Consider the following 70,948-nt stretch of genomic DNA (forward strand, 5'->3'; position numbering starts at 1 on the left):
ATCTGAAAAAGCTCAAAAACAAATACGTATCCCAATCTTACTTCTTGATTTATGTTTTTCCTTGCATTCTACCTTTTTCTCTCATCACATAAACATTTTATTACTCTAATGTTTATCCTATTTAGTTAACTGCAATTGACTAAAAACTAATTTTCCCTAGCCTCTCTGTCACATGTACATTTTATTGTTTTGTTATTTATGCGGAGAAATCCGAAAAAAGCTCTAAGGCAAGTATCTCAATCTTTTTTTAGATTTATGTTTATTTCCTTACATAGTAGTTTCTTTGTATTTATATGTACAAGACCGTCCACTCTAATACTTTATTACTCTAATGCTTGTCCTATTTAGTTAACTGCAATAAAAATGCTTTCCATTAGCCTGTCAACGATTATTTTCTTCAACCTTTGCTCAGCTTCGTGGTTTTAGGGTTTGTTCCATTCGTCTGCGACATCTATGGGGAAAAGTATTTGGATTACTACCAGCTGCGTATTGGAGAATCTTATTCTAGGAATTCTTTCTCTGTCCCTCCCACCCTTTTCAATTTGAGAATGGAAAGGAATAGCATGCCTGTGTGATAATAAGCCATTTGAGGATGAGAAACATCGCCAAAACTAGCAGTCACCTCATTCTCCCTATACTAACTACATCATTTACATTTCCCACTTAAATGTTGTCTACTGAAAAGCAAATCGTCATTCAGTAACAAATCTGAATCCATAAACCTAATGAAGTAGACAATATCTTTTCCTTAAACAAGCCAGCTGCTGTTGGCCTCGTGCACGCACCGCTATGGCAGAGACATTTTGTTTGATCATTGAAGTTTCCTTATCAAATAGTCTGCTGTTGGGTTCAGGTAGCTATGACTTTATTTCTTAATGCTTGTAGAAATATGTATTCATTCCATTGCTTGCATTAGACTATCATTGATGGTTTCTTTGATTAACTTGAACAATAAAATTGTTGTGGTACTTTTATCTATTGGGCTTTCACCATGGGTTATGTTTTTCCCTGATATAGGATTTCTATTCCTCACTCTCATATAGGTGAACTTGGTTCGTTCAATGAAAAGGATCCACTGGGAATGAATGGGAAGACTGGGGTAGCATCTTCATTAGCCGAAAGGAATTAGTATCCACTAGCATAATTCGAAGAACGAACAAAAAAAGGTGTCACTGCTTAGGTAGGAGGATGGATGGATGTGGTCCAATCTATGTGTGATATCTTGCATGCAAATATATCAGAGCATAAAGGGAGCTTGAACTGCATAGTGATGTGAAGTTCATCTGCATTCCTTAAGTGTGATTGTTCGTAACTATCTATAATCATTTACTACACTTCAGGTCTCGTGCCATAATTTTTGCCAAGAGAATAACAATTGTACTTGGTTGCTGTGCGAGTTTTCAAAAAGTTCAGATTTTTTCACATCATCATGATTAACTTTATATTTGCTCCTTTACACTTATTTACTTCCTAACATCTATACAATAACCATACATTATATTATGATGTTAAGCGGGATCGAATGCGCGCATGGGCGCGCGCCATACACTAGTAACTGTTAAAAGAACTCATGTTTTATTTGAGTGCAACTGAAGCCTTGAGGTACTTCTTTTTTGCTTAGAAAAATCAGCAGGGTGATAGCAGTTATGTAGCTTTTCTCTTCTTGATCATCCTCTTGTTGTACAACAAGCCAATTAGCAATTTCATCTTCTTTAGAATTAGAATTGTTTTGTTCTCTCTTGGGACACAACAACAATATCATAAAAAAGAATAGGACAAATTAGCCATATACTTTTATCGGTATTAATCAACCACTGTCAAATGAAATTAAATAAAGTACTGTCGTACTGCCGACTGATCTAGTGTAGGGTGCAGCAACCTTATCCTTGTGTAATTATGTATGCAATATGCTGACAACGTGAACTTCAGTACGTCAGAACGTAATTACCTTGGTAGTCGCCGTGCGCCGCACAAGAACAATCTTGTGTTTGTGTACGCCCAACAAGCTGTCTCGGTGTCTGCGTGATGCTAGGCGGTGACCGGCGACTCGGCGAGAGCTGAGTGAATCTTGAACTAGTATAGGGTGCATCAACCTTGTCCTTGTGTAGTTGTGTATGCACAACGTGAACATACATCAGAACGCAATTAAGTTGGTAGTCGTCGAGTGCCACACAAGAACAATATTGTATTTGTGTTTTGTATACGCCTGGCAAGCTGCGTCTCAGCGTCTGCGTGACCTCTGGCGGCGACCGACGAGTGAATCGTGATGCCTGTTGGCTGGAAGCCAAATAATTAGGTCATCAACAATTTATTAGGAATAAACAATGAGTTGGGCCAATTATGACCTTTTGTCCTTTTTTGGGCTGTTGAGTCCTAGACGTGGCCCAAAAGGTTTGTGCATGAAGGGGGTAAAAATGGCATTTCGAATTATTAGGTCCATAGAAAACATGTTAGTAGCTGTATTGGGTATTTCATCTACTAAGCGCTATTTAAATGGGGCAAATAAGCGAGATCAACGAATGTTGTGGCATTTTAGCGAGCGGCAACGATAAACGATCTAAATAAGCAATTTTCTCGAGATGTGACTAGGTTTAATTGATATATAATTATAATAATTTGTTGTAGATGTTGACAGGCCATGACCCCCTTCCCTCCGTCAATGCTGACTACTCCCACATATAACTTGGTTTTCTCCTCTCCCTAGATAAGAAATATAGGACTAAAGGCTCATGTCATTTGTACACACCACTTTAGCTTTTTTATTGAACTGGGTTGCACACAAATGGGCAAAATTCCAACGATCATCTGTTTATATTTTTTATTGCTGCTTGAGTTATGTTGTCATTAGGTTTATTAATTATGGTTATGTGTTTTTAAAGTTGAAAGCTTAGTTCCTATGATTAATTCTGATCAGTAATGTTCGTCTGCTATGATCAGTAATGTGTTTTTAAAGTTGAAAGCTTAGTTCCTATGATTAATTCCATGTCTTGGGTATTTCTGTTCCTTGCAGTGCCACATCCACGAGCTTCAACGGAAACAGCACGTTGTGGCCATCACCATCAGTCCATCACGGTACTTGTCCATTCTCGTTAGATACTACCTCCTTCGTTCTTAAATAATTATCATCACTTAGTTTATTTTTTTAACTAAATCGTGAAAAATAAAAAAGAACAGAGAGTAACTGAAATTGCTCCGTTTCTGACATCCCATAGTACTGATTTCGTTTTCTCCTGTCGGCTTTCTCGATTTTAATTTTGGTTTTGTTTTGAGCAAAAATATGAATTTGGAAGTGGCGTAGGCTTTTCGCGAGTTTTCCATCCAAGACAGAACATGCGGGTCCCGGGCCGAGGGGTTCGGAACTTTGGTTCCCACACTTAATAGCGAAGAAATATATCCGGCCTGGGCCTATAAGGCTATAGCACATTCAGGCGGCCCAGCAGGAAGCCAAGAATTACTCGCTGTGTCTCGAATATTGTCGTCTGCTATTTTTTTTAAATTAAAACATGATAAATAAAAAAATACAGGAAGTACTACCGTGAAAAAAAAACTACACTGTCGTAAAAGGCAGTATTTTTATATGTCAACTATAAGCCGGATATAGTTCTTTCCCCAACTTTTAAAACCAGTCACATGTGACTCTCGTACCTATTTTTATCGGTAGTTTTTCTTTTTTTTACTGTAAAAATTGTACTATAATCTAATCTTGTTGGACTCCAGGAAAGTACATCTACATAGGGAACATCCAGTATGTTTACAAAGTTTTTCTTACAGCTTTAAATCTATGATTTTTATAACTAATTTATAAATGTAGTTTATTGATCCAATTATGGTGTTTTTTTATTTTGAGGCCAATTATTGCATACTTGAGCTGTATTCAAATTTTTATTAAGTGAATCATGTATAACTGAGATTCAAAGCAAAAAAACAAGAGATGATATACAATGTACTATGAGCTCGATGCCTCGATGCAAAGGCAAAGGCTTGTGGTGTCTTCGACGACATGTTAGTAGGGAGAATTTTGTCAATGCATGTTGTCGGTGGGAGAAATCCACCGGCCGGGTGGTGGAACGCACCCACTCTAATTCTAAGATGAGGAGGGGACCTAAGCGGTCTGCCTGTCTGGTGGATGCGTGACGAACACAAGAGAACACGAGGGATTATAGTGGTTCAGGCCGCCGGAGGCCGCCGGAGCGTAATATCCTATCTCCACTGTGTGTAAGTTGTATTGAGTAAGTGATTGAGTGTGTCCCTTGTAACGATGTGTGTCTTCTCTTTTATAGTTTAAGGGAGACACATACAAGGATGCTGAGCCCCGACATGCGGGCCAGGAGCATAATGGAAGAAATACATTGTGGGAATAACTAATGCTGATAGAGTATCGCATGAGTAATCAGCGGAAGTCATGATGGCTGTAGTTCATGCAGCATTGATAGGCAGTAACCCGCACGAGTAATGGTGAGTCATTGCCCTCGATACGGTAACATGTGAGTAATTGCGCGGCCCACGTATCGTGGACTGGGCACGCTGCCTGTGAGTGGAATGGACATGTGCATGCCTTATCCATAATGAATGCGAAGGCGCGCGTAGCCCAGAGGCGTCATGCCAGGTTCCGTCCGTTGGCTTATGCCGCGCGTAGTATGCCACATGGCAGCATCGAGTCTTCGCCTGAGCGGGGAGCAGGAGTGTATGCGGATAGGTCCGGACACGTGTCGGCACCGGACCCCCACCTGGGCCCTGATTAAGGACCGGGTGTGTTCTGTCCTGGGACCTTGGGACCCTACTATGAGCGGCCCGGACCCCATACGGGGGGTCCGGATCCCATTCCAGGGGTCCGGCCCATACACGTGGGGTCCTGGACCAAACTTGGAGGTCCGGACTGTATATCCAGGGGTCCGGCACTTTCCCACGGAGATCCGAACTCACTGTTGATGCCTTATAGTATATCACTTTCTCTGGACACGTGGCGCCCCCAGACCCGCCTATGTGGTGGGGTCAGGCGCTGTTGCTGGCCCAGAGTAGTCGCCCGAGGCTGGGGCGAGTCATGGTCTGGTCCCACATACAACTCTTTTACCACGCGACTAAAGATAGTCGCGTGGGTACTGCGTCTTTATACAGTAGTAAGGGGTACCCTAGTTTCAGGGTACCGACACATGTGATGATGACTTTAAATTTGTCATGATATGGTCGTTTGGAAGAAAAAAATCAAAAATAAAGAACTTAAAACAAATACTTATACCTCTAATGAATCTTATATAAAAAAATTATCAACTGAAAAAAATAAAGATCTTACTAGGAACTATAATTTTAGTATAGACTGTGTTAATATTCGAGATCATGTAAAAAAGATGAATTTCAGATTCAAGTAAATTAAAATAAATATTTGATCAGCTCTATTCTAAAATGAAATTTATATTAATATGGCTTAATATGAAAGAGTTATATTTTTTATAAAATAGAGAAATGAGACCAAACAATAGATGGGTCACCGTTCAAGAAATCCTTTTGAAATTATCACGGTGGGCATTCTGCCTAGGGCGACGGCAAGGGGGGGGGGGGCACAGGGGGCAATGTTCCCCTAATGCTCCCCTAATTTTGTAAGATATCTTAGGTTTTTAGCTAATTCTTATGTAAATAGTGCATAAAATGTTTCTAATAGCTTCTTTAATCTAATTTGGTCCCCCTAATTTTAGATTCTAGCTTTGCCCCTGAATTTGCCCGGTCTTTAAAGTTGAGATGCGCTAGTGTGTAGTATGTTGTTAGATATTAAAGTTTGTAGGGGCATTTAAAATTCATCCGGCTATATTTATGGAGGCGAATTATTGGACTTTACTCTAAATCTGTTGTTGTAATAACTCGTACGGACAAAGTTTTTTAAACTGTGGGTTAGAATAGAATTATTTGACTAGCTTGTGACAAACCTATTAGATAGAATTACACGTGGAGCAAATCATGTGTTCACGCGAGCATTGGTCCACGTACGCTTTCCAGTGAAAGAAGAGTATAATAGTACATCAGTGGTGTCGAGCGTTGACCTACCGTGCGTAAACTTCCGACGTAGGTTCGTTGCAGCAACCGTATGTGAGAACTGCAACTACAGAACTTAACTTGGGAAAAGATGCAGCAGCAGTTTCAATGTCAACGCGAGTACGTACGTTCTCCGATTTTCGGACTCCAAAATGTTCATCCTAGATTGAGGAGCACGGTGAATCTCGAGGATGCGGCGTCAAAATTTCGATGAATCTGCCACACACAGCCACAGGTGCATGGACGCGTTCTGGACGTGCAAACTGTGCTCGTGCTGAAAATGCTTCGAAGTTGGACCTGTCATATCAGCCCACCGGAACCGGAAGCAAGCAACGAACCGAGCAGTGCACGGGGGCGGGTCCGGTGCTGCATATGGCTGGGCTGCGTTCCTAGTATGTCAAAGCGTCAGTACAGAAGGCAAAAGCAGACATCAATGCTGAGCTTGGCCGGTCATGTCATGTCATGTCATGGGCCGATTGATGGCTGCAGGTACTATTATTAGGGATTGAAAGCAGGGATTTGTTGAAAGCTAGTAGTCAAAAAAGATGGCAATGATTTGTTTGTTGTTGGTGTTGGGTTCAGGATGGGATGCGTTTGCCAAACTACTACTACTTGCATTCATAGGTCTGTCGGGGTTGCAATGCAAATCTGGAGGAGTAGTTCGCTGCCTACAAAAGAGCACGTAGGATTACATGCAACGCGGAGTACGTACACGTGATTCTGACACGGAAATTAAAGGCACTTTTGGTGAACCCGTTTTTCGTATGCTTTAATAAAACTCAGAGAAGAGACTACTCCTTATTTTGGTTCGAAATTACCCGGCCTACACGGCGCGCGCAGAATCGACGGGAGCCACAGCATGCCGGCAAATTAAAGCCTAGCCAAGCAGTGGGTAACAGAAAGCAACAACAAGCAGCCGTCGGTTTCTTTAATGCGACAGCCATCTGGCCATGTGCGATGGAATCTTGGCAGTTTGGCACCGGTGTGGTGTGGTGCTCCTTTACCACCAGTAACCGCTGGATGTTATGTTAGTATACTTTTGGTTATGTTCCATGCATGCCCAACGACCAAAAGGCCGTCTCACACAACATACGATTCACCCTTTCACCACACTCACGGTGGCACGCACCGGACACCCATCATTTCAGCAACAGGTTGGACGCCAGCGCTCCAGAATCAATCACCAGCAGCAACCGCATTGTGATCCAAGGTCCAAAACACATCTCTCAATTTCCTCCGATCCTCTCTTGGTCCACACCAAAATAAAGAGAAAACTCACAGGGCAAAACGTACGCAGAAACTACATCAAGAAGCAGCCGTACTGGGCCAGGATAGCCCAGAGCAGAACGAGAACAGCGCTGTACAACACCATACATCTCCTAGCGCGCTTTTAGCAGCAGCGAGGCAAGTGATGGATCAAAACGTATCCAAGCCACAATTAGTCAAGAGATTACTGCTACTACTACTACTAGCCATGAAAGAGAAGGACGCCATCATCATACATCATCTACTGGTCTGGTAGTCATCAGCAAACCTCCTCGGGGATGCTCTGCAGGCCGGGCTCCCACTCCCCGCCCGCCTGCATCCGCCGCGCGGCAGCCTCGGCCGCCCGCCGCACGCTGCGCCGCCGCAGCGACTGCAGCCTCTGCTCGGCGCCCGGCCCTGCCGCTGCCGCCGCGCGCTGCCGGTGGCGCTCGCTGCTGGCCGCGGCCACCAGACCGCCGTCGCCGAGCGCCGCGACCATCTGCTTGAGCTCGCGCTTGCTGACGACGATCTTGACGCGCACCGCGCCCCCGACGTCCTCCCTGGACAGGAGGCGCCCGCCGTGGTGCAGCCGCTCGAGGGCCTGGGCCGCCGCCGCCTTGGACTGCGGGTGGTCGGCGGCCGCAGCGTCCCTGGGGAAGAAGCACCTGGACGCCATCGGGAGCGCCGGCCGGCCGGTGGGCGAGGATGGAGGAGTCTGTGCTGTGCGCCTGCCTGCCTGCCCGGCCCTCTCGCCGACGTTCCTTGCAAGTCACAGCACAAAGGCAAAAGCCAAGGCCAAGTGAATGTGTGCGCTGCCGTCTGCCGAGTAATGTGACGCCCATACCATACCAACATGCTTATATACTACTACTCGCCCTTTTGGTGAGCGCAGCCACAACTGTCTGCGTCTATGGCACGTGGGGCCTCCAACTGGACCAGCCTTGCGTCGTCCCTGACCTTACTCCGTCAGTCACCCGTGATCTGTCCGATTAAATTTTTTTCGCTGGGAGCGCTTGACAAAGTAGTTAATAATAAGAACTGAGGTGGTACAGTTTTTTTTTAATCAAGACTCTAAAACAATCATGAGACTGGATGGGAGGGTGAATAAAGATATGGGCGCCTCACATGGCCGTCCCTCTCCTCGCTGAGTGAGATGGCGGAATCATTGGGAGAGGTCCTTGCAAGTAACGTGTTGGCGCACAAAGCCCCAGATCGATGACTCGTGGAGTCTACGTACATTCGGGTCGTTAAGATGGCGTCTTTGACAGAGACATCGATCGATGGGCTATATATATATAGCTACTATTTGCTATACCGCTTTTCCCACTCGTGTATCGATCGGTATTTGCTGACACATTTCTGCCTGCCTAGATGTCAATCTGTCATGTATTTTTAGAATTTGAACCAAGAATTTGCTGTCACATTTCCACTCGTGTATCGATCGGTATTTTTAGAATTTGAACCAAGAAGACGACCAGAGCTGCAGTGCAGATCGACCCGCAACGACCATGCTGGTTCGTAATTATTCGCACCCGAAAGATCAACGCGGACGGTGAACAAACCGTCCCCTGCATGATTGCCGTAGTAACGACGGATCGGAGCGGATTCCTCCCCGGCCCGCGCAAAAATAATGCAGGGAAACACGGGTCCAAGCCTGAAAAGCTGGAGCCATCCTCTGATCCGGCCGAGCCTAGCGACGCGCGACGACGCCGGTCGCTGGTAGCGGCAGCATTCCGGGCACGCCAAGCGGTGGCCAATCTAGGATTTAAAGTTAGGGTAGTCTAATCTTATAAAAATCAATAAATAAATGAGTTTGCAATTTAATTTCTACTGTTTATGAGAATTAAAAGAAGCAAATAAATCAAAACCATCTATATAATTTAGCAGTATCAAAATCAGACCTTGTCCACCTTCTAAGTCCGCCAATGACGTATCAAGGATTTTCAGTTACGGTTTGTTATTCTAAGGGATTAAGAATTGATTCTACACACTAGAATCTAACAATGATTACTATAGCTAACTAATCAATGGACGTACGTAGGTTTTGGCTTCTGCGCGCGGGGGGGGGGGGGCGACCAATCAGGTTCTGTGGCAGTGTACAACGCATGCACTGCCGTGTTTGGAGAAAGAGTCAAAGAGGTAACTTGCAGTAGAGACTGGCAGCTCGGAGCATAGCCAGCAACCGTTTGGTTTTGGTGCATTGCGAACCATCGCACAAAAATATTCCCATAACGTAACCTTTGGCTTATCCGCAATTTCGCGTACATGGATAGTGCTAGCTAGGTATTGCGCTGTACTTCTATACATTCTACGGGCTACATTAATTGCGTGCGTCGCCATGGTCGCGGTAAATATCAGACAAATTAAACGTAGCCATAATGCCATATCATATAAAACTAAGCGAGAGCTCTGCTGCTCAATAGGCCCTAAAATAAAGATGCTTATAACAGGAAGCGAATACACGAGCCACGGCCAGATTAGTTGGATCTTACAGAATTTCGATTGTTCAATTGCCGCTAGCCGCAGCCTGCGCGCGGGCATGTTGATGAGAGGTTGCTTCAAGGAAGCAGGTCCCTCTACTCCTACTGTGTGCACGTACGTACTCCCCTTGATCGGAACCCTAAGCTAGTTAAATACGAGCCGTGCAGCTCTCTGCACCTGCTGCTGCTGTTTGCTTGTGTCCGGAATCCATGCAGAGCTGTACACACCACGGACAAAGCGCATGTGAAGGGCGCCACTTTTCATGGCAACATTATTATATGGAGTGGAGGCGAGTTCTTCTATGTGGCAGGACGCGAGCGATCCCAGATTTGCGTTAACCCCTGTTTGGTAGTCGTACGGCGACGGAATCGCCTCCGTGAGAGGAGAGGATCGAGCAGCGTTGATCGACCCTGTCGGTTCGATCTGCCTGGCAGGGATCCAAGTCGAGCCACTCGCATTTTTCGACACGTAGGTAGATGTTTCTTGCAACTGATGAAGCTTAGAGAAGCGACAAAGTTACTTCGCGGTGAAGAACGTGATGACGGTAAACTAGAAAATAAAACTGAACCCTTGGTTGACAAATCGATGATTATCTTATTCAGCAAGGAACGTACAGAGGCGATGAACGTGATCAACATCGGCATGCACAGCTGATGAGACGTGTACGTACATAAGCTAGCTAGCACATGGACAGCACAGGTTCTTAGATATTCGTACCCCGCGCGAATAGTTTTGACAGGTAACATGCACTACGAGGACCGATGGGCCCCCACGCTCAATAAACAAAAGATGAAGGAACCCAAAAAAAAAAGATGAAGAAATGTTGTGACGCAAGGCTTACGCTAGCGTGACGTATAGAGGGCGGAGGGGAGGCAGCTCCGACTCCATCCACGTCCCAATCGGCGTTGGGCAAATGAAATAATTTCGGATAAGCAGGACGCGTAGTACACCACAACTTGTGTCGTTGTGCTAACAGACACAGCAGCGACCTGGCCTGGCCTGGCCTGATCAGGGGCCCCAGGCCATGCACGGGCGAACGGACCGTTTCGCCACCCCGCCGCAGCCGTCCGATCGCGCGCCGCGACGCACGGCCCGGCCGCGTGCTCCCCCGCCCTACCAGACGTGTGCCGGTGGTCGTTGCTGTCCGTGCCTCTCTTCCCGGCCGAGGTGGTCGTTGCGTGTCGCGCTTGGCGTCCGCGCCTCACCAGAAAGTCTCTGGGCTCTGGCGCGCGCGGTGGCTGGCGAGAGAGTTCGGAGCTAGCTCTCGCAATCGGGGGCAGGGCACGCACGGTCGTTTTCAGGTAGGTTGTCACATGCGCGGCCGGCCTGGCCTAAGCTGCCCCCTTGCGGTCGAAAGGAAATAGACACAGCGGTGCGGGCCGTCGCGCGTCACGAACACGGCTGTCGTCTCGTCGGGTTGCCCTTGCGCTTCGGCTGTCAGCCTGTCACCGCGAGGCTTTGGTCTAGAGCAGTCGAGCTCCAGCGGTGGCCCGGGCAGTTCGCCTAAGCAATTAGGGACAGCCGCGCCACGCCGTGGCCCATGCGCGCGTTGGTGGGCGGCCGGCGCCGCCGTGGAGCCTGCCTGGCTGCCTCTCCATTCTCGCTGGTTTATCGGCTCTTTTTTTGCGTCATTTGTCTGCGCGGGCCCCAGGTCGACCGCGGCTGCGTGCTTCGGCGCCCGGCGGTGGTCTGATCGTGATAGTTGCGTCTGCCTGGCTCGTGGAATAGCGGCAGTCAGAAGAGTGATTTGATTGCTTTTTTTCTAGTACGATTTGGTACGTATGAGTATATATGTGTGTGGACTAGTCTTTAGGACTACGATTCTGCTACCATGTCTACTCGGAGTTTGTTGAGACGATTATTCTACGGGTTTGTGAATCGCGAGTTGTCTTCAGTCTTGCTACTTCAGGTATGTACTCGCGGAGGCCAGTAATACCGTTGCTATACGTACGTCACAGTAGCCATTTTCAGCGTAGCATGTGGCAGCATAGAGATAATTAGCACCGGTCGAGGGCCGAGCAAGGTGGAGTGGTGGCGGCGCTGCCCGCCAGGGACTCGACGGGGAAGCGAATACGATGCGTTTGGTTCTCATGGGCCATGGGCCACGGCTATGGTTATCCGCATCCAAACGGCATTCGTCCAACTAAACCCAAAGCATCTTGAATCCATTTGAGATTTTGGATTATCCAAATCCATTTCCAGGTCGAACTGGTACCTAAAGCAAATACTAACATAAACTTTTTCCTACATCAAGCTGGCCGCTGAACGCACACCCAGTACGTAGGACCAGGCTTGCTTCAAAAAAAGTTCGCACAGCTTGAGAGCCTCTGACGCTCAGCTGCTGGTCCCTCGTTTACGTGCATAGATCTTATCTTGCTAATTGCTCCCAGTCGTAGGCCATGTCGGTGTACTAATTGCTCCCTTCTGGTCATGCATAAACCACAACTGTAACCCTCTCGTGTACATGCATAGATCTTATCTTGCTACTCGAGAGGAATCTTGTGGCCTGGCAACCATTTGGCCATTTCTCATCCCCCTGCAGACTGCAGTGCAGAGCAGCCAGCAGGGCTAGCATCAGCTAGATCACTATTATTCATCACGGCCACAGCCCACAGCCACGCACAACAACTGCACGGCAAAGAAAGTCCCTTTTCCCCCCAGTTCATCATTGCCTTTTTATTGGCCAGATCAAGATATGTACACCATCTCGGAAATAAACAGAGAAGTTTTTTTTTTTTTGGATCGATGGATCCAAATGGCAAATGCCAGATTAAAATATGTGACATTTCAAATTTGGTACGCAACCATTGGGCGCTCATTTTGGCCCAACCAATCGGCAGGTTGCGACCCGGGAAGAAAAGAGAGGCCGGAAATCTGGCGGCAGCCCTAGCTATACAAGCAGACGGTGGATGGAGTACAGAGCACTAGACATACTGTACGTACGCATGCAGGCGGCCTAGCTAAAAGCATTCCTCCGGGATGCTCTGCAGCGCCGGCGACCACCGGCCTCGGCGCCTCCCGGCCGCAGCCTGCTTCTTGGCGTGCTGGCGCCTCAGCAAGCTCACGAGCTGCTCCAGCGCCGGCGGCAGCGCGGCGAAGGCGGCGCTGCCGCCCCCGGCGACGGCCGCCGCCACCTGCTTGAGCTGCTGCTTGCTGAGCACGATCTTGACGCGCATCGCGCCCTCGGCGGCGGCCGCGGAGTCGGCGATGCTCGCCCCCGTGGACTGCTCGATGGCCGTGGCCGTCTTGGTGTCCAGCTGCAGCCGCGGGCACCTCACCAGCTTCCGCCCGTCCCTCCAGCTGCACGTCGTCGCCGGCGCGGCAGCGGCCTCCAGCTCCATGGATGTCCCGATCTGATGATCTGTTGTCTCTCGCTCTTGCTTGCTCACCTAAGCTCTGTCTCCTCCTGCAGGTCTCTAACTCTAACGCCAGTAGCTAGAGAACAACGGACGAGTATATATATAACACTTGTGCGTGTCCAAAGCTAGGGTTTGTTTTTTATATATGGAGGGGTGGTTATGGTTTACGAGTGAGACAGCTCAGAGGTGACTGTCCATGTAAAGATCGGAAAGGGACGCAACAGGTGGAATCTTTTCCATTTCCACGGGATTAGTTAGTTCACGATCGGTTGTTTAAATACTGCGGATATACAGATACGGATGGTACTTGCAGCGTGTCAAACCCTACGATGCATGGGCAGTCGGAGGGCCCCACACGCGTCACATGCCACTGGAGAATTTATCAAGACTAGCACCAGTGCGTCCCTGCAGGTCTGATCTGGATCTCTCGTCACCTTTACAGGTGGACTCATGTGCCTAGCTTCTCGCGATCAAAAACGCTAGCACTATGGTCTATGATGCATCCCACAGAAGCACAGCTTTTATGTTACCAGAGTTATTACGTCTTTCTTTTTTTTTCTTTCCCATAATTATAGAATTTCTTCCTTAATATCTTAAACATGGAAGCAAAGTCCAGCGGTAAAGAAGTCCTTAAATACTACATATCGGCTTCGGAACCAATTGGCTCCCTGGCAAACGAACTTGACCATGTACTAATACTAGTGATCTTTTCTGAAGAAACGAGGCAAGAACAGCCTCATCCAACAGAGGTACTGCGAACTTAAGAAACCTTGCTTTACTGCTAACTAATTCTGATTCAAATATAGGTCTTCCTCGGAACTAGAAGAGGTTGCAAAAGAAATTTCTTCTTCACACGTCATGAACAAAACTAAGAAAACAAACCAGCCGATCGAGAAGAAAGATTTCCTATTGCCCAGGACAAGACCAACAAGATCGCTCGAGCACAAGGAAAACCAGTAAATAAAAAACTTGTGAGCACAATATTTGTAGACAACTTTGGTCAAAACAACTATTCAAATCTCTCTTTGAACCCATGATGGTCAAACTAAAACACCACAAATATGAAATTTGTTATTATTCTCTTCAATAGCCAACTCTAAATATCAGTGATGGCATTATAACCATTGCAAAAGATCACGACTGCACAGGATTAAGACCTTCGCGGTAGGCCTTCACCCACGAGGGCTACTGTTGAGGTTTTCACTATAGTTAAAGGTGCACTTCCATTCTTTCGAGCTAACTAATGATTGTTTGTTTGGCTTGTAGATTTAACATCACATTAGATAAAGCAACAAAGTTATAACAAAAGAACAAATCAATTCACTCAGGTGTGAAGACTCCACCCTTCACCTGAAGACCTTGTCGGCAAAGGAAAAATACGTAAATCTTCATCTACGAAGCCCCAAGATATGGGAATCCCTTCATCCGCGAAGACTTCGCACCACGTTAATGATCTACAAAGCCTCAATATAAAGAATTGTATCCTCAGGCAATGAAGCAAAGATGACAAAGAATCTTCTCTAGAAGTACAAACATGCCCGTGAAGACTAAACACAACTAAGGACTCGATGACTAATAAAGATGGATATTGACCGAATTGTCCTTGAGCGGGCAAGCAATTATAGCCTTATAGATCAAGGGTATTTAAGTATTTGTATAAATACCCCTCACATTGTACACTTCATGGACATGAAAACTATTATGCAATACAACTTACTTACCTATTTCATGGTTGGGTTTATTCACTCTCTAACATCAAAGCAACGCTCAGAGTCTGACGATCTTATTTTGTGCGAGGCTAGGGTTAGCCATCAGACTGGCACTGTGCAAGCGTGATGCTATCTATGTTAGGGTCTAACTCCTATTTGGTGTGCCCTCTATCATTTTTTCTTCCATATACTTCTTAACATGTGCTAACTCCAACGCGTTCCTCACACTTATGCACATTTTACCAACATATATAAGGTGAAGTTTCATAACTCCACTAGGTTTAAAGCTTATGCATGGAGTCAATTCATGTAGTGCCATTTGAGCAACCATTTATGTCAGCGTTTCGACCCCGGGGGGTCCCTGGACCGACGAGTAAATTGTCGCTGCGTGCCCTAGCCCAGATGGGTCGGCGCGAGACGGGACACAAAGGGGGGAGAACAGTGAGGGGAAACCGCGGCCTTCGTGCTGTCCTGCGCCCAGGGCGGCTGGATGCACTTGCAGTAGGGGGTTACAAGCGTTCGCGTGGGAGAGAGAGAGAGAGAGAGTGAGCGAGAGCCTTATACGCCGACCCGTTCTCCTGCGCGGCCAACCTCTTCGTACGAGAGCCCTGGACCTTCCTTTTATAGACGTAAGGAGAGGGCCCAGGTGTACAATGGGGGGTGTAAAAATGTGCTAACATGTCTAGCAGAGAGGAGCTAGAGCCCTAAGTACATGTCGTCGTGGCAGTCGGAGAGGTTTTGGCACCCTGTTCATGTGATGTCGTGGGCGTCGGAGGAGCGCTGGAGCCCTGCGGAAGTACAGCTATCGGGGCTGTCGGGTCCTTGCTGACGTCTCCTTGCTGACATAAGGGGTTGGGAGCTGCCGCCGTCATGGAGCGTGCGGGGTGTCATCATTACTTATTTACTGGGGCGAGCCAGATGGGACGCCGGTCTTGTTCCCCGTAGCCTGAGCTAGTTAGGGGTAGGGTAATGATGGCCCCTCTGGTGACGTGGCTGGTCCGGACCCGAGTTTGGGTGAGGTGGCGATTCCTTTGAGGTCGAGGTTGAGTCCGAGCCCTGGGGTCGGGCGAGGCGGAGTCCATCGTCTTCTGGAGCCGAGGCTGAGTCCGAGCCCTGGGGTCGGGCGAGGCGGAGTTCGTCGTCTTCCAGAGCCGAGGCCGAGTCCGAGCCCTGGGGTCGGGCGAGGCGGAGTTCGTCGTCTTCTGGAGCCGAGGCCGAGTCCGAGCCCTGGGGTCGGGTGAGGCGGAGTTCGTCGTCTTCTGGAGCCGAGTCCGAGCCCTGGGGTCGGGCGAGGCGGAGTTCGTCGTCTTCTAGGTCGTGGTTGAGTCAAAGCCCTAGGGTCGGGTGAGGCGAAGTCCATCTTCCGAGGCCGAGACGGGGGCCGAGCCCTGGGGTCAGGCGAGGCGGAGCTTCCTATGTCGCCCGAGGCTGGACTTAGCCGCTGTCGACCTCACTCTGGCGAGTGGCACAGCAGTCGGAGCAGGGCAGGTGGCGCTGTATTCCTATCAGGTCGGTCAGTGGAGCGACGAAGTGACTGCGGTCACTTCGGCCTTGTCGACTGGAGCGCGCGTCAGGATAAGATGTCAGACGATCCTTGCATTAAATGCTCCTGCGATACGGTCGGTTGGCGTGGCGATCTGGCCAAGGTTGCTTCTCTGCGAAGACTGGGCCTCGGGCGAGCCGAAGGTGTGTCCGTTGCTTGAGGGGGCCCTCGGGCGAGACGTGAATCCTCCGGGGTCGGCTGCCTTTGCCCGAGGCTGGGCTCGGGCGAGGCGAGATCGTGTCCCTTGAGTGGACTGAGCCTTGACCTTAATCGCGCCCATCAGGCCTTTGCAGCTTTGTGCTGATGGAGGTTACCAGCTGAGATTAGGAGTCTTGGGGGTACCCCTAATTATGGTCCCCGACAATTTAGAACCTTTTGAGCTCTCTTTATAACATGACGACTATTTATCCTAAATCTAATCATGCATGCACTCTATTGTATCTTGATTGGTAAAAACAAAATGCCCTAGCAATACCTTTGTCTTAAGCCTTTGTATTTTGCTTTTCTTCTTCTTTTTTCTATGTTGAGCACTTGATTATCCTTTGTGGCCTCCACCATTCTCCTTATGGTTTCTAATCCTGCTCAACCATGGGTATAGACTAAATATATCTCACATACAACATCATAATAAAGGTTACTCCACTAGTTGTTTTAATTATCGAACCCACACAATCTCCCAAAATTAGTGTATGGACAGAGCATGCACGTGGCATAGTTTGACATTAATGAATGTGGGAGTATTTAGTGCGACCACTATGTTGTTTGCTTCGGATTAAAGCCTTTGAACTGCTGCAGCTACAATTCATAGAGAACAAAGATTGTAAAAGCCAGTACAAATTAAAGTCAAACGGAGAGTCTATTTAGCTGCTACAGTTATATGTAGGAGCTCGTTTAACACTATTCTGTTTATTTAGATGACTGATGGATCGAACTGGCCGATAGAGGTTACTCACGTGTAAGGACTCAAAGGGCAAAATTTAACACAGTGCAGTCAAGAACGGGGAGAAATATAGACACATATACACTGTACCATACCACACACTATCGACCAACGTGGATGCTAGCCGTAGGCAGGCGGCGCGGCGCGCGAGTGGCCTATCAGGCTAGTTCTAGTGCACCATCCATCTCTTGTCCACCTACGTCATCTCTCGACTCCACTCTCGTCCCTATTACTCTAATACATAGACTGCAGCAAGATATAACCTCAGTCTATAGCGCCATCAGCTTTTATATTTTAGAATTAATTATTCATAGCGATTTGTTTCAACGGCTAAAAATTACACAACTTAATTTTACATACTACTTAAAATAAAATTACATATAATTAGAAAAAACCACGAGATGAGATAGTGTGTAAAATAAGCTCCAACTAAGTGAGAGTATTTATAAATGGACTCAGAATGAAAATTTCTAATTTTATATATTTTTTTGAATTTTTTAGACTCCAAGCAATTACCAAGTGTTAGTACGCGTGGATGGACCAAACAGAGACCGCAACTCACTCTCGCAGTCTCGCTCCGCCTGTCTCGCTCGCCAGCACCCACTTGAACACACGGCCCCGCCCCGCCTGAATTTTTTATATTTTAGCCCTTCCTCAGAAAAAAATTCATGTTTGGACCTTAGAAAATTTTAATGTCATTTTTGGACCAAAATAACATTAAAATTTTCTAAAGTCCAAACGTGAATTTTTTTCCGAGGAAAGGCTAAAATATAAAAAATTCGGCCGCCCCGCCCCGCTATCGTCCGCCTATTGCTCTACCACCTCAATTCACTCTCCCGTGCCGGCTAGAGTGAAGCTATAAGCCCGATGTCGCCGGGCGCCGCCGCCATCGGCCGCCCCTCTCCTGCCCACACAGATGCTTCCTCTCGGCCTCACTCTAGCCCCCATTGGCACCGGCCTCGGCCTCAGAGGTAAGCAGTACGTATACGTGGGCCGGTGGCCGGCTTGAGCTAGATGAGCTGGACAACGCGTTCGTTTCATATTTTCATCGTTTGGACGAATATTCTCAACCGCACTGCTGTACAGTCATGAGAATGTTTTTTTTTGTTTGAGGGGGGTGTCAATTATAATTGTGCAGGGATAACGTTGGTGAGGCTGCTCCTCTTAAAATATGATGACCGAGAATGGGCTGGGCTCCTGGGAGAATAATCGATGTTGTCGTGTTGACGGCTAACTACCATATTTATTTATGCTATTGCATATACGTTAGCAGTCAAGCAGTTCCACTGAGGATTACCTTAGCATCGTTTGTTCGTTCATACAGGGAACAGACTGGCTACCTTAGCATTTGACACGTTACATTCATTGACTCCACCAACAGATGGATGGAGAAAATAGACATGTGGGAACGTATCTCGTATGCGTCTCCACAGGTAAGTCCCTGTGTGTGTCATTGCGCTGTTTGTACGGCAGTTAATTTCCTGTAGGAATGGTTCAGATTTCTGTAGGTGAAGCCCACTTGAGGTTGGGCTGTCATCTCTGAGGCCCAGCCTTTAGAATACGATCCACTCGAAGGAACGGAGCAGATCTCTGGGGGGTGGGGGACACCCAGACGGTCAGGAAGTCCACCTAACATTACAAGGCCAAGCCCGTTTTTTTCTTCTGAATATGATGAATCGTCCATTAACAAGAAAATCTAACCCTAGATCCAAACGGGCGAAAGAACACATATGAATCTCACTGCGGAAAATTGCGGGATCAATTTCGTTCAGCATGATCCTTCGGCGTCTGAAAAACTCGAGCATGTCTCGGCGTATCGCTATTTTGTACATGTACACTTGCGTATTTCATCTATAATTAATAAGCTGTCGAAAAGTACTTGCCGCAAAGTCCCTGATACGGCCTTATTGCACTAGACATTGAGATTCCCCGCGATCAGGCAGGCAGCAAGGCCCCCTTTTGAACCCCAGATGCATGCGAAACTACTCCACGTGACACGGCATGAAGCTCTTAGAGCAGATCTGCAACGGACCTGAAGCGACCTCCCCCACTGAACAAGCAACCTGCTCCTATACTCTATAGAGCAGCAGACAAAATTAGGCCGACGGGGGCTCAGGCTCAACTCAGCCCACTTCGCCATCATCATTACCCGAAAGCAAGAACAAATGTCACCCAGCCCGGTGAACCATATTCGACCGCGCCACTGCACCCTTCCATTCCCGTCAGGAAATCGGGGGCCGCAAGCAAGCCACCGGGGACCCAATCATCTCCCGGCGAGTGGGGTGGAGTGCACTCCAAAACGCGCCCGCACTGTCGATGCCCCATGCGTACAAGGCACTGGAAGTCCGGGAGCTCCGTTCGCCCCGGTCGCCATCGCGGCGGCGCGCCACGCCCATACAAACGGCGCCACCGTAACAGACCGGGCTGTTTGGCTCGTTCGGGCACGGCGCGCGAATCCGGCGAGCTGCGATGTCACCTTTTACTGATAGACCGACGCCCTAAGGAACGGTGAAAGTTTTGATGTGATGCGTGAGCCCCACGCCATTCCTTGTAAGTAAGCATTGTGCTCGCCTCTGCGTGAGGGTAGTATAAGAGACCGGAACAGAGTGACATTAATAAACGCATGCAATCTATCACCGCCTCAGCTCGTGCTCTCTGCTCTGCACTATCTACTACCAAAGAAAGATGAAGGACTTGGCGGGGCTGGGGCACCTGTTCGTGGTGTCCTTCCTGTTCCACTTCGCCTCCTTCATGGTGATCCCGGCGGTCACCGACGTCACCATGGAGGCCGCCTGCCCCGGCCGCGACGAGTGCTCCGTCGCCATCTACCTCAGCGGCTTCCAGAACGCAGTGAGCATCATTCATTCGCACGCATGCCTGCCTGATCACTCGCCACCACCAGCTGTGTCGACATGCATGCCAGGATCCATGACACCCCGGCGCTCTCAACGTACGCCCAATGCAGGTCACCGGGATGGGGGCGCTCGTCGTCACCCCCATCGTCGGGAACCTGTCGGACAGGTACGGCCGGAAGGCGCTCATGACGCTGCCGGTCACCGTAGCCATCGCGCCGCTGTGTAAGTGGAGTGGAGCTTATTTCCAGCATGCATGGCCTGCAGGCCATTACGCGGCATCTCTGCTCAGATTTGGACAAGCTTCACCTCTCTTGTTTTTTTTTTTGGGCAGTTATACTGGCATGCGGCCGCTCGGAGGTGTACTTCTACGTGTACTACGTGGCCAAGATCATCGCCGGGGTCTTCTGCGAGGGCACCATGCATTGTCTCTGCCTTGCCTACGTGGTAAAAACTACGGGTCGCAACTATCCAAGTCACGCATATATAGTGTGTATATTGCCAAGAAACGAAAATAATAATAATAAAATAAGGAATAATAATCTAGAAGAGAAAAAAAATCACAAACCACGAAAAGTGACGATGGAGCAAACGGCGAGATCTTGACCAGGTCGAACGTGTGGACAACGCAGGCTGACCACGTGGGCCCCAGGCGTCGCGCGGCGGCGTTCGGCCTCCTCTCCGGCGTGTCGGCAGCCGGGTTCGTGTCGGGGACCTTGACCGCGCGCTTCCTCCCGACCGCATCCACCTTCCAGGTCGCCGCCGCCGTGGCCGTGGCGGCAGCGCTCTACCTCAGGGCCTTCCTCCCCGACGCTGGCGGCAGCGTCTCCTGCGCCGACGAAGCCTGCGACCCTCTCCTCCAGGATTCGTCCTGCGCCTCTTCCACATCATCCTCCGATGAAGAGCTCTCGCCTCGGCTGCCGCCGCATAAGGGAGGCCTGCCGTCTCTGTCCGACATGGTCGCGCTTCTCACTGGCAGGTTAAGAAAAAAATTCTCTTGTGTGTATAGCAGTTTTTGTGACCCTGCACTCTACTTCTCTAGTCTCTAGAGGACCGTTTACTCTTGGAGTTTCTGAGTGCTCTACTGATGTTGGTTTACTCCTCGTGTAGTCTGGCCTTGTCGGGGGCAGCAACCATCACTTTCTTCTACAGTCTAGGTGAACATGGGCTTCAGACTGCATTGCTGGTATGAAAATTTTCCATCCGACAATAGATTTCAGTTGACGTTTGTGATTTTTAGTTTTTCAGTCTAGGAGAAGGTCTAGCACTAAAGATAGCAGGAGTTTATCACCAGCTTTCGAATTGTATTTTACTTTTGATCATTTGCATCCACCAGCCATGATTTATAATTTTATATGTTTTCAAATGCTATATGCTTCTCTGTGGTCGAATCCTATGCAGTACTACTTGAAGGCACAATTTGGTTACAACAAAGATGAGTTTGCTAATCTACTTCTAATTGTCGGTGCTGCCGGGATGCTATCACAGGTACCAAAATAATTTGTTACGTGGAAGCTATAGCATTAGTTTTTCGGTCATTTCAAGGCTGCAGTAGTATTCGTTCATTCAAGAGATGTAATTTATTTTTCTCACGCTTGATGTTTGCAGCTCACTGTAATGCCTATCTTGGCTCCGATTCTGGGTGAAGAGATGCTGCTTATTGTTGGGCTTCTAGGTGGATGTACTCATGTAATAACTTTCAGCGAGACTTTTACCCAATCCTTAATGACAACATTTTTCGGGTTTTTTGGCTAAATAAATTAATTTGAAATATTGCAGGTTTTCTTGTATGGCATTGCATGGTCATATTGGGTACTTTCCTTGCACTTGACAATTTATTTATATGGACACGTTCGACATGATATTCCTCATGATCACATACGTAATAAAACTGTAACAGTGTGCTGGCTTCATAGTTCAGCACTGTGTTCCAAGTGTTTGAAACTAATTCGATCGGACCTTCTGTTGAGCATCTCAATTCATCTCTTTCTTAACCATTTCTTAATCATCTTGCAGGTACCTTATTTTGCTGCGGCATTTGTAATTTTGAGTGCTTTTGTTCACCCATCTGTAAGCCACTGTTAGCTGACCATTTTTATGATTCGTTTACCTTATGTGAGACTGCAACAAATGCTGATGGTGCTTTCAATTTTTATAGATAAGAACCAATGTATCAAAAAATGTCGGATCAAATGAGCAGGTAATTTGATTTTCTGATAGCAGTGAACTCATGATGTTTACCATATACTACTATTACGTGACAGTTGACACTACTATGTTTTGCCTACTAAATCTATGTTGCGGCGTTGCCTTCTAGGGAATTGCTCAAGGATGTATATCTGGGATTAGTTCTTTTGCAAGCATATTAGGTCCCCTCATCTTTACTCCCTTAACCGGTAAGCATTTGGTATAGAATTAGAGAAAGAACAGTAACAAAGTACTATTCCTTTACCGAATTATAGTTGGCACAAGTCTCAATCCCGCTTTGTTGTGCCAGCGTGGTTTCTTTCTGAAACAGAGCCCTTCAACTTCAAAGGTTTCAGTATTTTGTGTGCTGGCTTCTGCACCGTAAGTCTTCAGTGCAAATATTTTGCAATTTTGTTCAATATAAATTTGAGGCGTACCACTAAGGGGTTGGTATATTTTGCAGCTTATTGCGTTTGTTATCAGTTTGAGGATGCCTGGTGCTCGATCTAGTACGTGCAAGAAGACCGCAGTTCAGCATGAGCAAGCATGACAGAATATAGTATAGTGCCACCTACTCTTTTTTATTCTGCCCAAGTGCATAGACAGAAAAGGACAGGATGGGAAAAAAGTGACTTCGAGCAAAAGGAAAAGGTATAGTGACAGGAAGTGCTGGAGAAACATGCTCGATTTCGTATGTTCAAAGAGAAGGGGTTATCCTATGCAACTAGACATTTTTATCCTTCACTGGAATGTTGAGCATTGCAGAATTGACAATTGCTATGCCATCGAGCAAGTTCAGTCGTTTGTAAATATGCTCCTAGTAGGAAGTAACTGAATTATTCGCAAAAAAAGGAAGTGGCTGAACTATTGTGCCTTTTGCACGATGCTTCGTTTCAAGGATTAGCCATGAATTAACGTTTATGTACTCTAAGAGGAGGTGATTTGCATCTCAACTAAACATTTGAGTATGCAGTTAAGTTGATTTGTCCAGTTAAATATGTAGAACATGTTCCTCCTTCATAGGTCATCCTTTTGAGTTCTACTTTGCATGTTCTATTCAGGTTTTAGGGTTCAGATTCAATTACTACACGTGCTATATTTTGGGATACGGACATATGGTCTAGACTGTCTCCAGCGGTTTAGACTGTATCTAGTAGATAGGGTAAAATAAGAGACGTGTACACTGTTTGACACTGTTTTTTTAAGTAAATGTACTGTAGGAAGGTCCGAAGGTCCTACAGTAATATTATTAAATCAAAAGTACTGAGTTTAGGTATAAAGAGGAAAATTACAAAGAAATGGAAGGAAGAGGGAACAGAGGGGGGAAGAGTTACAACCCTAAATGAGCAACCAAGATGCAATATCTTCTTAAGAATAGGCTTGACTCGATGGCATAATAAGACAATTTCACTCCTAAACATAGCCTTGCACTCAGAAACCAAAGGGGGAATTTCGTTGAAGATCCAATTATTTCTGCACCTCCAGATGCACCACGTCATGATGATAATAGCTTCTAACCTCCAAGGAACTTGCAAGCGTCTTCTAATTCTCATTAGGGTATGCAGAAGATCCGTAGAACACGGCGGGAGGAAGCCCAAAAGTAGCCAACATCTCCTAGCAAAGTTGCATCTGAAGAAAAGATGAATAGACGTTTCTTCAATCTGGAGAATACAGTTGTCGCAGGTGAAGGAGTCTAAAGGCATTGAGCGTCATCTGAGAAGGGAGCGGGTATTCAATCTATTTTTGAGCAATAACTAGAAGAATACTTTGTGCTTAGGTTGACATTTAGATTTCCATAACCAAACGAAGAGAGGGAGCGTTTGACGGGTGCCAATCAAGTGAGCATAGACCTTTTGAGAAGAAAACTGATTGGAAGAGGCACTGCATCGCCAAATATCATTGTGATCAAGCAACTGAAGATTACCAAGGGTGTCCTGAAGTGAGAGAAGCTGCTCGAACGCTTCAGCAGAGAGGGGGATATGGAACATTTCATTCGGGGAAGCCAACCGAGCTTGACTAATGTTAATCTCCTTGATAGAGGCAAAAGACCAAAGCTCCAGGAACTTTTCAGATAAACGCTGCCCATTCCATCGATCATGCCAAAGGAGAGTAGATTTACCATTTCTAATCTCCACTTGGGCAATTTCCTTAAAAGAATCTTGGATTTTGAGAATATCTTTCCACCAAAACGAGCCAACTGGTTTAGTTGAGAGCAGAGAGTTGCTATAATGAGTGTCCCAGATAATGTTAACCCATGGGATGTTGACTCTATTAAAGAATTTATGAAGACATTTCATAAGGAGTGCTTTATTCTGCCACTCAAGGTTGATGACTCCAAGTCCCCCCTGGGTTTTTGGCCTGCAAACTGATTTCCAAGCAACTTGAGGAGGTTTTTTTGCATTTATGTCTGCCCCTCTCCAGAGACAATGCCGTCGAAGTTTGTCAATCTGTTTGATCACAATTTTTGGGAGTTTTAGTGTGCACATGTAATAGGTTGGAAGTGAAGAAAATACCGCGTTGACCATTTGTAATCTGCCAGCCTGAGATAGGAAAATAGAAGTTGAAGCTAGTCTTCTTTCAATCTTCTGAATGAGAGGAAGGAAAGCTTCTAAATTGGGTTTTTAAGCCCCAAAGGAAGCCCAAGATACGTGAAGGGCAAAGCCCCAACCTTGCAGTGAAATGTATTTGCTAGCATTGCCATTTTCTACTCTGAAACATTGATGGGATAAATATTAGATTTGTTATAATTCACATGGAGCCATGTAGAGTCAGCAAATGAATTAAGCATTGCTTTAAGAAAGAAGAGCTGTCTAGGGCACGCTTCCAGAATCAGAATTGTATCATCTGCGTATTGGATAATCGAGAAGTCAGATCCACAGGAAAGCGGGATCGGGAGCTTGAGGATGCCACAATTCTTGGCCTTGTTAATAATTGACTGAAGCAGATAAGTAGCTAAGACAAAGAGAAGGGGGACAGGGGATCCCCCTGCCGAACCCCACGCCTGCAATGAAAGCGTCTGCCCGGGACCCCATTCAAAAGAACTTGTGACGTGCGAGAGCCAAGAATCAAAGAGATCCAATGAAGCCATATATCGCCAAAGCCCTTATGCCTCAAAATATCAATGATAGCAGCATGCTCTAATTTGTCAAAAGCCTTTTCAAAGTCCAATTTTAGGATAACCATTTCTTTACCCGATTTGTGACAAATAGAGATGTATTCAAAGGCCCATGCTAGACAATCCTAAATTGTCCGTGCCTTGAGGAAGCCATATTGATTCTGGTGAATTAGATTAGTAATAATCAGTTGCAGTCTATTGGCAAGAAGTTTAGTCAGGATTTTCATGCTTGTATTGAGGAGAGATATCGGTCTATAGTCCCCTACTGAAGTAGGCGAACTAAGCTTAGGGATGAGAGTCACATAAGAACCATTGATGCTTTCTAAGCAGATTAATCCCTCATAAAATTTATCACAAAGCTCATAGAAGTCTGAAGCAATTACCGGCCAGCATTTTCTCACAAAATCTGTGTTAAAACCATCAGGGCCTGGGGACTTATTGGTAGGAAGATTTCTGATGATCTGGTCTATCTCACTGCGCGAGAATGGCAAATCCAGTGTTGACAGGTTATTAGCAGGTTGAATCAATTCAGATAAGTTGAAAACCATAGATGTTGGCTGGGAGGTCCCTAATCGATCTTTGAAGGCTTGGAACAGAACCTCTTCTTTGTCCTTATGAGAGAAAGCCACCATGCCATTATCATAAGACAGAGACAAGATACTGTTGTGACGATGCTTGGAAGTGGCATTAGCATGAAAGAATTTAGTGCCAGCATCCCCCATCGTGGCCCATTTGATTTGGCCTCTCTGCTTCCAGTAGGTACGCTGATTGGAAAGAAGACCCTGCAGGTGGTGGAGTAGAGCATTCTTAAAGTTCCATTCTTGAATTGTTAGATCTCTGCTTTCCTCAATAAAATCCATCAATTGAATGATCAATTCCGTCTTAACAATCAACTTAGCTAGATTGGGTAAAGATTTCTGCCACCCATGGATCACCTTTCTTGCTCTTTTGAATTTGGCCATAAGTCGTTTTGCAGGATCAGGCTGGAATAGATCTTGCTCCCAATAGGCTTGGAATCTGGAATGGAAGTCCTCAAGCTGAAGCCAGTAGTTTTCAAATATGAAAATGGGCGGTTTAGGAACGTTAGAATGAATGTTGACCACCCAGGGGACATGATCCGAGGAGCTCCTGGCCAGGGAAAAGGCAGAAGTGGCTGGGAAGTTGGAAGACCAGGCAGGCGAAACAAAGCACTAGTCCAGCTTTTCAAGCAAAGGATGACGTTGCATATTAGACCAAGTGAATGCTTGCCCTCAGAGAGGAATTTCTAGTAAACCCAGTTGACTGATTGCCGCATTGAAATTGAGCATTCTAATAGGGTCACCACTCTACTTGTTATGATTTTCAGGGTACCTAATCATGTTGAAATCCCCAAGGAAAATCCAAAGCTTGTCATCATCAATTTCAAGGTTAGAGAATTAGGCAAGAAAAGCTTCTCTACCATGAGAGCAAGGGGCATAGATGTTGGAGAGCCACCAGACTTGCCCATTTAGATTGGATTGGAAACGAATAGTGTGCCCAAACGAGTTCTGTTCAACTACCTCAGTCTCAAAGAGGGAGCTCTTCCAGATAGTGATGAATCCTCCAGTTTATAAATTGAAATTTAAAATAAAGTATAAGATAGAAAATGTGATAGGGGTTCTGCTGGGGATAGTGTTAGAATTGGTTTGCATCCATTAAAAAACGAATAGACCGAATAACCCAAAATATATTAAAAAAACTCTTGATGGGTAAAGATATAAAAGAAAGCTCTTAATGATGGTATATATGCCTATTTCATATATTTTTATACTCACATATTGTTATAATAATACTATTATTTAATTATGCGTTGCATACTTTTTTTTAATAAAAATACTAGTCTCTCTATAATTTGGTTTATTTAGTAGACCAAACCGATATATTTAGGCTATTCAGGTTCGCTTTCTAATATAGCTTGAAAACTTCGGTCCTAACCATTTTTTTTCCCTAAAATCAGAATAGAGAGAATGTCCACCCCTATTTAGAAAAAAAACCATTTCAAACTACAATAGGAAGTAATTTAAACGGTTTTGGGATTAGGATAATATATCTAGTTTTAGCTTGGGGGGCAAAATTAGACTACGGTGAGGTAGTTATAAAATGGATATTTCCTCTCTTTAAATTAATGTTTTTTAAACTTTGAATCATACGAAATCTGAACGACCTTCAAAGATGACTGTTGTCCGGCATTGCTCTAGCTCTTGTCACGACGTCGTCGATCATCACGGTAACCTCGTGCGCTCCCTTCGCCGGCGTATTCGGTCGAGTTGCAAACCCAGTTCCAACTTGTGTAATTCGCTGGGGCTAGTGCTGCGGCTATATCAGCTGCTGGCCTGCTGCTACAATACCCGCTAGGGCGACTGCAGCCACAGCCACAGCCACAAGCCGCAGCCAGGCAGAGTACCGAACAGAATGGACATCTTCATGGTTTGGGCAGAGGATTTAATGCGATACTCGTGGCATTAGCCAAGCTGCGCCCACGATCTGTGATCTTGTCGACGCCGCCGGTTACATTAGAACGGTTCGTAGGAATCGATTACACAGTTCGTCCGCAACCACAACGCAGCAAACCCCGCCCGAGGCGACACAACGGCGGCAGGAACGATCATCGCATCCCGTCGTGGTAGTCGCAGCCGGAGGCGACGCCGCGGGCCGGCCTGCCGAGGTGCGCCTCGCGGATGTCGAGGCCGCAGCGCACGCGGCGGTAGAACTTGGACTTGACGAGGAGGCCGAGGATGTGGGCGCGCGCGCGCAGCACGAAGCGGAGCCTGACGGGCACCACCGCGGGGCCGAGGCGCCCGTTGTTGGGCTTGCTGTGCAGGCTGGCGCCCGCGCCGTAGAGCGGCACCTGCTTCCCCACCACGGACACCGTCACCGTCCGCCCGCTCTTCCGCGGCTGGTAGAACTCCGCCATCTGCATATGACGACGCATCGACGCTCAAAGCGTCAGTGTTGTGCAGTTCACATTGACTCCACAAGCATCCAAAACCAGGAACTAAAAAAATAAACAGCAACTTAAAGGCGAAAGCCATGAATGAAATGAACCCATGATGGCACTGGGTCGCTGCACACCGGGGGCCATCATCCTGTCTACCATAGGATTCTCACAGGGAGCAGCAACGGCTCACTCAGGAAGTCAGGCACCAGCAGCCAGCTGACGTATAGTATAAACCCTAGCCTAGTCGCACAGGTCTCACCCAAAAGCGTAAAAGCCGTGATGTCTGAAACGAAACCCAGGAAGGCAGTAAAGGCGCGTCCTTTTTGGCGTTGAAAGGCGCAACACCAAGGCCTGCACACAGCGACATCACCGGGGCCTTTGCCGAGAGAGCAGCAGGGCCGGGGCTGTGTGGCAGTGTGGCGCAGAGGAGCTCCTGCTGCACGGACCAGCATGCTGCGCCGGTGGGCTGCAGCAAAGACTATTGGCTAGTCGTCCCCCCTTCTCTCTGTACCGATCGCCACAGTGAGAGTGGCTACCGCCTACCGGGTACCGGCCGGTCCTCTTGTGTTGAGACTGGAGGAGAGAAAGTCGTTAATGGCGGGGCGGCCTCTGGCTCGAGTCACGTGACCGCCATGGCCACCCACGGATAAGAACACTAGTGGGTCAGTCCGCGTGTGTTATTGCATTCCAGTGAATATATTATTTATAGTAAAACTATTTATTTAAAGATACAAAATATTGCTGATACTTTTTTATAAAGTAGTCAACCGTCTCTTATTAAGAGTCACTATAGAAAGGCGTTGGTCAAACTTACTTAAATTTAACTAGCCTTATAAAACATTATTAGTAATATTTATTTCTTTACATAGTTTACTATAAATATATACAAGGATCTATCTAATAAAAATGCATATCACACTTGATATACGAACCAACACGTTGGAAGGATGACCATGTGTATTTAAAAATATACCATGAAGGTGGAAGAGTGGTTTTGAAAGCTACATGATTTGAAAAACTATCATGACTGATTACATAATTTGCAACATAACAAGTACAATAAGAGGGTATAAGCTAGCTAAATACTGAGGTGAAGGAGAGAGAAGGAAGGACAGAGAAGAAAGCGAGCTATAAACTTACATTCGATTTCGACACAAGAACCAAGATGTTCTGTGAGAGAGACAAGTGGAGTCGTGCATTAACTAACCACCATACATGTGGACTAAATGGTAGGCTACAAGGATCCTTAGAATGTCTCTAGTAGAGTGTGAAAAAAATAGAAAACCAGAACCGTAGATAACACTGTTTGCAGGAAGAAGTTTGAAATATGGGATAAAATAGAAGATATGTAGTAGATAGCCTTACATTGAACGGTTGACTCTATTATTAAACTTGCTCTAATACGTTCTCATCTAATCATGCTAACTATTATGTTAAAAATGTTAATGTTTTTATATATTCTTAGTTAAAATTGAATACGTTTGAATTTTGGAGAAACGCGAACAACAGTTAGTTAAGAACAGATGGAGCAGTGAAAACCGTTTTTTTTTCCTCCCATTAAAACACCTGATGTTTCCTGTACATGCAAACATCGCACACATGTGAGGCAAGTGATTTTTGGGGTATCGTTTGTTTTTGGTGCTGAACTGACATATGATTTTGTTCTCTTCTTGAATCACGAGCTTTCTCTAGGGCATTTCGTGCGTGCGTGACGTTTGTAGCAGCTAAAAGCGAGTGCTAGAGCTCGTCCTACTCCTACGTGATTGCGACTACGCGCTCCGGTCAGGATGGGGCCAATTCGTAGGCCAAGTCAGAAACCATCTGACGGCCTGGGTCCAGTCGAACGTGACAAGATTGGACGCCGGTTTTTCAGACAGGCTGTACTAGTGCGCAAGTGCCGCTGTAAAAACAATGGAGGACAGGGACAAGAAAGAAGGGAACCGTGCTGCTGGGTTTGCTTTCTCCGTTACCGAGGTCATAGGATATAGCAGTAGTACCAACATGCCCTACTCTATGCTGCTAGCGCCCCGAAACGCTATAGTACTACCGGCACCGGCAAAAATTCCACCCAGAACCCCGAATCACATGGCCTCATCAGCGTAGCTTTACCATCTCCATCTCTGCTACGACGAAGCCATTCTATTTCTCAGTAGTGCTTTATCTATTCTATTTATCTGTTTGCATTTCTAATTGAAGGCTGGCTAGCCATGGCCGTTACTATTGCTAGCAACAGCAATAATCACAGGGGATTCATTTGCCTAATCAGAGCGGCCGTCCACGTCCCCTTCAACTACAGATGAGATTCGTTTGCAATAATCACAGGGCGACTCAATCGATTTTTTTTTTCATTCAAGAGAGAGCGCAAGACTGCAGGTATGGTACTTGGTACGTACCTCTCCGGTGGCGACGGTGAGGTCGCCGTAGAAGAGGAGGAACGGCGTGGCCGTGACGTGCAGGCTGAAGAAGGTGCCGCGGTTGCGGAAGCGCAGCCGCACCGTCGCGTTGACCGACATCATCTTCGTAGGGACGCCCGTCCGGTCCGTGCCGCCCTGGATGTGGTACGACTCGAACACCACGCTCTGCAGTGGCAGCGAGTGGAGCCATCGTCATCAGCAGTGCAGCAAAACAAAAACACACAGAAACGGACGTGGTGAGCAAGCACATCGGCCGCGCTCTGTGCGCGCCGCCGCCCATAAATTGCAACAAATAATGTGTGCGGGTTTCGCGGCGGCCATCTGTTTTCTTGGCCGGACGCGCTTCCCAAGTTCCAAAACGTTTCGGTAGCCCAAATGCGTTCTTGGAAATCTGAAAAGCTATACATATTTCCCCTTTCTTGAATGGAATCGACTAAATGGAAGTACAGATTTCTCATGTGTAAAAAGGTATATTGCAGATTACACTGCAACCCTGGATTGAAGAACTGAACAGTACCGCTGCTGCTATACAGCCATAGGAAAAAAAGGATCAGTCTAAATTTGGAGCTCGTTTCGAAAATGAAGCCAAACCCGAGAACTTGAAGACGATGCGTTGTGCTTGTACCTACCCGCCAGACAGTTTTATGGTTTTCCCAGTGAACACAGAACAAACGAGGCAACATGGGCTGGCTACAGGAGACTAGGCTCAAGTGCCATAAGATCGAGGGGGGGTGACGAGGGGCGGACCTTGACGACGACGTGGGGCTTGTACGACCTGCTGGCGCCCCACAGCACGATCAGGAAGAAGGCGAACACGGCGACGAACGCGACCGCGCCGAGCGCGTAGCACCGCCACGGCGACTCCGCGAACGACCCGCCGCGCAGGGACGCGCCGTCGTCGTCCTCGTCCCCGACGCTGCCCGCGCCGCTGCCGTTCCCGAGCCGGCGCCAGGGGACGCTCACCACCGCGGCGACGTCGCCGCCGGAGCGGAGCTGGTCGGAGAAGAGGAGCCGCCCCGTCGAGGACTCCCGGGAGTGGTGCATGCCGCCCACGCCGACACCGGCGCCGCCGCTCGAGTGGTGGCGGTGGTGGTGGAAGTGGTAGTGGAGCGGCGACTCCGCCGGGGTGGTCCCCGCCACGCCGCCGGAGGCGCCCAGGTGGACGTCCGGGTGGGAGGCGGCGGGGCTGAGCACGTAGTAGGCCGGGCGGCCGCGCGGGGACCGCGGCGGCGTGGACGCCGCCAGGCTCGTCACGTCGGAGTCCGTCTTGGCGTGCCTGGCCATCTCTCTCTCTCGGGAGCCGCGGGGCGGAATGCGCGTGGGACTGGGACTGCGGCTGCGGGAGAGGGGCTGCCCGCTGGCGCAAGCGCAACGGGTGTTTGATGAAGGTTTGAAGGGAGTGGGCACGCGACGGGTGTGTGTGTGTGTGTTTTTTTTTTTGAGACGGTAGCGCGCGCGAGGTTTGCACCTGTGACTCTGAGATGTGAGCCTGTCAATGGCTCAATGCAGCTGCAGGACGGCCTGGGATGTTGATCACCGCCGCGCCACTCCGCCAGGTAGTGGTCGACCAAGCAGCGGTCATGCCCTGCCCAATTTGAGATTTGGAAATGCTCGTGTTACCAAAGCCAGCTGGGTTAATTACCATTCAAATTGATCTTGCGTGTTGAAAACCGATGTGCCATATTTTTCATTTTTTACTCCACATTTTCATCTTTGTTCAATTTGGCTCCCGATGTTGTGGTGGCCATCTTCGGCGATACAAAATAAAATTTGAAATAGGAAGTGAGATAAGTATTAGAATATGCGGGCTGTTGGAGATCGTAAGTGGTTTGGCTATAGATTCTTCTATGTATGGCCAGAATAAGCAACAGAGTGAGAGGTGGAAGTGAAAATGGCGGTGCCATAAGACGGGTTGCGTCACTGATACCATAGGTTACCAACAGATAATGTTGGTGGTATTAGCATTCATGAGAGTAACACCAGAGTTTGATCCAATACATCATATATACATAGATATATGAGTAGAGATAATGTATGGGCGAACGGTTAGTCTATCCTCAACTATCCTAGGCGAATGCTGACTCTATGCCTGCAAGTGATTGCGCAAAAGTTTAAAGCTTCCAGCAATATGTGCATTCAAATACGTATCATGACTGTGGAGGAGAGATACACTCGTAGATTTGTGTTTGGTCACGTCCGACCACTCATTTTGCGCAACTGGATCCATGATCCGCTGGAAGTGTGAACAGTACGAAACAATCATGTAAAATGCGCATCTATGGGCGTTGTCCGAGTTGTTGGGGTAGCCTTAGAGAGTCCTTATATCCCTTTTTTCTATTTGTATTTTACGGATATCTTAATTCTCCTTGATAATAATATCTATTAGAGACATATTTTAGTCTAGAGTTTTGTATGTATGTATTTGTCAAGCCTTCAAATATCTAATACACGTTTTAGTTTTTACTTAATTCGTCGTCTAGAGAATAAAAATGGATAAAGAAGAGTAAAGAGTCTCTATACGAAGAGGGTGAAAGAGTGTCATCTATACTTAGACGAGGCTTTATAGGACTGTTGGGGGTCTTTTTCGTCGAAGGTCCTTAAGTAAAAAACACCTTCGGCAAGACAATACAAAGGCAGGCGCGACATGAAGATACAACCCGAAGATAGCACGGATAGAAGCCGAAACTATTACTAAAGGAGCTTCGGCTCAGCATTATGGTGAAGACGAAGGACGATACCCACCCAAGGAGGAAAAGTCTATCTAGTCCTTAACAATTTGTATTATGATTATAATTGTGCGACAAGGACATAAATGTAATTTTGATCGGGCTGCGTCCCGTTCCTATAAATAGGTGAACAGTAACCCCATATTGTTCACGCTGTCTTGCAATCCCTCGCTCGTCATTTTCAGATTCTTACCTTCTGTCAAACCGAAGTATTAATGTAACTCAATATCATTAATGTTTATTCAGGATCACATAATGAGGATATTGATAATATAATGGTTTAATACAACTATTCATGTTTTTTATGTCTTATATGTTCTTGTTTTTATTCTTACATACTGAGATGATGAAGGTATGCCCTTCATAACCTTCATCTGGAGACCATTATATCCTAAGGGAGATAATGCTTCGAAAAACGAAGGTCTTTAATCATTAACATTTGTGTTGCTTTGTTCTTGATTCATAGCATTTGAGAACAAGTCCCCAAAATTGGCGCCCACCTCCGGTGAACTCACTTCCACTGTTGAGACGATGGCTTCGTTCAACAACCAAGCTGTAGCACCTTCGGTCACGAAGCTGGTGCTCCCAATCACGGGCGGTTCAAGTTCAGAGCCAGCCAACAAGAAGCAGAAGAAGGAAGCACAAAGAAGAGTGCAGCATGTTGGGGTGCAACGACCCTTCGTCAGATCAAAGTGGTCCCACATCCCAATCACCTTCTCCCAGGAGGATCTTCAGCTCAAAGACTATCCTCACAACGATGCTATGGTTATATCTTGTGTCATCAAGGGATTTCTGGTCCACAATGTTCTGGTTGACACAGGCAGTGCAGTGGACATCATATTTGCAAAAGCTTTCAGACAGATGCAAGAACCAGAGGACAAGATTCATGATGCTACACACCCTCTTTGTGGCTTCAGAGAAAGACAGATTGTGGCACTTGGCAAAATCACAATGTCAGTTACCTTCGGTTACGTCCAGAACACAAGGTCTGAGCAGGTTATATTTGACATTGTTGACATGGATTACCCATACAATGCAATCATTGGTCGAGGGACGCTTAATGCCTTCGAAGCCATACTTCATCCAGCGTACTTAAAGATACCTTCAGAACAAGGGCCCATTACTATCCATGGAAGTCAAGAAGCTGCCAGAAGAGCTGAAGGGAGTTGGACAGATTCAAAGGCGATCCATAACATAGATGAAGCCGAAGCTTATCAACAATATAAGCACAAAAGAGAGAAGGCTGCTTCGGCAGATCAGCCGAAGCCTATGCTCCTATGTGAAGATATAGCAGATCAAAGGGTACTGTTGGGATCTCAGCTATCTGATGAGCACGAAAAGACTCTACTAAGATTTTTGTTCAATAACAAAGATGTCTTCACTTGGACAACCAATGATCTTTGTGGTGTCAACAGAGATGTCATTGAACATTCACTTAATGTGGATCCATCTTTCAGGCCAAGGAAGCAAAGACTTCGGAAGATGTCTGAGGATAAAGCTGAAGGTGCTCGGAACGAAGTAAAGAGACTTCTTAGTGCTGGTGTTATCAGAGAAGTAACATATCTAGAATGGCTAGCCAACACTGTTATGGTGAAGAAGGCTAATGGCAAATGGAGAATATGTATTGATTTCATAGATCTCAACAAAGCATGTCTAAAGGACGAATTCCCATTACCAAGAATAGACATCCTTGTAGACGCAGCAGCTTCTTCGGAGCTCATGAGTTTATTGGACCGCTACTTAGGCTATCATCAGATTTGGATGAAAAAGGAAGACGAGCCAAAGACTAGCTTCATAACTCCCAGTGGTACTTATTGCTACCTTCGGATGCCTGAGGGGCTCAAGAATGTTGGAGGAAGCTTCAGCAGAATGACAGCCAAGGTCCTTCACTCTCAAATAGGCAGGAATGTGCTGACTTATGTTGATGACATCATAGTAAAAAGCACGAAGCAAGAGAATCATATTGCTGACTTGCAAGAGACATTTGCCAATTTCAGGTAAGCTGGTCTTAAATTAAATCCAGAAAAGTGTGTTTTTAGAGTAAAGAAGGGCAAGTTCCTTGGCTGTCTGGTATCAACGAAGGGAATCGAAGCTAACCCAAATAAGATCGAAGCTATCCTTCGGATGGAGCCACCAAATTCAAAGAAGGGGGCTCAACGATTGGCAGGAAGGCTGGCATCTTTAAATAGATTTATATCAAGATCAGCAGAAAGGAATCTACCATTCTTTGAAATACTAAAGTCAGCCGAAGTTTTCCAATGGGGTCCGGCTCAGCAAAAGGCTTTTGAAGAGTTAAAGCAATACTTGATAAACTTGACAACTCTAACTCCACCTTCGCCACAGGCTCCGTTACTCCTATATGTAGCGGCCTCTCACTCTGCAGTCAGTGCGGCGCTTGTACAGGAGAAGCAAGATGGCCAAGTCAAAAGACAAGCACCAGTATATTTCGTCTCCAAAGTTCTAAGCTTATCAAAGAAAAATTATACAGAATTGGAGAAGGTATTATATGCTGTGTTGATGGCCTCCAGGAAGCTTCGGCATTATTTTCAAGCATATCATATAATTGTTCCTTCATCACAACCTCTGAAGGACATAATGAGGAATAGAGAAGCTACTAGAAGGATCGGAAAATGGGCTGCCGAGCTCAATGAATTCACAATTGATTATGTACATAGATCCTCAATTCAGTCCGAGGCGTTAGCGGATTTCATTGCTGATTGGACGCCCGGGGCTCAGGGAGAAGAAGTAACAAAAGACGCCGATGCCTGGACAGTCTTCTGTGATGGTTCCTGGGGAACCTTCGGCGCAGGAGCGGCTGTTGTTCTAGTAGCGTCTTCTAAAGTCAGAACATGCTACGCAACAAGGTTGGACTTCAGATGTACAAATAATATTGCTGAATACGAAGCTCTTCTGTTAGGGCTTCGGAAGCTAAAGGCAATGGGAATAAGAAGGGCGATCCTTAAAACTGACTCCCAAGTCATTTCTGGTCATATAGACAAAAGTAGCAAGGCAAGAGTGAAAGGGAAATATGCTTACACATTTTCCTAATTGATTTTGGTGGTTGAATTGCCCAACACAAATAATTGGACTAACTAGTTTGCTCTAGATTATAAGTTTTACAGGTGCCAAAGGTTCACAATTGACCAATAAAATTACCAAGAAAGGGTTCAAACAAAGAGAGCAAAAGACAACTGAAGCGTGCCCTGGTCTGGCGCACCGGACTATCCGGTGTGCCACCGGACAGTGTCCGGTGTACCAGGGAACTCAGCTCCAAACTCATCACCTTCGGGAAAAATTAGAGGGCGCTCCGCTATAATTCACCAGACTATCCGGTGAGGCCCCGGACAGTGTCCGGTGAGGCACCGGACAGTGTCCGGTGTGCCAGCGGAGTAACGGCTACTTCAGCGCCAACGGCCGACTGCAACCGCATTCAATGCGCTACAGAGCGCGCCAGAGTCAGAGCAGCGTCAGAAGGCGCACCGGACAGTCTACAGTACTTGTCCGGTGCACCATCGGACAGCCAGAAGACCCCACCTGTCAGAGCTCCAACGGTCGAACCCTAACGGCCGGGTGACGTGGCTGGCGCACCGGACAGTGTCCGGTGGTGCACCAGACTGTCCGGTGCGCCATGCGACAGCAGCCTCCACCAAACGGCTAGTTTGGTGGTTGGGGCTATAAATACCCCAACCACCCCACCATTCATTGCATCCAAGTTTTCCACCTTCCAACACCTTACAAGAGCTATAACATTCAATTCTAGACACAACCAAAGAGATCAAATCCTCTCCGAAGTCCGAAATCACTCCAAATCAAATAGTGACTAGAGAGAGTGACATTTGTGTTCATTTGAGCTCTTGCGCTTGGATTGCTTCTTTTCTTTCTCATTCTTTCTTGTGATTCACTCAATCCTTGTGTCTCACTCTTTATTTGCTTGCGATTTGTTTTTCACCCTCTTTCTCGGACTCGCTTATATTTCTAACGCTAACCCGGCTTGTAGTTGTGATTAACTTTATAAATTTCAGTTTCGCCCTATTCACCCCCCTCTAGGCGACTTTCAATTGGTATCAGAGCCCAGTGCTTCATTAGAGCCTAACCGCTCGAAGTGATGTCGGGAGATCACGCCAAGAAGGAGATGGTGACCGGCGACAAGCCCGCTACAAGCCACGGGAAGGCTCCATCGGGAGAGTCTCGCAACAAGGGAAAGGATAAGGAACCCTCCTCACAAAAGTCGCATCGGAGTGGCGACAAGAAAAAGAAGATGAGGAAAGTGGTCTACTACGAGACCGATTCTTCATCGCCATCCACCTCCGGCTCCGACACGTTGTCCATAACTTCTAAGCGCCATAAGCGTAAGAAGTTTAGTAAGATTCCTCTACACTACCCTCGTATTTCAAAGCGTACTCCTTTACTTTCCGTTCCATTAGGCAAACTACCAGTTTTTGACGTTGAAGATTATAATATGTGGAGTGACAAAATGAGGCATCATCTAACCTCACTCCACACTAGCATTTGGAACGTTGTTGAGTTTGGTCTACAGGTACCATCCGTAGGGGATGAAGACTATGATTCGGATGAAGTGGCCCAAATTCATCACTTCAACTCCCAAGCCACTACTATACTCCTCGCCTCTCTAAGTCGAGAGGAGTATAATAAGGTGCAAGGGTTGAAAAGCGCAAAGGAAATTTGGGACGTGCTCAAGACCGCGCACGAAGGAGACGAGGTGACCAAGATCACCAAACGGGAGACGATCGAGGGGGATCTCGGTCACTTCATGCTCCACCAAGGAGAGGATCCGCAAGCCATGTACAATCGCTTGAAGACCTTGGTGAACCAAGTGTGCAACCTCGGGAGCACCAAATGGGATGACCATGAGATGGTCAAGGTTATTCTTAGATCCCTCGTTTTTCTTAACCCTACGCAAGTTCAATTAATTCGAGGTGATCCTAGATACACGCTAATGTCTCCCGAGGAGGTTATAGGAAAGTTTGTGAGCTTTGAGCTAATGATCAAAGGCTCAAAGAAAATCATCGAGCAAGGCGCCTCCTCCACGCCCGAAGCACAACCCGTCGCATTCAAGGCAACGGAGGAGAAGGAGGAAGAGTCTACATCAAGTAGGCTCCCCATCGACGCCTCAAAGCTCGACAATGAGGTGATGGCTTTAATCATCAAAAGCGTTCGACAAATCCTCAAGCAAAGGAGGGGGAAGGACTACAAGCCCCGCTCCAAGAAGGTTTGCTACAAGTGTGGTAAGCTCGGTCACTTTATTGCAAAATGTCCTATTTCTAGTGACAGTGACAGGGGCGACGACAAGAAGGGGAGAAGAAAGGAAAAGAAGAAGTACTACAAGAAGAAGGGTGGTGATGCCCATGTTTGCCGGGAGTGGGACTCTGACGAGAGCTCCACTGACTCCTCCTCCGACGAGGACGCCGCCAACATCGCCGTCAACAAGGGACTCCTCTTCCCCAACGTCGGCCACAAGTGCCTCATGGCAAAAGATGGCAAAAAGAAGAAGGTTAAATCCAAATCCTCCACTAAATATGAAACCTCTAGTGATGAGAATAATTCTAGTGATAATGAGGACAATTTACTTACTCTTTTTGCCGATCTTAACATGCAACAAAAGAAAAAATTGAATGAATTAATTAGTGCTATTCATGAGAAGGATGAACTCTTGGACACTCAAGAGGACTTCCTAATTAAAGAAAACAAGAAGCATGTTAAGGTTAAAAATGCTTATGCTCTAGAAGTAGAAAAATGTGAAAAATTATCTAGTGAGCTAAGCACTTGCCATGATTTGATTGCCAACCTTAGGAATGAGAATGCTAGATTAATTGCTAAGGTTGATTCAAATGTATGTGATGATTCATATGCCAATCTTAGAAATGATCATGCTATTTCTATTGCTAAGATTGAAAAGTTAAATGTCTCTCTTGCTAGCCTTAGAAATGAAAATGAAAAATTAATTGCTAAGGTTAATGAATTAAATGTTTGCAATGCTTCCATTTCCAATCTTAGAGATGAAAATGCCATATTACATGCTAAGATTGTTGAATTAAATTCTTGCAAACCATCTACATCTACCACTGAGCATGTTTCTATTTGCACTAGATGTAGAGATGTTGACATTGATGATATTCATGATCACATGGCTTTAATTAAACAACAAAATGATCATATAGCAAAATTAGATGCTAAAATTGCCGAGCATGAGCTAGATAATGAAAAATTTAAATTTGCTCGTAGTATGCTTTATAGTGGGAGACGCCCTCGCATCAAGGATGGCATTGGCTTCCAAAAGGGAGACAATGTCAAACTTAATGCCCCTCCTAAAAAATTATCTAACTTTGTTAAGGGCAAGGCTCCCATGCCTCAGGATAACGAGGGTTACATTTTGTACCCTGCCGGTTATCCCGAGCATAAGATTAGGAGAATTCATTCTAGGAAGTCTCACTCTGGCTCTAATCATGCTTTTATATATAAGGGTGAGACATCTAGTTCTAGGCAATCAACTCGTGCTAAATTGCCTAAGAAGAAAACTCCTAGTGCATCAAATGAGCCTAGCATTTCATTTAAAACCTTTGATGCATCTTATGTTTTGACTAACAAATCCGACAAAGTAGTTGCCAAGTATGTTGGGGACAAACACTAGGGATCAAAGACTTGTGTTTGGGTACCCAAGGTTCTCGTATCTAATGTCAAAGGACCCAAAACTGTTTGGGCACCTAAAATCAAGAACTAAATTTGTTTTGTAGGTTTATGCATCCGGGGGCTCAAGCTGGATCATCGATAGCGGGTGCACAAACCACATGACAGGGGAGAAGAAGATGTTCTCCTCCTACGAGAAAAACCAAGATCCCCAACGAGCTATCACATTCGGGGATGGAAACCAAGGTTTGGTCAAAGGATTGGGTAAAATTGCTATATCACCTGACCATTCCATTTCCAATGTTTTTCTTGTAGATTCATTAGATTACAACTTGCTTTCTGTATCTCAATTATGTAAAATGGGTTACAACTGTCTTTTCACGGATACAGGTGTTACTGTCTTTAGAAGAAGTGATGATTCAGTAGCTTTTAAGGGAGTATTAGAGGGCCAGCTATACTTAGTTGATTTCAATAGAGCTGAACTCAATACTTGCTTAATTGCTAAGACTAACATGGGTTGGCTCTGGCATCGCCGACTAGCTCATGTTGGGATGAAGAATCTTCACAAGCTTCTAAAGGGAGAGCACATTTTGGGACTAACAAATGTGCATTTTGAGAAAGACAGGATTTGTAGCGCATGCCAAGTAGGGAAGCAAGTTGGCGTTCATCATCCACATAAGAACATCTTGACGACTGACAGGCCACTCGAGCTCCTCCACATGGACCTATTCGGCCCGATCGCTTACATAAGCATCGGCGGGAGTAAGTACTGTATAGTTATTATGGATGACTATTCTCGCTTCACTTAGGTATTCTTTTTACAGGAAAAATCTCAAACCCAAGAGACCTTAAAGGGATTCTTGAGACGAGCTCAAAATGAGTTCGGCTTAAGGATCAAGAAAGTTAGAAGCGATAATGGGTCGGAGTTCAAGAATTCGCAAATCGAAGGCTTCCTTGAGGAGGAGGGCATCAAGCATGAGTTCTCTTCTCCCTACACGCCACAACAAAATGGTGTAGTGGAGAGGAAGAATAGAACTCTATTGGACATGGCAAGAACCATTCTTGATGAGTACAAGACTTCGGATCGGTTTTGGGCCGAGGCGGTCAACACCGCGTGCTACGCCATCAACCAGTTGTATCTACACCGAATCCTCAAGAAGACATCCTACGAACTCCTCACCGGTAAAAAGCCCAATGTTTCATATTTTAGAGTCTTTGGTAGCAAATGTTTTATTCTTGTTAAAAGAGGTAGAAAATCCAAATTTGCTCCTAAGGCTGTAGAAGGCTTTTTACTAGGATATGATTCAAACACAAGGGCATATAGAGTCTTTAACAAGTCCACAGGACTAGTTGAAGTTTCTTGTGACATTGTGTTTGATGAGACTAACGGCTCTCAAGTAGAGCAAGTTGATCTTGATGAATTAGATGATGAAGAGGCTCCATGCGTCGCGCTAAGGAACATGTCCATTGGGGATGTGTGTCCTAAGGAATCTGAAGAGCCCATTCAAGCACAAGATCAACCATCCTCCTCCATGCAAGCATCTCCACCGACTCAAGATGAGGATGAGGCTCAAGATGATGAAGAAGAAGATCAAGAAGATGAGCCACCTCAAGACGACGACAATGGTCAAGGGGGAGATGCAAATGAACAAGACAAGGAGGATGAGCAAGATCCAAGGTCGCCACACCCAAGAGTCCACCAAGCAATCCAACGAGATCACCCCGTGAACACCATCCTAGGCGACATCCATAAGGGGGTAACCACTAGATCTCGTGTTGCACATTTTTGTGAGCATTACTCTTTTGTTTCCTCTATTGAGCCACATAGGGTAGAGGAAGCACTTCAAGATTCGGATTGGGTGATGGCGATGCAAGAGGAGCTCAACAACTTCACGAGGAATGAGGTATGGCATTTAGTTCCATATCCTAACCAAAATGTTGTAGGAACCAAGTGGGTCTTCCGCAACAAACAAGACGAGCATGGTGTGGTGACAAGGAACAAAGCCCGACTTGTGGCCAACGGATATTCCCAAGTCGAAGGTTTGGATTTCGGTGAAACCTATGCACCCGTAGCTAGGCTTGAGTCAATTCGCATTTTACTTGCCTATGCTACTTACCATGGCTTCAAGCTTTATCAAATGGACGTGAAAAGTGCCTTCCTCAATGGACCAATCAAGGAAGAGGTCTATGTTGAGCAACCTCCCGGCTTTGAAGACAATGAGTATCCTAACCATGTTTATAGACTCTCTAAGGCGCTTTATGGGCTCAAGCAAGCCCCAAGAGCATGGTATGAATGCCTAAGAGATTTTCTTATTGCTAATGGATTCAAAGTCGGAAAAGCCGATCCTACACTCTTTACTAAAACACTTGCAAATGATTTGTTTGTATGCCAAATTTATGTTGTTGATATCATATTTGGGTCCACTAACGAATCTACATGTGAAGAGTTTAGTAGGATCATGACACAAAAATTTGAGATGTCTATGATGGGGGAGTTGAAGTATTTTCTAGGATTCCAAGTCAAGCAACTCCAAGAGGGCACCTTCATTAGCCAAACGAAGTACATTAAAGACATTCTAACCAAGTTTGGGATGAAGGACACCAAGCCCATCAAGACACCCATGGGAACTAATGGACATCTCGACCTCGACACGGGAGGTAAATCCGTAGATCAAAAGGTATACCGGTCGATGATAGGTTCCTTACTCTATTTATGTGCTTCACGACCGGACATTATGCTTTCCGTATGCATGTGTGCAAGATTCCAAGCCGATCCTAAGGAAACTCACCTTAGGGCCGTAAAACGAATCTTGAGATATTTAGTTTATACTCCTAAGTTTGGCCTTTGGTACCCCAGAGGATCCACATTTGATTTAATTGGTTATTCCGATGCCGATTGGGCAGGGTGCAAAATTAATAGAAAGAGCACATCGGGGACTTGCCAGTTCTTGGGAAGATCTCTGGTGTCTTGGGCTTCAAAGAAGCAAAATTCTGTGGCTCTTTCAACCACCGAAGCTGAGTATATTGCCGCAGGCCATTGTTGCGCGCAATTGCTTTGGATGAGGCAAACCCTTAGGGACTATGGTTACAAATTAACCAAAGTTCCTCTTCTATGTGATAATGAGAGTGCTATCCGCATGGCGGATAATCCCGTTGAGCATAGCCACACTATTACACTAAACACATAGCCATTCGGTATCATTTTCTAAGGGATCACCAACAAAAGGGGGATATCAAGATTGCATATGTTAGCACCAAAGAACAATTTGCCGATATCTTTACCAAGCCATTGGATGAACAAACCTTTACCAAACTTAGGCATGAGCTAAATATTCTTGATTCTAGGAATTTTGAATGATATTTTGCATACATAGCTCATATGTATACCTTTGATCATCTCTTTCATGTGCTATGACTAATGTGTTCTTTCAAGTCCATTTCATGCTAAGTCATAGATTGAAAGGGAAAAGGAGTCTTCGGCGAAGACAAGGCTTCCACTCCGCTCCATCGAATCATTCATCCTTCGCCGTCGCTCCGCACTGACTCTCCAACTTTGGTATAATCTTCACTCCTTTACTTCCGTCCAAAGGGGGAGAGAGTAGTTTAAAAGGGCTTATATTTCACTCAAGCATCCGTTTTTGGCGATTCATGCCAAAATGGGAGAGAGTATTAGCCCAAAGCAAAAGGACCGCACCACCACCACCAATTTCAAAAATTGTAGTCTTTTATTTGGTATTAAAAGAAGTTTTTCAATTGGTATCTTATATTGATATAATTTCAAATTGGTATACCCTCTTCAAAATTAATATCTAAAACCCTCTTGAACACTAAGAGGAGGATTTCTGTAACGCCCTGAATTTGGGGGTAGAATTTTTTCTTCTTTTCTCTCACCAAATTCGGGCGTTACTCTCTTTTCTCTTTCCCCGTTTGCTCCTTCTTCCCAATTTCAAACCAGTATAACGGCATGTGTCCGTGTCATGTATAAACCAAAACCTAAGTGTCATGGGTGTTGCATCATGCCGAAGCACATTTCTTTGTCTGATGTTGAGTGTTCGTCTCGTTCCGTTCCGGATTTTGATTCGCGTTTTAAGTTCGTTTAGTGGTCCGCGCTCGTCGTGGGTTTTCGATCCGCGAAGTGGCTCGGCCCAGCCCAACTTAGCCCAGCCCAGCTCAGCCGGCCCGGCCCGCCCTGGCCTGCGCGCCCCCGACGCCCAAAACCCCCCCATGCGCCCCCATCCTCTCTCTCTCTCTCATTTGGATCTCCCGCGCAACAACCTCTCCTCTCCCTCTTCCACCTCTCTCTCCCTGTGGTGCCCTAGGATTTGGAGACGGCGATCACCGGATTTTGGACCCCGAGGTGAGCTCCCCTCCCCTCCCCTTCTCTTCTCTCTCTCCCTCTCCCTCCTCTTCTCCCCCCGCGCGCGCCCTCCCTCTCCCCCTGCCCGCGCGCGACCCCGCCCGTCCCCGCCCCTGCTCGGTGCGGCGGCGCCCGACCTCGGCCCTCCCCGGCGGCGCTCGGTCGCCTGCCCCTGCCCGTCCCGCGGCGGCTCCCCGCCCGGCCTCCCTCCCCGGTGGCGTGCGGCTCCCCGCTCGGCCCCCTCGGCTCCCCGGCGGCGTGCGGCCCCCGCTCGGCCCCGCTCGGCCCCTCCCCCTCCCTCCCCGGCGGCGCTCGGCCCCGTCCCGGCCTCCCCGGCGGCGCTCGGCCCCCGCCCGGCCTCCTCGCTCGCCCGCGCCCCCCCACCCCCCGGCTCGGCCGCCATGGCCGGCTCGGCCGCCCCCGCGCCCTGCCCCGTGCCCGCCCGGCTCGGCCGCCCCTGGCCGGTTCAACCGCCCCCCGTTCGGCCGCCCGTTCCCGTCCCGGCCTCGCCCGACCGTATCTTCGCTCGCCCGCGCTCGCGGTGATTATTCGTTAATTAGCGTGTTGCGTCGCGCGCTTCGCCGCGCGACGGATTTGTCCAAATTCAGATTCTATCTTGTGTGCGTCGTGCGCTTCGTCGCGCGACGATCCATTTTTGTTTCAGGCTGTTTAAGGTGTAACGCCGCGTGTGTATTCACGCGACGTTCCACTTTGGACTCAGTTTAGTCGACGTATGCCGTCGTGCGCTTCGTCGCGCGACGTTTAACGTCTCCTCGTATCAAAGGCGAAGTGTCTCGTTGCGTGCTCGGTCGCGCGACGAGTCGTTAACTTTTTAATTTGTTTTAGAGAGCTTTGTCGCGCGTCTCGCCACGCAACCATTCTTTTTATTTATCTCCACCTGCTTATAATAATTAGACATGAAACATGACTTTACTTTACGCTAAACATAGTGTCTACATTAAATTTCCTTCCATTAAGCGAGTAGTTAATTTATAATCATGTAACGTGATCGTTTCTCGACTGTCTTTTCCTCTTTCTCTCTTAACCGTACTCGCGAGCCCGCGTGGAACGTCTGTTTACTTATTGCATTCTATTGTATGGTGTACTGTTCTTTTGTATTAAATGTGTGGATGTATGTATGTTTGCGCTCGCATAGAGAACGATCCGGTTGAAGAGCCCGAGGAACTCGCAGGAGAAGCCCCTGAGCAGCAGTCGGTTGGTGGAGGCAAGTGTCCCTTGACCTATCTCTGTCCTATTCATTCTTTAATTCACCTCCCGCTTTACATATTTATGCCTAAGGTTTGACTAGCTTTTGTTATCCCTATCCTTGCTTACCTATTTGGGTTGGATTATTACTGTTTAGCTTTATGCTATTGCTCAACTCTAATCAATGAACATGATGAGATTATCTATGATACGCTGTTTTCCCTTCTCTTATGATGATGTTGTACTTGTGACCTTCAAGGGGGCTCGAGCGGTTTCTCGAGTGCCTCTCCGTAAGGACCTGTTCTATGGATGACCGCCCGGGAAAACAGTGCAACCATGAGGGTGGAATGGGATGCCCTTAGCTGAATAATTAGAGGATCCAGGGTGTAGTTCACTTAGCCGTCGTGCCGTCAATGGGGCTCGGTGTATGCGGCTCGCTCTGCCAAGGTTGATTTGTCCCTTGGGGAGGAGTGCGGTACATTTAGGAAACCTAACGGGTGGCTACAGCCCCGGGGAATCTTTGTAAAGGCTACGTAGTGATGCCCTGCTAGGCCACCTAGGTAGTGGTCAATGGGGAGTAGCTCTCTCCGGGCAGAATGGGAATCACGGCTTGTGGGTAAATGCACAACCTCTGCAGAGTGTTTGAAAACTGATATATCAGCCGTGCTCGCGGTTATGAGCGGCCAAGGGAGCTCCAATGATTAGTGGTACTTGATCAGAGACATTGTGGTACAGGTGGTTATGAGATTGATGGTTTTGGTTATGACTATGGTGCTGGTAAGTGGTATTCTTTCCGTTTGGAAAGGGTACATCGGGTTAATAACTTGGGTTAATGCTAAAACTTGGCTTTCTACTAGTAAGTAATAATCTGACCAACTAAAAGCAACTGCTTGACTTATCCCCACATAAAGCTAGTCCAATACAGCCAAACAGGATACTTGCTGAGTATGTTGATGTGTACTCACCCTTGCTCTACACACCAAACCCCCCCAGGTTGTCAGCATTGCAACCACTGCTCAGGCGAAGATGAAGCTGTGGAAGGAGACTTCCAGGAGTTCCAAGACTACGACGAGTTCTAGGTGTGGGTTAGCGGCAACCCCCAGTCTGCTGCCTGTGAAGGCCGCAGTTATCTACGTTTCTTTTCCGCACTTTGATTTATTGTAAGAACTATATGGACATCTCAGACGTATGATGTAATCAACTATTATTCCCTTTTAATACTATTTTGAGCACTGTGTGATGATGTCCATGTTATGTAACTGCTGTGTACGTGAATAACTGATCCTGGCACGTACATGGTTCGCATTCGGTTTGCCTTTTAAAACCGGGTGTGACATAAGTGGTATCAAAGCCGTGCTGACTGTAGGACCGCTAACCTAGAGTAGAATGGTCGTTCTAAGGACTATAGACCTCTGTCCCTTCCTTGACTTTGATATCCCTTCAAAAGTTGGTCATACCGATCAAACCTATGTTCTACTATATATTATACCTTGCTGAAAAACATGTTTTATTCTAATCCTTCATTCACTTATGATTCATTATTTGCTGGTCATATTGATTCTGTTCTCACCCTTTTGCTTGCGATGTCTTTTGTAGATGGCTCGACTTAGACACACTGCACGTAAGTCAGTCATCCCCTTCTTACCTTCCCGCCTTGCTGAGCGTCCGCTTCGCCGTCCCGTGGCCGGACAGTCCAGCCACTTGGAGAGACTGCACCACCGCCTGCTTGAGGAGCAGGAACGTCGACGACAGGAGCAGGAGCAGCAGGGCTCTTCTTTCTCGCTCCACCAGGAGATAGAGTCTGTGAGGAGCTGCTCCCCTGTGCTTCCTCTGGAGCCGCCCCCTGCACCACCACTGGGCGCCCCAGCTTCTGGAGTAGCTGCTGGAGGAGACCCAGACGACGGAGATGGCGACGACAGCTCAAGCCACGACACCGACTTCTCTGCTAACCTTGAGCCGGAAGGATGGGTTGCTCGACCCATCACTCGCGACGCTGCTCGCGGGTGTCACTTCCACGATGCGCTCGACACCCTGCTACGTCGGGCATTTGACCGGCATACTTGGTCCGTCGAGTATCGCTGTGTGGTCTACCAGCATAGTCGCGGGGTCCACCCGGACCGCTGGGAGGCAACCTGCTTGGTGCGCTGTCCGGAGAACAGTCTCCAGGGTGCTGAGGTCTGCTCAGAGCACTATTCTATTTCTGAGCGGGACTCAGCTGAGGCAGCCATGCAAGATGCTGCACGGCGTGCGCTTTCGCACTACTGCTCGGTTTTCGATGGGGCAGCTGATGGTCTTGACCTGAAGTATTACCCCCGCCGTTCATCTGGCAGCACAGGAGGCGTGATTGTCTCACCTGTCGGTGAGGGCAATCCTAGGTTGAGCAGCACAGTCAACCTAGCCGCCGTGCTAAACACGGAGCTGGACCATGCACTAGACGAGCTGAGTAGGGCTCGTGCTGAGATCGCCCTGTTGCGGGCTGAGCGCGCGGAACGTCGTCACTTGGATGGTGGTTCCCCCGCTCCCGTCGGGACTCAGCACCCGTACCGCTCACCTCAGCGTGGACACCAGTCTTATGGCAATCCCGACTGCAAGACCAAGATAACTCTAGCACCATAGATCGTTAGAGTTGGATCTTGTAATTAATACGAAATATATATACATAGAAGCTTCAGTCTTAGCGTTAGTCTCAGTTTTAGTTAGTCTTAGTTAGACAGGGTAGTTTGCTATATCCTGTGCATTTATGTTTGTCATGATGAACTTTGTTTGGTTTGGATCTTTGTAATGATTGTCACCAGAGTGTGGGTATCCCCTGCATTTTGGTTTACCTATTATGGTAATAAAGTTAGTTATATAGTTGGGAAACCCATTATTCTCCTTTCCTCTTTATCTGAGAAGCTGTGTGGTCTGTGTTGGAGATCAGTGAAGATGCTCATCTGTTCAGTGCTGTTGAAGAATTCTATTCTCTTTCCTTATGCTGCAAGATTTGCCAGATCAGTTCTGATGTGTGGTTGCATTCTGCAGATGTCAGAGAACAGGCGCAGAGGAGGAAGGCGTGCTCAGCAGGAGCGAGCCGCTCAACAGGAAGAGGTGCCCCAGCAGCAGCACCTGCCGCCCCCGCCCCCGATGTCCATCGAGCAGATGTTTCTGATGCAGACTCAGGCAGTTCAAGCCATCGGTCAGACCTTGGCCGCCATTCAGCAGCAGGCCCCACCTCAGCCTCAGATGCCTCAGATGCCCAGAGACAAGCGTGCTGAATTCATGAGAGGTCATCCACCAACGTTCGCTCATTCTTCTGACCCTATGGATGCTGAAGATTGGCTACGCACTGTGGAGCGGGAGTTGCATACCGCTCAGTGCGATGACAGGGAGAAAGTTCTGTATGGTCCCGTCTGTTGAGAGGAGCAGCCCAGTCATGGTGGGAGTCTTACCTCGCCACCCATGCCCACCCTGACGCCATCACTTGGGAAGAGTTCAGAGGAAGCTTTCGTCAGTACCATGTCCCTGCAGGTCTGATGACAGTGAAGAAAGAGGAGTTCCTGGCTCTCAAGCAAGGGCCATTGTCGGTCAGTGAGTACCGAGACAGGTTTCTGCAACTGTCTCGTTATGCTCCTGAAGATGTCAACACCGACGCCAAGCGACAGTACCGTTTCCTGAGAGGCTTGGTTGACCCTCTGCAGTACCAACTGATGAATCACACCTTCCCGACATTCCAGCACCTGACTGACAGAGCAATCATGACGGAGAGGAAGCGTAAGGAAATGGAGGATCGTAAGCGCAAGATCAGTGGACCCCAGCCTGGAAGCAGCAGCCGTCCTCGTTTCTCAGGCAATCAACCTCAGTAGTTCAGGCAGAACCAGCGTCCACCTCAGCAGCATCAGCAGTTCCAAAGGCAGTATCCTCAGCACCAGTACCAGAGCCGTCAGAGCAATCAGTCAGGAGGTCAGTTTCAGAAGCAGAATCAGCAGGCACCTCGTCTTCCTGCCCCAGCAAACCAGCAGAGCAATCAGGCAGCACCAGCTCAGGTTGGAAACAGGGCGTGTTTCCACTGTGGAGAGCAAGGCCACTGGGTGATGCAATGTCCGAAGAAGGCAGCCCAGCAGCAGTCAGGCCCCAATGCCCCAGCGAAGCAGAATGTGCCTCAGCCTAGAGCAGGCAATCGCTCTCAGCCGCGTTATAATCATGGAAGACTGAATCACTTGGAGGCTGAAGCAGTTCAGGAGACCCCCGGCATGATAGTAGGTATGTTCCCAGTCGACTCCCATATTGTAGAAGTGTTATTTGATACTGGAGCAACGCATTCTTTCATTACTGCATCATGGGTAGAAGCACATAATCTTCCAATTACTACCATGTCAACCCCCATTCAAATTGACTCAGCCGGTGGTAGAATTCGAGCCGATAGCATTTGTTTGAATATAAGTGTGGAAATAAGGGGGATAGCGTTTCCCGCCAACCTTATAGTAATGGGTACTCAGGGAATAGATTTCATCCTAGGGATGAATTGGCTAGATAAGTATCAGGCAGTTATCAGTTGTGATAGAAGGACCATCAAGTTGGTGTCTCCACTAGGAGAGGAAGTGGTGACCGAGTTAGTCCCGCCTGAGCCAAAGAAAGGAAGTTGTTATCAGATAGCTGTTGATAGCAGTAAAGCAGACCCAATTGAGAGTATCAAGGTTGTGTCTGAGTTCCCAGATGTGTTTCCAAAGGACTTACCGGGTATGCCACCAGAGCGGAAAGTTGAATTTGCCATAGAGCTTCTTCCTGGAACCGCCCCTATCTTTAAGAGAGCTTACAGAATATCTGGACCAGAGTTGGTTGAGCTTAAGAAGCAGATTGATGAGCTATCAGAGAAAGGTTACATTCGGCCAAGCACCTCGCCTTGGGCCGCCCCTGTCCTATTTGTGGAGAAGAAAGATGACACCAAGAGGATGTGCATCGATTATCGAGCTTTGAATGAAGTCACGATCAAGAACAAGTATCCCTTGCCCAGAATAGAAGATCTGTTCGACCAGTTGAGAGGAGCCAGTGTGTTCTCCAAGATTGATCTGAGGTCAGGTTATCATCAGCTCAGGATCCGACCTTCGGACATTCCGAAGACGGCATTCATTTCCAAGTATGGTTTGTATGAGTTCACGGTGATGTCATTTGGTTTGACCAATGCGCCAGCGTTCTTTATGAACTTGATGAACAGTGTATTCATGGATTACCTTGATAAGTTTGTGGTGGTATTCATTGATGACATTCTGATTTATTCTCAAAGCGAAGAAGAGCATGCAGATCATTTGAGGATGGTGTTGCAGAGATTGCGAGAGCACCAGTTGTATGCAAAGTTGAGCAAGTGTGAGTTCTGGATCAATGAAGTCCTGTTCTTGGGTCATATAATCAACAAAGAAGGATTGGCTGTGGATCCGAAGAAAGTGGCAGACATTCTGAACTGGAAAGCGCCAACAGATGCTCGAGGAATCAAGAGTTTCATTGGAATGGCCGGATATTATCGGCGATTCATTGAAGGGTTTTCGAAGATTGCGAAACCTATGACAGTGTTGCTAGGCAACAAAGTTGAGTTCAAGTGGACCCAGAAATGCCAAGAGGCCTTTGAAGCGCTGAAAGAGAAGTTGACTACAGCGCCTGTCCTAGTCTTGCCTGATGTGCACAAGCCCTTCTCGGTGTATTGTGATGCTTGCTACACAGGTTTGGGATGTGTGTTGATGCAAGAGGGAAGAGTTGTGGCTTACTCGTCCCGACAGTTGAAGGTTCATGAGAAGAATTACCCAATCCATGATCTAGAGTTGGCAGCAGTGGTTCATGCACTGAAGACATGGAGGCACTATCTGTATGGACAAAAATGCGATGTTTACACAGATCACAAGAGTCTGAAGTACATATTCACTCAGTCAGAGTTGAACATGAGGCAACGAAGATGGTTAGAGTTGATCAAAGACTATGAGTTGGAGATCCATTACCATCCAGGCAAAGCAAACGTAGTGGCAGATGCTTTGAGCAGAAAGAGTCAAGTCAATCTGATGGTCGCTCGTCCGATGCCTTATGAGTTGGCCAAGGAGTTTGACAGGTTGAGTCTCGGATTTCTGAACAATTCGCGAGGAGTCACAGTCGAGTTGGAACCTACCTTGGAGCGCGAAATCAAAGAAGCGCAGAAGAGTGATGAGAAGATCAGTGAGATTCGGCGACTGATTCTAGATGACAAAGGCAAAGATTTTCGAGAAGATGCAGAAGGCGTGATATGGTTCAAAGACCGCTTGTGTGTTCCCAATGTCCAGTCTATTCGGGAGTTGATCCTTAAGGAAGCTCATGAGACAGCTTATTCGATTCACCCTGGCAGTGAGAAGATGTATCAGGATCTGAAGAAGAAATTCTGGTGGTACGGAATGAAAAGGGAGATCGCAGAGCATGTGGCTATGTGTGATAGTTGTCGAAGAATTAAGGCAGAACACCAGAGACCTGCTGGATTGTTGCAACCGTTGCAGATCCCTCAGTGGAAATGGGATGAAATTGGTATGGATTTCATAGTCGGATTGCCTCGCACTCGAGCCGGCTACGATTCCATTTGGGTAGTAGTGGACCGCTTGACCAAGTCAGCCCACTTCATACCTGTCAAGACCAACTATAGCAGTGCAGTATTGGCAGAATTGTATATGTCTCGGATCGTTTGTCTTCATGGTGTGCCAAAGAAGATAGTGTCAGACAGAGGAACGCAGTTCACCTCTCATTTCTGGCAGCAGTTGCATGAAGCCTTGGGCACGCATCTGAATTTCAGTTCAGCTTATCATCCGCAGATAGATGGCCAGACCGAAAGAACCAATCAAATTCTCGAAGACATGTTGAGAGCCTGTGCGTTGCAAGATCAGTCCGGATGGGACAAGAGATTGCCTTATGCAGAGTTTTCCTATAACAACAGTTACCAGGCCAGTTTGAAGATGTCACCATTTCAGGCGCTCTATGGAAGGAGTTGTAGAACTCCGTTGCAATGGGATCAGCCTGGAGAGAAGCAAGTGTTTGGGCCAGACATTTTGCTTGAAGCCGAAGAGAACATCAAGATGGTTCGAGAGAATCTGAAGATAGCGCAATCGAGGCAGCGAAGCTATGCAGACACAAGAAGAAGAGAGCTGAGTTTCGAAGTCGGAGACTTTGTCTATCTGAAAGTGTCACCGATCAGAGGAGTCAGAAGATTCGGAGTGAAAGGCAAGCTAGCACCCCGCTACATTGGTCCGTATCAGATTCTTGCAAGACGTGGAGAAGTGGCCTATCAGCTCAGTTTGCCCGAGAATTTGTCTGCTGTGCATGATGTCTTTCATGTGTCTCAGTTAAAGAAGTGCTTGCGTGTGCCAGAAGAGCAGTTGCCAGTGGAAGGTCTTGAAGTCCAGGAGGACTTGACCTACGTTGAGAAGCCAGTGCAAATCCTTGAGGTTGCAGACAGAGTCACCCGAAGGAAGACCATCAGAATGTGCAAAGTCAAATGGAATCATCACTCTGAGGAAGAAGCAACCTGGGAGCGTGAAGATGATCTGATGGCTAAATACCCCGAGCTCTTTGCTAGCCAACCCTGAATCTCGAGGGCGAGATTCTTTTAAGGGGGATAGGTTTGTAACGCCCTGAATTTGGGGGTAGAATTTTTTCTTCTTTTCTCTCACCAAATTCGGGCGTTACTCTCTTTTCTCTTTCCCCGTTTGCTCCTTCTTCCCAATTTCAAACCAGTATAACGGCATGTGTCCGTGTCATGTATAAACCAAAACCTAAGTGTCATGGGTGTTGCATCATGCCGAAGCACATTTCTTTGTCTGATGTTGAGTGTTCGTCTCGTTCCGTTCCGGATTTTGATTCGCGTTTTAAGTTCGTTTAGTGGTCCGCGCTCGTCGTGGGTTTTCGATCCGCGAAGTGGCTTGGCCCAGCCCAACTTAGCCCAGCCCAGCTCAGCCGGCCCGGCCCGCCCTGGCCTGCGCGCCCCCGGCGCCCAAAACCCCCCCATGCGCCCCCATCCTCTCTCTCTCTCATTTGGATCTCCCGCGCAACAACCTCTCCTCTCCCTCTTCCACCTCTCTCTCCCCGTGGTGCCCTAGGATTTGGAGACGGCGATCACCGGATTTTGGACCCCGAGGTGAGCTCCCCTCCCCTCCCCTTCTCTTCTCTCTCTCCCTCTCCCTCCTCTTCTCCCCCCGCGCGCGCCCTCCCTCTCCCCCTGCCCGCGCGCGACCCCGCCCGTCCCCGCCCCTGCTCGGCGCGGCGGCGCCCGACCTCGGCCCTCCCCGGCGGCGCTCGGCCGCCTGCCCCTGCCCGTCCCACGGCGGCTCCCCGCCCGGCCTCCCTCCCCGGCGGCGTGCGGCTCCCCGCTCGGCCCCCTCGGCTCCCCGGCGGCGTGCGGCCCCCGCTCGGCCCCGCTCGGCCCCTCCCCCTCCCTCCCCGGCGGCGCTCGGCCCCGTCCCGGCCTCCCCGGCGGCGCTCGGCCCCCGCCCGGCCTCCCCGCTCGCCCGCGCGCCCCCACCCCCCGGCTCGGCCGCCATGGCCAGCTCGGCCGCCCCCGCGCCCTGCCCCGTGCCCGCCCGGCTCGGCCGCCCCTGGCCGGTTCAACCGCCCCCCGTTCGGCCGCCCGTTCCCGTCCCGGCCTCGCCCGACCGTATCTTCGCTCGCCCGCGCTCGTGGTGATTATTCGTTAATTAGCGTGTTGCGTCGCGCGCTTCGCCGCGCGACGGATTTGTCTAAATTCAGATTCTATCTTGTGTGCGTCGTGCGCTTCGTCGCGCGATGATCCATTTTTGTTTCAGGCTGTTTAAGGTGTAACGCCGCGTGTGTATTCACGCGACGTTCCACTTTGAACTCAGTTTAGTCGACGTATGCCGTCGTGCGCTTCGTCGCGCGACGTTTAACGTCTCCTCGTATCTAAGGCGAAGTGTCTCGTTGCGTGCTCGGTCGCGCGACGAGTCGTTAACTTTTTAATTTGTTTTAGAGAACTTTGTCGCGCGTCTCGCCACGCAACCATTCTTTTTATTTATCTCCACCTGCTTATAATAATTAGACATGAAACATGACTTTACTTTACGCTAAACATAGTGTCTACATTAAATTTCCTTCCATTAAGCGAGTAGTTAATTTATAATCATGTAACGTGATCGTTTCTCGACTGTCTTTTCCTCTTTCTCTCTTAACCGTACTCGCGAGCCCGCGTGGAACGTCTGTTTACTTATTGCATTCTATTGTATGGTGTACTGTTCTTTTGTATTAAATGTGTGGATGTATGTATGTTTGCGCTCGCATAGAGAACGATCCGGTTGAAGAGCCCGAGGAACTCGCAGGAGAAGCCCCTGAGCAGCAGTCGGTTGATGGAGGCAAGTGTCCCTTGACCTATCTCTGTCCTATTCATTCTTTAATTCACCTCCCGCTTTACATATTTATGCCTAAGGTTTGACTAGCTTTTGTTATCCCTATCCTTGCTTACCTATTTGGGTTGGATTATTACTGTTTAGCTTTATGCTATTGCTCAACTCTAATCAATGAACATGATGAGATTATCTATGATACGCTGTTTTCCCTTCTCTTATGATGATGTTGTACTTGTGACCTTCAAGGGGGCTCGAGCGGTTTCTCGAGTGCCTCTCCGTAAGGACCTGTTCTATGGATGACCGCCCGGGAAAACAGTGCAACCATGAGGGTGGAATGGGATGCCCTTAGCTGAATAATTAGAGGATCCGGGGTGTAGTTCACTTAGCCGTCGTGCCGTCAATGGGGCTCGGTGTATGCGGCTCGCTCTACCAAGGTTGATTTGTCCCTTGGGGAGGAGTGCGGTACATTTAGGAAACCTAACGGGTGGCTACAGCCCCAGGGAATCTTTGTAAAGGCTACGTAGTGATGCCCTGCTAGGCCACCTAGGTAGTGGTCAATGGGGAGTAGCTCTCTCCGGGCAGAATGGGAATCACGGCTTGTGGGTAAAGTGCACAACCTCTGCAGAGTGTTTGAAAACTGATATATCAGCCGTGCTCGCGGTTATGAGCGGCCAAGGGAGCTCCAATGATTAGTGGTACTTGATCAGAGACATTGTGGTACATGTGGTTATGAGATTGATGGTTTTGGTTATGACTATGGTGCTGGTAAGTGGTATTCTTTCCGTTTGGAAAGGGTACATCGGGTTAATAACTTGGGTTAATGCTAAAACTTGGCTTTCTACTAGTAAGTAATAATCTGACCAACTAAAAGCAACTGCTTGACTTATCCCCACATAAAGCTAGTCCAATACAGCCAAACAGGATACTTGCTGAGTATGTTGATGTGTACTCACCCTTGCTCTACACACCAAACCCCCCCCCCCAGGTTGTCAGCATTGCAACCACTGCTCAGGCGAAGATGAAGCTGTGGAAGGAGACTTCCAGGAGTTCCAAGACTACGACGAGTTCTAGGTGTGGGTTAGCGGCAACCCCCAGTCGGCTGCCTGTGAAGGCCGCAGTTATCTACGTTTCTTTTCCGCACTTTGATTTATTGTAAGAACTATATGGACGTCTCAGACGTATGATGTAATCAACTATTATTCCCTTTTAATACTATTTTGAGCACTGTGTGATGATGTCCATGTTATGTAACTGCTGTGTACGTGAATAACTGATCCTGGCACGTACATGGTTCGCATTCGGTTTGCCTTTTAAAACCGGGTGTGACAATTTCATTAAGGGGAGTTTTGTTTAGTCAAAGGAAAAGCATTTGAACCAGGGGGAGAAAATTTCAAAACTTGAAAATGCTTCTCAAAATCTTATTCATTTACCTTTGACTATTTGCAAAAGAACTTTGAAAAGAATTTCCAAAACATTTTGCAAAACAAAACATGTGGTGCAAGCGTGGTCCAAAATGTTAAATATGAAAAGAAAGCCATCCATGCATATTTAGTAGAAATAGTTATTGGTTTCATTCCAAGCAACCTTTGCACTTACATTATGCAAACTAGTTCAATTCTGTACTTCTATATTTGCTTTGGTTTGTGTTGGCATCGATCACCAAAAAGGGGGAGATTGAAAAGGAAATAGGCTTTCACCTTTTCCTAATTGATTTTGGTGGTTAAATTGCCCAACACAAATAATTGGACTAACTAGTTTGCTCTAGATTATAAGTTTTGCAGGTGCCAAAGGTTCACAATTGACCAATAAAATTACCAAGAAAGGGTTCAAACAAAGAGAGCAAAAGACAACCGAAGCGTGCCCTGGTCTAGCGCACCGGACTGTCCGGTGTACCAGGGAACTCAGTTCCAAACTCGTCACCTTCGGGAAAATCAGAGGGCGCTCCGCTATAATTCACCGGACTGTCCAGTGAGGCACCGGACTGTCCGGTGTGCTTGCGGAGTAACGGCTACCTCAGCGCCAACGGTCGACTGCAACCGCATTCAATGTGCTACAGTGCGCGCCAGAGTCAGAGCAGCGTCAGAAGGCGCACCGAACAGTCTACAGTACTTGTCCGGTGCACCACCGGACAGCCAGAAGACCCCACCTGTCAGAGCTCCAACGGTCGAACCCTAACGGCCGGGTGACATGGCTGGCGTACCGGACAGTGTCCGGTGGCGCACCGGACTGTCCGGTGCGCCATGCGACAGCAGCCTCCACCAAACGACTAGTTTGGTGGTTGGGGCTATAAATACCCCAACCACCCCACCATTCATTGCATCCAAGTTTTCCACCTTCCAACACCTTACAAGAGCTATAGCATTCAATTCTAGACACAACCAGAGAGATCAAATCCTCTCCCAAGTCCGGAATCACTCCAAATCAAATAGTGACTAGAGAGAGTGACATTTGTGTTCATTTGAGCTCTTGCGCTTGGATTGCTTCTTTTCTTTCTCATTCTTTCTTGTGATTCACTCAATTGTAACTAAGGCAAGAGACACCAATTGTGTGGTGGTCCTTGCGGGGACTTAGTGTCCCGTGTGATTGAGAAGAGAAGCTCACTCGGTCTAAGTGACCGTTTGAGAGAGAGAAAGGGTTGAAAGAGACCCGGTCTTTGTGACCACCTCAACGGGGAGTAGGTTTGCAAGAACCGAACCTCGGTAAAACAAATCCTTGTGTCTTACTCTTTATTTGCTTGCGATTTGTTTTTCACCCTCTCTCTCGGACTCGCTTATATTTCTAACGCTAACCCGGCTTGTAGTTGTGATTAACTTTGTAAATTTCAGTTTTGCCCTATTCACCCCCCTCTCTAGGCGACTTTCAATGAGATCCGAAGCTTGAAAAATATTTGGATACAGTCCAAAGATTGGAGGCTTCCTTCGAAGGATTTTCTGTAAAAAATATTCCAAGAGGGGAAAATGAGCATGCAGATCTGCTAGCTAAGTCAGCGGCATAGGGGCTCCCTCTACCTTCAGAAGTATTTTTTGAGACAATAAAAGCACCTTCGGTTGAACTTCTAGAGAGAGCAGTGCGTGCAATATCACCTATACATAGTGAAGATTGGACTGAAATCATATCTTTCCTCCAAGGTAACTGTCTTTCGGATGACAAAGTTTATAATAAAAGAATGGAAGCAAGGACAAGACCATATGTCATAATAGAAGGGGAGTTATACAAACATGGAGTCTGCTCTCCACTTCTCAAGTGTTTATCCAGAACCGAAGGTATAGAGCTGATGAAGGAAATACATGCAGATTTGTGTGGATCTCACATTGGGTCTAGGCCTTTGCTGAGGAAGGTTTTCAGACAAGGATTTTATTGGCCGAAGGCAGCTTCGGATGCAGCCATGGTTCTTAAGGCGGTAAGGCGAGATAAGGCGCCGGACCCCCGCCTAGACGCCTAGGCGACGCCTAGGCGACGCCTAAGGCGAGCAAGGCGACGCCTTATCAACCTGAGAATCAGCAAAACAGCCCCATGGAGGAGGAAGAAAAAGAAAAAAAGAAAAAGAAAAAAGGAGAAGGAAGGGGTAGGAGGCCCAGCCCACCAGCCAGCCCATATATTCCTTCCTCTGGCAACCCTAGGTTGCCTCTCTCCCCACCATTCAGCTGCCGCTGCCCCCGATTGAGCCGCCGCCACCTCAGATTCGCCGCCGCCGCCGACGATTTGGACGCTGCCGCCGACGATTCAGCCTCCGCCGCCCTGGATTTGGCCTCTGCTGCCCTGGATTTGGCCTCCGCCGCTCCCGATTCGGCGCTGCCACCCTGAAACAGCGCCGCCCCTTTCCCTTCCCCTATGCCCTATGCCCTCTTGCTGCTTCTCACCTAGGCGACGGGGACGCCTTGGATCCTTCGGGCGCCTGGACGCCTAGGCGACGCCTAGGCGTCGCCTAGGCGACGCCTTTAAAACAAGGGATGCAGCAGATCTAGTTCAAAAGTGCAAAAATTGTCAAAAATGTGTAAGAGACCAGAAACAACCTTCGTCGCTAACCTAGTTAATACAGCCAACCTGGCCATTGCAAAGATGGGGCCTGGATTTGTTGGGTCCACTCCCACCAGCACAAGACAACTTGAAGTATGTTGTAGTGGCAGTAGAATATTTTTCTAAGTGAATTGAGGCGAAGCCCTTGGCTACAATAACTTCGGTCATGGTCCAAAAATTCTTCTGGCAGAATATTGTTTGTCGCTTCGGTGTGCCGAAGGCAATAACTGTGGACAATGGAACACGATTTGATGTCGAAACATTCAAAGATTTTTTGTGACCGAATTGGTACGAAGATTCATTTTGCATAAGTCAGGCATCCAGAATCAAATGGGCTGGTAGAAAGAGCAAATGACATTACAATGATAGGAATAAAGAAGCTAATCTTCAACCAGCCCAGAGGAAAGTGGCTAGATGAGTTGATTAAAGTGGTGTGGAGCCACAACACAACCGCGTCAAGGTCAACAAGATTTACACCCTTCAAGCTCCTATTTGGTGACGAAGCAATAACTCCAGAAGAAGCAAAGACAGGGTCAATAAGAACAACAACTTCGGCAGAAGACGAAGCTGATTATCAAATAACAAAAGATACTATAGAAGGGACCAGACTTCATACTATAGAGCACATCAATAAATATCAGGCCGAAACAATAAGGTGGCGTGATAGAAAAGTTCGATTGAAAAACTTCAAGCCAGGACATCTGGTGCTTCGGAGAGTGGCCAACCCAGATACAGTGGGCAAGTTGCAACTGAAGCGGAAAGGTCCTTTTCTAGTAATATCTTCGTCAAGACTTAGTTCTTATAGATTGAAGGATATGGACGGCAACGACATACCTAGATCTTGGAATGCGGATGAGCTTCGGCGATACTATGTGTAATTTGATGTAATCTTTTTTCATTTTTCTATGGCACCCTTTTCCTTTCAAGAGGGGAGAAAGGTTTTTAATGGGGCCATAGCTTGTAATTTTTTCTTATTTAGCCCTACGAGGGTCAAATCCCCCAAAGATGTAATATGTAAAATCTGAGCCTACACCATCGAGTGCAAAAAGAAAAATAGGGAGAAGCTCAAAAGACGTCCCCAAGGGGATGCAGAGCATGACGAAGCTGCAAAAAAGTCGTTCCTAAGGGAGCGCAGCGTAAGTTTTCTGCTCAAAAGTCGTTCCTAAGGGAATGCAAAGCTAAAAATTTGACGAAGCCGCAAAAGTCGTTCGTAAGGAGCGCAGAGTAAGTTTTCTGCTCAAAAGTTGTTCCAAAGGGAATGCAGAGCCAAATACCACCGAAATATAAGGTGAAGAAGTTCAAAAGTCGTTCCTAAGGGGATGCAGAGCTTAAAAGACTCAAAAGTCGTTCCTAAGGGGATGCAGAGTCTGGGTGTGGTTTCGTGTGTGTGTGTGTTCGGGACATTCATTTGCACATTACATTACATCATTCATTGCATTCATACACATTCATGTAGACATTCGTAGGATCATCATCATCATAACATGAAGCACAAACAGAAATACTACAGCTTTGACAACAATGCTTCGATGAGCACGAAGAAGCAAGGACATGCTTCGTTGTGTACGAAAAGAAGGGAAGGTGTTTTTCGCCTTCGGCTCAAAAGATACAAGTTTCATCCACAGCAAAGCAATTTATACATGGATGGAAAGGTAAATATATATTACAAGGTATGGACAAGTATACAAAGTAATGTTCAATTCTTGATTACAATGTCTTTTACAAAGATAATACAAATGCTTCTATGCTCTATACAGACAGGCCTAAAAATAGCTTCAGCAGCCTTCGGAATGTGCTTCGGATTATCAATCTTCGGTACCACCACCCTACAGACAAACACGCCCCCAAGGGGATGCAGAGCATGACGAAGCTGCAAAAAAGTCGTTCCTAAGGGAGCGCAGCGTAAGTTTTCTGCTCAAAAGTCGTTCCTAAGGGAATGCAGAGCCAAAAAATTGACGAAGCCACAAAAGTCGTTCCTAAGGAGCGCAGAGTAAGTTTTCTGCACAAAAGTTGTTCCAAAGGGAATGCAGAGCCAAATACCACCGAAATATAAGGTGAAGAAGTTTAAAAGTCGTTCCTAAGGGGATGCAGAACTTAAATTAGGGATGGCAATGGGTCGGGTTCGGATCGAGTAGAGTAAATACCCGCCCGCGACCATACCCACGGGGATTATCCATATCCGCCCATGACTATACCCACGGGTAAAATTTTGTACCCGTGCCCGTACCCATCGGGTATCGGGCGGATATCGGGTATCCGTCGGGTATAGCAGCTTGGTGCACTCTCCCTAAATGAAGTCTAGTGCAGTTCTGAGCGTCGCACATTGCCATAATCACCGGAGGCACATAATGTTGTTGCACAGTGCAGTCGTGTAGATGTAGCCCTGGACATGTTTTGCTAATGTTTTTTTGTTAATAAACTTCCAACTCGTCAAAATCGGAGAGTAGCTAGCATAGTCGTCTGGTGTATTAACACCCTCTTAGCTCAAGTACTTGTACTAGATAGCACTGGTACTATGTACTGGCACTTTATCAAACGTACTGACACTAGTACGAACCAGATCAGAAGCATCAGCAGACATGGAGGGATGGCAGTAGGATGAGCTGTCGAGGGTGGACGGCTAGCTAGCGTACTGGTAGGTTGAAAACCTAGAATCACTATTTTCGGATATCCGTCGGGTACCCGCGGGTAAGAAATCAAATCTGTACCCGACCCGTAATAAAATCGGGTCGGGTATGGGTAAGACCCACGGGTCAAATTTCGTGCCCGAACGCGTACCCGACGGGTCGGATATCCGACGGATATCCGAACCCGCGGGTAAAATTGCCATCCCTAACTTAAATGCCACCGAAATAGAAGGTGAAGAAGCTCAAAAGTCGTTCCTAAGGGGATGCAGAGCTTAAAAGACTCAAAAGTCGTTCCTAAGGGGATGCAGAGTCTGGTGTGGTTTCGTGTGTGTGTTCGGGACATTCATTTGCACATTACATTACATCATTCATTGCATTCATACACATTCATGTAGACATTCGTAGGATCATTATCATCATAACATGAAGCACAAACAGAAATACTCCAGCTTTGACAACAATGCTTCGATGAGCACGAAGAAGCAAGGACATACTTCGTTGTGTACGAAAAGAAGGGAAGGTGTTTTTCGCCTTCGGCTCAAAAGATACAAGTTTCATCCACAGCAAAGCAATTTATACATGGATGGAAAGGTAAAAATATATTACAAGGTATGGACAAGTATACAAAGTAATGTTCAATTCTCGATTACAATGTCTTTTACAAAGATAATACAAATGCTTCTAAGCTCTATACAGGCAGGCCTAAAAATAGCTTCAGCAGCCTTCGGAATGTGCTTCGGATTATCAATCTTCGGTACCACCATCCTGCAGACAAACAAGCAGTATAAGGTAAAAAGTAATTACAAGAGATGACAAGAAATAGGTATAAGTTTCATACCGGCTTAAGCAAGCTTCGGGCCTCGTCACCAACCAAATCCCGCCCACCCTTCGCCCAAATCTGAGTTATAAATCTATTTCCAATACTCTGGGCTTCGCTGGGGATATCAACCAAGTCTGATGGAGACAGACTAAAGGTTGGTCTGTTTACCTTTTTCTATGCGTACAACTAGCCTTCATAAAAGCTGCAGCTGTGCCGCGAGAAGCTAGTAAGGCACAAAAGTCATCATGCCCAGCTATCACTTCATCAAGCGCCTCAACTTTGTTTTCAATATGTTCGAAGGTGCTTGTTAGGTCTTCAGCCGAAGGGGTAAACTCTTCAGAGCTGGCTCCAACCGAGCCGAAGACCTTTTTAAGTCATCGCACGCAGCGGTTGCCAAAGTTTAAACAGATGTTCCGAAGCTCTTTCAGAGATTAATGCAGCTTTGTATTTTTGTCAGCTTCGGCTTCGTATTTTGTATGGAATTTTTTCTCTCTTGTTCGAAGCTCTCTGATTTTTGGAGAAGTTCCTCGTTTAATCTAGCGTTTTCGGCTTGGGCTTCTGCAAGTTAACCCTCCATTGCCTGAAGCAGGAAATCTTCCTTCTCAAGAGAAGCTTCGTAGTCTTTAATTTTGTTTTCCAAACCCTCGATTATAATTTTGTTCTTTTTGTCTTCGAGGTCTTGCTGCATTCTCAGTGCCTTGCTTAGCAACATACTCTGTAGAAATAAACCTTCATCAGAAAATTTTGCTTCATCACAAAAATAAAAAGAAAATTTTGCTTCATCTTAAAAAAGGAATTTTACCTTGGAGTTGGAATAAAACAAACTGCCAACGATATGTTGTCGCCGATAGCCGCTAATATCAGCTTCGAGCTTCGGGAAATCGGCACTCTTTGATAGAGTGCCGATTATCTTTGCCCCGGTGTGGTCGCGAATGCATCCTAAGGCCCCTTCATCGATCCCACCAAAGAGCATAGCTCCTGGCTGGTAGCCACAGGATATACCATACTCCTGTAGCTCCTTCTTTTCGGCCTCGGATAATTCTTGCCTGACCAGGTTACGAAGGTCGAAGTCTTTTTCCTCCAAAGCAGCATCGGCAATCTTCTTTCCTTTGTCAGGCACTGTGGCCATGACCTCCTCTGCAGCCGCAGCTGTCTCTTCCGCAGCCATATCCAAAAGCAGTTTATCAATTCCAGAAAGTGTACTCTCAAGGTTGGTGGCTTCGGTAGCAGCTGCAGCTTCGGTAGTGGCCTCGGCGCTTGCAATAGGTGTTATTTTAGATACTGAGGCCGACGGTGGCGTCCGTTCAATGGTTTGCATTACGGTAACAATCCTTCGCTTTTTCTACCCATCCGCCTTCTTTGAAGCTGAAGGCTCGTCCTTCTTCTGTAAAAGCTTCGTCAGTTCTGGTCCCAGAGGACTTAGCAGCTTGATAGGTAGAGATTCAGTCATTACCTTTAAAATTTCTGCTACTTCGGCAGCAGGAGGCGTCGAGGGAGTTTCTGAAAGGGAAATGTGCCCTTGGCCCATTTCTAAGTATTTTGGTGATTAAGTGTCAACACAAGTGCTTAGATGTGAACCAATGCCCATGAATGAACAAAGTGCAAATCTACAACAAAGGTATGTTTCTAAGTCTTAGTACATTGGTTTTGTGTACTAATATATTTGTCTAAGTGTTAGAAACAGATAGAAGAAGATAAGAGAAGACTTGGCTGTGTACAGCCAAGGGACTGTTTCGGTCTGGGGCACCGGACTGTCCGGTGGTGCACCGGACAGTGTCCGGTGCGCCAGGCTCCCTCGGCCGAAGAGCCCGCTCTCGGGAATTTGCTGACGGCGTACGGCTAAAATTCACCGGACTGTCCGGTGTGCACCGGACTGTCCGGTGAGCCAACGGTCGGCCGAGCCAACGGTCGGCCGCGGAATCTGCGCGCGACACGTGGTCTGGCCAACGGTCGGAAGGAAGCACCGGACTGTCCGGTGTGCACCGGACTGTCCGGTGCGCCAGATCTGCAACGGTCGGCTGTGCTGTTTAAGGAAATAAATCGGGCACCGGACAGTGTCCGGTGTGCACCGGACTGTCCGGTGCACCCGACGACAGAAGGCAAGGATAGCCTTCCAGATGTGTTCTCAACGGCTCCTAGCTGCCTTGGGGCTATAAAAGGGACCCCTAGGCGCATGGAGGAGGACACCAAGCATTCCTACAACACTCCTAAGCACCAAGACATCGATCTCGCGCATTTGTTTCATTGTGATAGCATATAGAGCTCTTGTGGAGTTGTGAACTCTTTGAGTTGTGTTGCGAGCTCTTGTTGCGACTTGTGTGCGTGCTGTTGCTCTGATCTTTTGAAGTCTTGTGTGTGTTGCTCATCCCCTTCCTTACTCCGTGATTCTTTGTGAACATCAAAAGTGTAAGGGCGAGAGGCTCCAAGTTGTGGAGATTCCTCGCAAACGGGATAAGAAAAGAAAAGCATAACACTGTGGTATTCAAGTTGATCATTGGATCACTTGAGAGGAGTTGAGTGCAACTCTCGTCCGTTGGGACGCCACAACGTGGAGTAGGCAAGTATTTGTGCTTGGCCGAACCACGGGATAAACCACTGTGTCTTCTCTGCGTTTGATCTTTTGTGGTTATCGTATTGTGCAAGACCTTCTCTAGCCACTTGGCATTATTACTCTAACTCTTAACAAGTTTTTGTGGCTATAAGTTTAAGTTTTACAGGATCACCTATTCACCCCCCCTCTAGGTGCTCTCAATTGGTATCAGAGTCGTTCTCTTCAAGAAAGGGACTAGCCGCCCGAAGAGATGGATCCTAAGGGGAAGGGAATCGTGATCAACGATAAGGAGGAGTCCTTCGTCAATGAGCTCAAAGATGACAAGCCTACCGACTCCGGCTCGGGTCATAGACGAAAGGAAGGGAAGAAGAAGAAGACGAGGCGCATCAAGGAGATCGTCTACTACGACGACAGTGATGAGTCTACTTCTTCCCAAAAGGACGACGACCACAACGACTACGAGCAAAGGAAACCGGTTAATTCTAACTTTTCCTTTGACTACTCTCGTATTCCGCAAAGCTCAAATTCACATTTGCTTTCCATTCCACTCGGCAAGCCCCCACACTTTGATGGGGAGGACTACGGATTTTGGAGCCACAAAATGCGTAGTCACCTATTTTCTCTCCATCCTAGTATATGGGAGATTGTAGATAGTGGAATGCACTTTAATAGTTCAGATAGTCCTATATTCATTAATGAGCAAATCCATAAGAATGCACAAGCTACTACTGTTCTTCTAGCTTCATTGTGCAGGGATGAATATAACAAAGTGAGTGGCTTGGATAACGCCAAGCAAATCTGGGATACCCTCAAGATCTCTCATGAGGGAAATGACGCTACCTTGCTCACCAAAATGGAGTTGGTGGAGGGCGAGCTTGGACGGTTCGCGATGATAAGGGGCGAGGAGCCAACTCAAACATACAACCGGCTCAAGACCCTTATCAACAAAATAAGGAGCTACGGAAGCACGCGATGGACGGACCACGACGTCGTCCGACTAATGCTAAGGTCCTTTACCGTTCTTGATCCTCATTTGGTGAATAATATTCGTGAGAATCCCAGGTACACCAAAATGTCGCCCGAAGAAATTCTTGGAAAATTTGTAAGCGGGCGGATGATGATCAAGGAGGCGAGGTACGTCGATGACGCGTTGAACGGTCCAATCCACGAGCCTCAACCCATTGCTCTCAAGGCATCGAGAAGCAAGGAGGCACTACCAAGCAAGGTGGCGCAAATTGAGGCGGCCGGGCTTAATGATGAAGAAATGGCTCTCATCATTAAGCGCTTCAAGACGGCGTTAAGGGGTCGCAAGGAGCATCCCAACAAGACCAAGACGAAGGGGAAGCGCTCATGCTTCAAGTGTGGTAAGATTGGTCACTTTATTGCTAATTGTCCCGATAATGATAGTGACCAGGAAAAGAAGAGTGGGAAATGGGAAAAGAAGAAGAATTACAAGAAGGCAAAGGGCGAGGCTCATATTGGAAAGGAGTGGGATTCAGATTGCTCCTCGTCCGACTCCGACAACGAAGGACTCGCCGCCACCGCCTTCAACAAATCAACCCTCTTCCCAAACGAGCGTCACACATGCCTTATGGCAAAGGAGAAGAAGGTATGTACTCGCAACTCTACCTATGCTTCTTCAAGTGAGGACGAATCTAGTGATGAGGATGAAGTAGATTATTCATGTTTGTTCAAGGGCTTAGACAGATCTAAGATAGACAAAATTAATGAATTAATTGATGCCTTGAATGAAAAGAATATACTTTTAGAAAAGCAAGAGGATTTGTTGTATGAAGAACATGATAAGTTTGTAGAGGCTCAAAAATCCCTTGCATTAGAAATTAAGAGGAATGAAATGCTTGCTTGTGAAGTGTCAACATGCCATGATTCTATTTCTAACTTAAAGAGCATAAACGATGATTTAAATGCTAAACTAGTAGAAGCAAATAAATCCAACTCTTGTGTTAAACATGTTGAAATTTGCACTAGGTGTAAGGATGTTGATATTAATGCTTGTAGTGAACACTTAGTTTACATTTCAAAATTGAGTGATGAAGTGGCTAGTCTTAATGCTCAACTTAAGACTAGCAAAAGTGATTTTGAAAAACTAAAATTTGCTAGGGATGCCTACACGGTTGGTAGACACCCCTCAATTAAGGATGGACTTGGCTTCAAGAGGGAAGCCAAGAACTTAACAAGCCATAAGGCTCCCATTCCCGCCAAGGAGAAAGGGAAGGCCCCTATGGCTACTAGTGCTAAAAGGAACCATGCCTTTTTGTATCATGATAAAAGACAAACTAGAAGTTATGATGCTTTTGATTCATATGTTTATGATTCTCATGCCATGTTTGCTCCTAGTTCTTCTTATGTGTATGATAGAAATGTTACTAGGAGAAATGTTGTTCCTAAAAGAAATGTTGCAAATGTTCATAGAAAAGTAGTGAATGAACCCTCTACAATTTATTGTGCTTTGAATGCTTCATTTGCAATTTGTAGAAAGGATAGAAAAGTAATTGCTAGGAAGTTAGGGGCAAAATGCAAAGGTGATAAAACTTGCATTTGGGTCCCTAAGGAAATTGTGACTAACCTTGTAGGACCCAACAAGAGTTGGGTACCTAAGTCCCAAGCTTAAATTTGCCTTGCAGGTTTATGCATCCGGGGGTTCAAGCTGGATTATCGACAGCGGATGCACAAACCATATGACGGGAGAGAAGAAAATGTTCACCTCCTACGTCAAGAATAAGGATTCCCAAGATTCAATTATATTCGGTGATGGGAATCAAGGCAAGGTAAAAGGTTTAGGTAAAATTGCAATTTCTAATGAGCACTCCATATCTAATGTGTTTTTAGTTGAGTCTCTTGGATATAATCTGCTATCTGTGAGTCAATTATGCAATATGGGATATAACTGTCTATTTACAAATGTAGATGTGTCTGTCTTTAGAAGAAGTGATGGTTCACTAGCTTTTAAGGGTGTATTAGACGGCAAACTTTATTTAGTAGATTTTGCAAAAGAAGAGGCCGGTCTAGATGCATGCTTAATAGCTAAGACTAGCATGGGCTGGCTGTGGCATCGCCGCTTAGCACATGTGGGGATGAAGAACCTTCACAAGCTTCTAAAGGGAGAACACGTGATAGGTCTAACTAATGTTCAATTCGAAAAAGATAGACCTTGTGCAGCTTGTCAAGCAGGGAAACAGGTGGGAGGCTCTCATCACACCAAAAATGTGATGACGACATCAAGACCCTTGGAGATGCTGCATATGGACCTTTTTGGACCCGTCGCCTATCTGAGCATAGGAGGAAGTAAGTATGGTTTAGTTATTGTTGATGACTTTTCCCGCTTCACTTGGGTGTTCTTTTTGCAGGAAAAGTCCGAAACCCAAGGGACTCTCAAACGCTTCCTCAGGAGAGCTCAAAATGAGTTTGAGCTCAAAGTGAAGAAGATAAGGAGCGACAACGGATCCGAGTTCAAGAACCTTCAAGTGGAGGAGTTCCTTGAAGAGGAAGGGATCAAGCACGAGTTCTCCGCTCCCTACACACCACAGCAAAATGGTGTGGTAGAGAGGAAGAACAGGACGCTCATCGATATGGCGAGGACGATGCTAGGAGAGTTCAAGACCCCCGAGTGCTTTTGGACGGAAGCCGTTAACACTGCTTGCCACGCCATCAACAGGGTCTACCTTCATCGCCTCCTCAAGAAGACGTCGTATGAGCTACTAACCGGTAACAAACCCAATGTATCGTACTTTCGTGTATTTGGGAGTAAATGCTACATTCTAGTGAAGAAGGGTAGAAATTCTAAGTTTGCTCCCAAAGCTGTAGAAGGGTTTTTGTTAGGTTATGACTCAAATACAAAGGCGTATAGAGTCTTCAACAAATCATCGGGTTTGGTTGAAGTCTCTAGCGACGTTGTATTTGATGAGACTAATGGCTCTCCAAGAGAGCAAGTTGTTGATTGTGATGATGTAGATGAAGAAGATGTTCCGACGGCCGCTATACGGACCATGGCGATTGGAGAAGTACGGCCACAGGAACAAGATGAACGAGATCAACCTTCTTCCTCAACTATGGTGCATCCCCCAACCGAAGATGACGAACAGGTACCTCAAGTGGAGGCGCTTGATCAAGGGGGAGCACAAGATGATCAAGTGATGGAGGAAGAAGCGCAACCGGCACCTCCAACCCAAGTTCGAGCGATGATTCAAAGGGATCATCCCGTCGATCAAATTCTGGGTGACATTAGCAAGGGAGTAACTACTCGATCTCGATTAGTTAATTTTTGTGAGCATTACTCCTTTGTCTCTTCTATTGAGCCTTTCAGGGTAGAGGAGGCCTTGCTAGATCCGGATTGGGTATTGGCCATGCAGGAGGAGCTCAACAACTTCAAGCGCAATGAAGTTTGGACACTGGTGCCTCGTCCGAAGCAAAATGTTGTGGGAACCAAGTGGGTGTTCCGCAACAAACAGGACGAGCACGGGGTGGTGACGAGGAACAAGGCTCGACTTGTGGCAAAAGGTTATGCCCAAGTCGCAGGTTTGGACTTTGAGGAGACTTTCGCTCCTGTGGCTAGGCTAGAGTCCATTCGTATCTTGCTAGCATATGCCGCTCACCATTCTTTCAGGTTGTACCAAATGGATGTGAAGAGCGCTTTCCTCAACGGGCCAATCAAGGAGGAAGTGTACGTGGAGCAACCCCCTGGCTTCGAGGATGAACGGTACCCCGACCATGTGTGTAAGCTCTCTAAGGCGCTCTATGGACTTAAGCAAGCCCCAAGAGCATGGTATGAATGCCTTAGAGACTTTTTACTTGCTAATGCTTTCAAGGTTGGGAAGGCCGATCCAACTCTTTTTACAAAGACATGTGATGGTGATTTGTTTGTGTGCCAAATTTATGTCGATGACATAATATTTGGTTCTACTAACCAAAAGTCTTGTGAAGAATTTAGCAGGGTGATGACGCAGAAATTCGAGATGTCGATGATGGGCGAGTTGAACTACTTCCTTGGGTTCCAAGTGAAGCAACTCAAGGACGGCACCTTCATCTCCCAAACGAAGTACACGCAAGATCTGCTAAAGCGGTTTGGGATGAAGGACGCCAAGCCCGCCAAGACTCCGATGGGGACCGACGGACACACTGACCTCAACAAAGGAGGTAAGTCCGTTGATCAAAAAGCATACCGGTCAATGATAGGTTCTTTGCTTTACTTATGTGCTAGTAGACCGGATATTATGCTTAGCGTATGCATGTGTGCTAGATTTCAATCCGATCCTAAGGAGTGTCACTTAGTGGCGGTGAAGCGAATTCTTAGATATTTGGTTGCTACGCCTTGCTTCGGGCTCTGGTATCCAAAGGGGTCTACCTTTGACTTAGTTGGATACTCAGACTCCGACTATGCCGGATGTAAGGTCGATAGGAAGAGTACATCGGGGACGTGCCAATTCTTAGGAAGGTCCCTGGTGTCATGGAACTCTAAGAAACAAACCTCCGTTGCCCTATCCACCGCTGAGGCCGAGTACGTTGCCGCAGGTCAGTGTTGCGCGCAACTACTTTGGATGAGGCAAACCCTCCGGGACTTTGGCTACAATCTGAGCAAAGTCCCACTCCTATGTGACAATGAGAGTGCTATCCGCATGGCGGAGAATCCTGTTGAGCACAGCCGCACAAAGCACATAGACATCCGGCATCACTTTTTGAGAGACCACCAGCAAAAGGGAGATATCGAAGTGTTTCATGTTAGCACCGAGAACCAGCTAGCCGATATCTTCACTAAGCCTCTAGATGAGAAGACCTTTTGCAGGTTGCGTAGTGAGCTAAATGTCATAGATTCGCGGAACCTGGA

At 47.1% G+C, this 70,948-nt stretch overlaps 4 protein-coding genes and 1 pseudogene across 4 annotated transcripts; 1 reads left to right on the forward strand and 4 right to left on the reverse strand.

The window, feature by feature from the left end:
• Positions 1-3,084, reverse strand: part of LOC103628793 (serine/threonine-protein kinase OXI1-like) — a 5,375-nt pseudogene extending 2,291 nt beyond the window's left edge.
• Positions 3,085-7,303: 4,219 nt separating this feature from the next.
• Positions 7,304-8,100, reverse strand: LOC100278665 (uncharacterized). Its single transcript, NM_001151865.2, has one exon. It carries the CDS (start codon positions 7,943-7,945, stop codon positions 7,550-7,552), a length of 396 nt encoding a protein of 131 aa, NP_001145337.1. The 5' UTR covers positions 7,946-8,100; the 3' UTR covers positions 7,304-7,549.
• Positions 8,101-12,385: 4,285 nt separating this feature from the next.
• Positions 12,386-13,179, reverse strand: LOC100275272 (uncharacterized). The gene has a single exon (NM_001152147.1). The coding sequence runs from the start codon at positions 13,089-13,091 to the stop codon at positions 12,711-12,713; it is 381 nt and encodes a 126-aa protein (NP_001145619.1). The 5' UTR covers positions 13,092-13,179; the 3' UTR covers positions 12,386-12,710.
• A 6,739-nt stretch (positions 13,180-19,918) lies between these two features.
• LOC100277128 (uncharacterized) lies at positions 19,919-23,388 on the forward strand. Its single transcript, NM_001150784.2, has 13 exons — positions 19,919-20,151; positions 20,267-20,378; positions 20,488-20,600; positions 20,786-21,132; positions 21,264-21,339; positions 21,555-21,641; positions 21,762-21,842; positions 21,933-21,965; positions 22,170-22,223; positions 22,312-22,353; positions 22,471-22,549; positions 22,651-22,721; positions 22,804-23,388. The coding sequence occupies exons 1-13, from the start codon at positions 19,987-19,989 to the stop codon at positions 22,888-22,890; spliced, it is 1,347 nt and encodes a 448-aa protein (NP_001144256.2). The 5' UTR covers positions 19,919-19,986; the 3' UTR covers positions 22,891-23,388.
• Positions 23,389-27,917: 4,529 nt separating this feature from the next.
• LOC100384786 (uncharacterized) lies at positions 27,918-32,315 on the reverse strand. Its single transcript, NM_001177236.1, has 3 exons — positions 31,573-32,315; positions 30,805-30,990; positions 27,918-28,387 (listed from the first exon to the last, which is right to left on the reverse strand). Exons 1-3 carry the CDS (start codon positions 32,107-32,109, stop codon positions 28,079-28,081), a joined length of 1,032 nt encoding a protein of 343 aa, NP_001170707.1. The 5' UTR covers positions 32,110-32,315; the 3' UTR covers positions 27,918-28,078.
• Between the last annotated feature and the right edge of the window lie 38,633 nt (positions 32,316-70,948).

The sequence above is a fragment of the Zea mays genome, chromosome 5, assembly GCF_902167145.1.
Source record: "Zea mays cultivar B73 chromosome 5, Zm-B73-REFERENCE-NAM-5.0, whole genome shotgun sequence".
Taxonomy (NCBI): Eukaryota; Viridiplantae; Streptophyta; class Magnoliopsida; order Poales; family Poaceae; genus Zea; species Zea mays.

Coding starts and splice junctions, on each gene's coding strand:
- LOC100384786 (NM_001177236.1), bottom strand. CDS start 32,109: ATGGCCAGGCACGCCAAGACGGACTCCGACGTGACGAGCCTGGCGGCG. Junction 30,991..31,572: donor AGCCCCACGTCGTCGTCAAG/GTCCGCCCCTCG, acceptor CTGCCACTGCAG/AGCGTGGTGTTCGAGTCGTA. Junction 28,388..30,804: donor TCACCGTCGCCACCGGAGAG/GTACGTACCAAG, acceptor CGTCATATGCAG/ATGGCGGAGTTCTACCAGCC.
- LOC100277128 (NM_001150784.2), top strand. CDS start 19,987: ATGAAGGACTTGGCGGGGCTGGGGCACCTGTTCGTGGTGTCCTTCCTG. Junction 20,152..20,266: donor TCAGCGGCTTCCAGAACGCA/GTGAGCATCATT, acceptor CGCCCAATGCAG/GTCACCGGGATGGGGGCGCT. Junction 21,133..21,263: donor GTCGCGCTTCTCACTGGCAG/GTTAAGAAAAAA, acceptor CTCCTCGTGTAG/TCTGGCCTTGTCGGGGGCAG.
- LOC100278665 (NM_001151865.2), bottom strand. CDS start 7,945: ATGGCGTCCAGGTGCTTCTTCCCCAGGGACGCTGCGGCCGCCGACCAC.
- LOC100275272 (NM_001152147.1), bottom strand. CDS start 13,091: ATGGAGCTGGAGGCCGCTGCCGCGCCGGCGACGACGTGCAGCTGGAGG.